This window comes from Falco biarmicus, chromosome 5, assembly GCF_023638135.1.
Source record: "Falco biarmicus isolate bFalBia1 chromosome 5, bFalBia1.pri, whole genome shotgun sequence".
Classification (NCBI taxonomy): Eukaryota; Metazoa; Chordata; class Aves; order Falconiformes; family Falconidae; genus Falco; species Falco biarmicus.
In genome coordinates, this window is record NC_079292.1 from 39,799,238 (window position 1) to 39,871,326 (window position 72,089).

Genomic DNA, 72,089 nt, shown 5'->3' on the forward strand with positions numbered 1-72,089 from the left:
GGACAATATTCATGGAAATGTGTGTTGATGGCTCTCATAGCTTACCCTAGCAGAAAACCCACTCGACAAAGTCCCTGAGAGGCAAAAGAAGTGCCATGGCCATTAAGAAATGGACAAACCTCAACCACCCAGTGTTAGTGGGTAGCAAATGGAAGGTGACATCTGCATTTCAGAGGATTCCCAAACTGTGTTGCCTGAATGTGAAAGATGTAAAAGAAGCCACAGAAAAAGATGTGGAAAAGAAAAAGAAAGATGTAAAAGAAGCCACACAAGTTTTGCTTGTATAGAATTCCCAAACAGTGGCAGAGCCATGAACAGGGTTCATACTAGTATCCCTTGCAGTTTCTCCCAATTCCATATTAACAAGATTAATACAAAGACCATGTTGCAGACCATTGTTCACCAATCTGGCCAGCTGGTGCACAGCACTGGTGTTTGTTGCAACTCAGGCTGGGCTATAGCTGGTGCCCAGCCCAGCCCCATCAGTAGGCTGTGTTTGCTGATGCCTGATCCATCCTGCTCTTTGATGCTCTGGCTCAGAAAGCCAGACTTTATTGGCAAACACAGCTATTGCAAGTAACCACTTGAGCAGTTGTGGAAGTGATGCAATGTGTGTTTGGCCAATTTCTTACTGGGACAGTGCTTGTTTATTTTGTTTTATAAAATAATTGGGAAAGCAACAGGCAGCAGACAGCACAAAGGGGGAGCAAGTCCAGACAACATTACAGTCTGCTATGACTTACTGGTTTCCCAATGACGGCAGTGGGACAGCTTTATGCAAAATCTCAAGTGCTGCTTGCTGTGCTGTGACACTGAGTATTTGTTTTGTTAGAACTAGTACACTGGGTCCTCCTGAGCCTGTTATCAGCTTTCTGTAGCCCTCTCCACTCCATTCCTCACCACTCCTCTCCTTTTATATCCGACCCCCAAAATGGGATATAGTACTCAGCACCAGCACGTTATTTCTTTCTCTCACATAGAAAATCCCAACTGATATACCCCAAAATACCTTCTTTGATGTTTCATTGTTGACATATATTTATTTAGTTTGTGATGCACTACTAGATCCTTTTACAGGTCCTGATTTTGTATCTGTACCTGATACTTAAGCACAGCACTTCCCTTTTTACTAAATCTGATAAGATTTAACCTGCTAAAAAATCCTTAACACAATTTATTATATCAGCCAACAACAAAGCAAACTATTAAGGCAGTGCAATAAAACTAAAACCTACAATAATTCATATTTGTGAGAAATTTTGCTTATTACTGTTACAATGACATTTAAGGTATCTATGATAGAAAAAGTTTGAGAAATACCCTTACATATTAGTCTATTTAGCTATTTAATGTGTATGTTTGAAGGCACATAGTGGGAACCGTCTAAAAACCCAGGGTCTAGTTTAAACTAGGTATAAGACTCTTTCTAGTCAACAGAGAAAATCCTCCAGAGGTTGATTCATTCCAAGTGCCTTGATTGCTTATTTTAGAAAGGTAGTAATCACTGTCTGGATACGTCTTCCTCAACTGACTATAGAAGAAACCAAGACAACTGCTTTAGATACCAAACTTCCAAATTGCTAAAATTACACAAGATGAGTCCCAGCTGCAGCTTGTTCCCCCCCCCCCAGAACAGCCAATCAGACCTTAATTCTTCAAAGATTTAGGCCCTAACTCCAATTGATTTCTCACTGTGAGATCCTTTGAGCCACTGACTTCAATGAGAGCTACACACCTAACCGTGGTGAATTCTTAACATGGGGGGCTGCAAAACAGACAAAAAAGTTATCACATCTGCCTGTGACGATTTAAGTAGATATATCTTCTAAGCACCCGGACCACCCTTTTGCAGAAACTTCCACCCCTGTTGCCGGTGTGGAACATGTGTTCAAGCTCTACGTGCAGTAGCACCCCCACGCTAAGGAAGGGGAGGAGGGAAGAACTGAAGACATTATTGTCTGGGAGAGCCACCGCTAGGCTTGACAGAGCATCTCTTTTGGATTCCCTTTCTGGCCACTTCTTGATCCTTCTTACCACGAAACATATACTTATTTTAAAAAACCCAACAAACTAAAACAACGAGTAGAACAGACCTGGCAGGTGTTTTATTACAGTAGCACCATGCTGAAAATACATCTACTTATTTTTATTCAAATTGACAACATTTGAACTTGAGCGTTCCTTAATGACATAAAGCTAACTCTTCTTTTTTCCTCTTTGAAGTTACATCACTGTAGATGTTGATTGTTTAATTGTCCGTCCAATCATGCACTTAACTTCCCACTTAGCCCCATGCAGGACATGACTTGAAGACATTAACAATTGTCACTAATGTGGATTGCCTTAGGATGTTTAAGTTTATTTGTAATGGAGGCAAACATTCACTGTTTGGAAGAATTCTATAAAAGCTGAACGTTTTCTGCCCTAGGCAAAGTTTTCAGAAAGAATTCATATGTTTTTTCTGGTTGTAATCAGTGCATTCAAATTATGCATAATTTGATTTTCATGGTTTCAGTGTTGGATCACATAAAGTTAAGTATAATTACTACCAAAATTAAATTGCTGTATGCACCTTAAGATATTCACCATGGACTTATGACACACTAGCAGGAGATTCACAATTACTAAGAAATTATTTAAGAACATTTCATTGCTTTACTCTAACGCAAGTGAAATTGCAATGGTCATGAAGTCTTAGTGCTATTATAAACTAAAAGTAATAACAACTGCTATACACAATGGGCAGAAGGAGGGTGGGAAACCTTTGCATTTAGATTAATTTCCATGAAAAACATTCCATTATATTGGATCAAATTTTTGTTTACACACACACAAAGTAAAGAAGTGAAAAGGGTCTTCTGCATCCAATAGGGACTTTTTGTGGGGCCCTCTAGTAACTTTCAGATCGCTGTCTGAGGCAAAACCTATCGCCTACTGCAAGCTATTTCATGTATGCAAGCAGCTTCCACAAAAACCATGTCCTGCTCCACTTCTGTTTTTCTAAGCAAGATGGGTCTCACTGGTCCATCTTTCTCTCCAGCTGTGGCTTTAGAAAAAGTTTTATTAGCCTTTTTTTTTTTTTTCTTCTTTAATGGATTAAATTGGGGAACTTGCAATAGGGAGTGATGATCTTGAGAGGATGAACTCCTCATTTCCTTCTCTCAGATAGTCCTAAATAGCTTCTTTGACTAGAAATGGAATTGGGGAAGTTTAGGAATAACTAAGCAGAACATTAATTCTGCCAGTACTCCTATCGGGCAATTTACTGACAGGAAAGTGGATAGATGGGCCATTGATTTCTCTCTCACTCTATCAGAACTGAGATGTGTCAGGGCACAAGCAATGTTGTTCTGCTTTGCTTCTCTTTTTTGCTGCTGAACACTACCTAAATCGTTTTATTTACCCATGAAAAGTAGAAAATCTGAAATGCATACTAGACACAGATTTGGATTACCTGGTGATCCAGGAATACATAAGGAGACTCTTAATTCCCAGGGTGGACTTAATGGACATAATAATTCAGCAGATGTAACTTCATTTCTTTGGACCTTCTGATATAAATCCTGCAGATATAACTATACATAAATACATATATCTATATGTAAATTTCTCTTGTAGTAGCTTGAGAATCCTTTAAAAACTGACTAAACCCCCTTAATTTAGATTAAACAAAATGTTGAAGTTATTATGTTATAAAAGATGTTCTAATTTTTACTCAGAACAGAAAATGTATAGTATCTTAATTTGGTTTTGCTTAACTTACCAATAGGTAAATTACTTTCAATGATCTGCCAAAACCAGCCTGATTTAAGGCTGACCTTTTCTGGAGGTAGGTTACTTGAAAGCAGTGCCTGATTTCAATGCATTAATGATATGTAGAAAAATCATACTTAGACAGCTTCTGGGTGTGTCTTTTGCCTAAAGTGAATGCATATTTTAAACAGCATATGTTTGGACTTGAATCTGTAAACGCCTGTTTATCTGATTTAAAATAATCAGGGACTGAAAAAGACAACATTAGTCAACACACAACATCCCAGTGAAGGGTCTACAGTTCACTATGCCAACTCCCTTCCTCCACTCCCAAGTCACCCAGACTACTATGCTCCCCAGTTTTGTGAAGGAAACTAATCTCATTAGCCAAGGAGAGAGCTTGAGGGTCTAGTTTTATGAGAATTTTCCTCTGCAGCCACCGCTTCCCCCTCCTCAACATCATCCCCTCAGGCTGACCTATATTCAGACTGCCACGGAAAAGGGCCTGCCTTTGCATAACCACTATGAATAAGTCCTCTTCCTTGCACAGCTACATGGAAAACTGGATGGGGAATTATTCCAACTCAGAACTAAAGTGGGGGGGGGGTGGTGTTATTATTTTTTATGGATTTCAGTCAAATCAGTCCCTTAATCCTGTTGAATATGCATGTACACTGATACATGCTGATGCCAAACAAGGGTCGGCAGAAATCCCTTGCTACATGCAGAGACAATAGGATGGAGGAACATGACACCTCTCATTCTGATATACACTTAGGGCAAATATAGTCCAGCCAGACATGTGAAGGACACATTTGTATTTGCTTATGTACAGTCATGGTGCACTCCCAACCTAAAACTAAACATGAAAAGACAGACCCCTGGGCTTGGGGGCTTCCAGCGTTCATATCAGGTACAGAATCAGTCCCTGAGACTTCTGAAAAGAGCAAATCTCCCCATGGGAAGAAAGACTTTCTGTCATGGGCTCTAAAGTACAGCATACAAGCATTTTAGAATTCATAGTATAATCCATTTTAAAACGTTTTATTGAGTATTTTGAGAAAAGAAGCTGCAAAGACAAATGGATTAATTTTCTGAATTGATTTACCTTGCTTAATTTAAAACAGGCTCATGTATTATTAGCACTAAATATGCATTAGGTTTTTCTAAGGGCACAATATCCCATGACTGCATGAGTGGTTTTCAGAATTACAAAAACCAGTTCTTGCCCTTTTCAACATTTTCACCTCCTTTTTTCTTTCTTTTTCTAGATTCTGTCTTGTTCCATAGTTCACATATGCAGCATGTGTTTATTGATTGCTACGATAAAGTAAGTTCAAAATACTTTTTTTCCATTTTTTCTTTCCCTTGGATGTTAAAACCGACAACTTAATGACTGTTGCCACTCTCTCGTGAATCACTGCCTTTGCCAACACTGGAGACAAGACAAGCTCACTTTTCCCAAATAAGAGGCCCTTTGCTGTGCACTTTGGGAACTGTAGTACAAGGCTTAGTTACTTTAAATCCATTTTAATTTTAGTGAGGTGCTCGATAATTCTCTGAAGCAATATAAACATGAAGGTCTTCCTCTTGAATTTTTGGTCACTTCACTAAAGTAGCAGGTATGGCATATTTTACCTAAATATGAACACAACATTGTCAAGAACAAATGCTGGCACTTCTGAAACAGAAGGAACTTTCCCACTGACTTCAATGGGAACAGGTAAGGCTAATGATGGATAGCTTTGAAAATCTGAATTTGGCACTGCCCTACCGGCTGTTTAGAACAGTTCATTGTTTCACAGGCTTTGTTGATCTAATGTCACCCTAACGTTTTTGAAAGGAAGAAGGCAGCTGCAAAGAAACTGAACAACTATGACAGCCGATGCTGCTGAGGCAGTTTTCATTTACAACAAATAAATGAGAGTAACCTGTAAATATAAAATAATTAAATTTTAGCCTGCATTTTGTTTCTTTGCTTGTTTGATGTGTAGAAAAAAAAGTGTGTACCTGCAGTGTTTGCTTTCCCACAGGAATTTCCTTAAGGAGCACCAGTGGTCACTGCAGCACAAGCTGACAACACATCACACCGCTCTAGCACACCCTACGCACCTGAAACAGTCACCTTGACTGGGGCACGTGGAAGTTTGTAGTCAACTCAGGACTTGCCTGCTTGGCTTGCAAATCCGTGATTCCTGACTAAAATTTTAATTTAACCTGTGTCCCAAGATACATACGGGAACAACAAAAACAGGGACAAAGTTTCAGGCTTACAGATCTTGATAGCGGAGCTCCAGGTTCCCAGCACCTAGGATGTCTACAAGGAACATGTAAGTTTCATGGTGAACCTTGGAATGTGTAAGTTTCATGGTGAACCTTGGAATCTGTAAGTTTCATGGTGAACCTTACACGGAGGTGGGAAGGAAAGCCCAGGGTCTGTGCGCAGCCCAGTGTCTGCCGAGGCAGAGCGGGGTATGCGAAGCCTACAGTAATTGAATCCATTGCAGGGTCTGGGTTTACATATGGAACTTGAACAATAGGTATTTACTTAAATTACACAGATTACCTCAGAGATGTGGAATCTGTACGCCCTGCCCACTTCCCTGAACCTCTGGAACTGGGATCCTGTGGGGAACATAATGGGCTTAATTACGGTGTCTGGACTAGCCGCGCAGGACCCGGAAGGCAGGAGTTAACCTCAACTCACCTTTTACATGCCAGTGACCCCAGGCTTGGCTGGGAACCTGGAGCGGCTTCTGGATTGCCCCGACGGCCGCGGCGGTGAAGGGAAACCCCGCACGGGCAGGGCCCCGGCGCGCAGGCCGCGGGCGACGCTCAGGGCTCCGGGGCCCGAGGCTGCGGCCCGCCGGGCCCGCTGCCCGTTGCCGCCCCCCCACCGCGGCCGGGGAAGGCGGCAAGGGCCCACACGTGCACCCGCCGTGCTCCGAGGGCGGCCATCGTCCGCCCCCCCGGCAGCGGGCAGCGGGCCCGGGGTGGCACCGCGGCGGCCCGGCAGCTGCGGGGCGCGACGCCAGCTCGCCCGCGCCCCGGCCCACCGTCCCACATGCTGCCCCGGCCCCGTAGGGCCAGGCCGGCCGGCCGCCCCCGACCGCGGCGGGGCGGGCGGGGGTTGCGGCTGTCACATGGCTGGGGGAGGGGGCTGCGGCGGGGCGGGCCGCGCTCGGGGCTCCCCCGGCCGCGCGGAGGCGGGCTGAGGCGGCGGAAAGTTTGCGGAGTGGCTGGCGGCCGGCGGCGCTGCGGACCCCCATCCCGCTTGCTGCCTCCGCTTTTTTTCTACACCCCCCCGCCCCCGCCTTCCCCCCTTGGCGGCGGCTCCGGGGCATGAGCGGGAGCCGCCACCCGCGCTGAGAGGCGGGAGGTCGCGCCGCACCCCGCTCCGTCAGTGAGGCAGCGCCAGGGACGGGAGCGCGGCGGCCCCGAGCCCGCCATGCCCCGCCGGCCCCGCGCGGCTCCCGCCGCCCTCCTGGCGCTGCTGCTGCTGCCGCCGCTGCTGCTGTGGGGCCGCGCCGCCGCCCGCTGCCCCGCGCCCTGCCGCTGCGCCGGGCACCTCGTCGCCTGCAGCCGCCTGGAGCCGAGCCGGCTGCCCCAGCGGCTGCCGCGGGGGGCGGTGCAGCTGTGAGTACTGGGGCGGCGGGGGGCCGGGGGTGCCGGCCGCCCCTGGGGGCCGAGGTGCCCGGCGGGGGCCGCGGGGCCGCCCGCGGGCGGGCTGTGCGGGGGGAGCGCGGGTTCCGTGGCGCAGCGAGGCGGGAGGTGCCGGCGGCGAGGGGCGCGGGGCGGGCGGGGGCAGCGCCGGGGGCCGGCGGCCCAGCTGTCAGCGGGGGCGGCCGCAGCGGGACAGCGGCCCCGGGCGGGCTGCGGCCCCGCGGGGCGGTGGCGGTAGCGCCCGGACTGAAACCGGGCCCGGGAGCGCCGTGCGGTGTTGTGAGCGAGGGAGGAAAAAAGTTCGGATGACTTTCTTGGAAAGCGTGCAGTCATCATCAAGTTAATGCTGAATTGCGTGTCGGGAAAACTGCGCTGGGTTTTCTTTGTGCAGCGCTTCGTCCTCGTTCCCCGACGGTGTTGGCTGTGCTGGTTCGGGTGACCCCGGAGCTGGCCCCGCGCGGCGCGGTGGCGCGGGATCGCTGGAGCCGCAGCCGCGCGTGCTGAAGTGGCATCTGTAGAAAATCTACTTTCGGCGACAAACTTTTATGGGCAAAGCATAAATTATGGGAGCTTTCTAAAAGCCTGAGGATAGCTGAGGGGCTTCTCACATTTGTTTTTAATCTCTTGTCACTCAAAGATCTTCTGTATTAGTCGTATTAATTTTCTATTACATTTCCAAAGCAGATTGAGATAAAGACTTTAAAGTAAACAGGACGACTTTCAATTAGTTGTGGCTAATTCTGTTCAATTGCCTCGTCTGGAGGTCATGCTGGTTTACGCATGAAATGTGGATGGCTGTATTGACACCATATGGAACTGAACATAGGAATGGCTCTGGGAGTTGAATATTTCCAGAAGTGGTATAGGAAAGCGTGAGGGGAAAGAAACTTTTTTTTCTTTTTTTTTTTTTTTCTTCTTTCTTTTGGCTTATGTGTTTTAAGCATACAAATCAAATACAGGATCTGCTTTACATTCAGCAACTGGTTTTGCTTCCTATTATGTTTCATCCATCCTGTTCTTTTGAACTATTTGAGTATGCAAGCATAAGTTTTCTGACAAAATCTAAGGGTTTTTTGATAGTAGGCTAAGCTTCGTAGCTTAGTTTTTTTAGCTTAGCTGACTTTAGCTGCCTTAAGTTAAAATTCAGGTGTGACAGCAATGCTAAACAAAAAAACAAGGGGAAAAGACACAACCTTCATTTCTAGAGTTGCTTTAAAAACCCCACTTTGGATTAGCGGTAATCCAAATTTGTCTTTTCCACTTATGTTACTGAGAGACAATAAAACACATTGCAGGGCTTTTTTGTTAGCACAGTGAAGGTTTTCTAATTAGAATTCCCTTGGTAGTATAAATTGTCCTTATGTAAGTTCACATTCCTTTAAAAGTGTGAGAAAATAAGTTCCACTTGTATAAATAAGCTTTGGTCTGTTGTAAGAAACCCTGCTGTGATTGATTACTCATTGGACAGCTGTGTCACTTGCTCTTAAACTCACAGGAGTACATCTTTGTAGGTGTCACCAAACCATGTGGTCTGGCCGCTTTTGTGTAAATATTTCTTTTGTTTGTGTCAAATGCCTTAGAAGTACCCTGCTCTTTCTTCCTTCCCCTCTTAATATGAGAAGGAAGAGTGCAGCATTGTCTGTTACCTCCAGCTACCCCAGTACTGAGAGCTGGGATTGCACAATCCATGAGATTATAATGTGTTTCAGTTTTACATATGCAAAAAAGGTTTGACTAGCCCGGGTTATTGTTGCAACAAACTGTGCTCTTACAAATTGTAAAAGACTGTTTATGAATTTTATTGGTATATGTTTACTGTGTTTTCCATGGAAGTCCATAGCGGGTATAGCCAAAGGCTAGTAGTTTTATTGCAGGTTTTCCAATCCTCTTTAGAAAACAACAACTATTACACCATGTTCTCAGCATATGCAAGTGAGATCTCCCAGGCAGGAGAGTGAAAGCTTTTGTGCCTGAGAAGGTCTAGTTATGTGTTGGGCTTTACACCTTCCTCTGCCCATCAGTCGACTCGCCTGGATGGAGTGTGGGTCAGACAAAGTTGGTTTTTTTGAAGCTCCATTTCACTCTTTCTTGCCTTTTGTGTTCAAATTCCCCAGTGAAAGAAAATGGGAGTGTCTCCTGTGGAAGGGCTGTGTGACCTCTGAGTGGACAGGGAGGGAAATAAAAAAAAATAAAAATGAGCCTGACTACCAAATTATGTCCCCTTCTTTTTGGTGGCAAGTGTGAGGCTACTGCTTTGTATGGAAGTGGCTTCACAAAATGGGGTGTAAACAGGCTAGAATTGTGAGCTTTACTATGATTTTAACAAAAAATACCATCTTCTGTAACTCTGCCTTCATGGAAGATAAGAGTCTGCTGAAAACCGGTAACAATTTGTAATGGCTTTGTGTAAAAACAGTTTTGAAGTTAGATTTCCATTTACTTTCAGGATGTGTGTCCTGAGATTGCAAAAATGTGGCTTTCTAAAGCTGCTATAGCAGAGCCAGAGATAGAAGGATGGAGGGAGGAAGAGTGTTGACCAGTGTCCTCCGTGCAAGCAAGCTGCTGGTGGCACTGCCATACCTTTCGTCAGGTTCACCGAGGAATGCTAAAACTGTTGGTGGGGCAGGAGGGAAAGTCTGAAATACGGTTTTCACTTGTGTTTGCATTACATCTTTAGTATTTACATTTTATAAATCCACTAGTTCTCTACCATAATTGCCAGAAAAAAGGGCCGTATGGTTTTCACAGCTGTTTTTCAATATTTTCCAGACTAAAACTTGAACATAGCAAACTGATTTATGAGTCACTTTGGATCAGTGTCTTAAAACAGCTACAGCCTGACTTTTTGTTTTTCAGCTCTCCTGATTTCTGCTGAATTAGCAGCTCTATAGGCCCCAGTGGGACTGATTAAGAAGCTGTTGCTGGATTTGCATTTTAAAATTTGACTCGGGGCTCAGGTTTCTGAGTTCTCTAAGGAAGAAGATGATAATTGTGACTAAGTGTTGTAAATTAAGTTAGAGTCTAAAAGTTATATTTATAAAATGTGTGAAGAAACACTCTCCCTCTCCCTTTATGCTTTAGGTCTTCCTTTCAATTTTTTTGTCTCATAAACACTGATGTTCAGGGTTATGTTTCAGCCTTCTAACGCAGGGACTTGTGAGTTACATTTGTATGGCCGTCTTTTCGTAATGGAATATAAAAAATAGTTTCTTACATAAAACAGGTTCTAAAAAGGGCCTCAAAAACTGGCATGCTTCTTAAAGTGGAAACAATTCCTGTTAAATGCTCAATGACTTACTAGAAATCTGAGGTGAGGAACAGGTACATGTACTTTTCATTGTTATAAATAATTTCTTAATATAAATCTGGTTTCTGAAGTTTCTGACTGCATTCACTGTTAACATCTTTGAAATTCTAGTAGCAGAAGTAATCACAGAGGAGGTTTTCTCCCACTTGTAATGTGGTTTTAACAGACAAGGGAAGTTCAGAAATGGAAAATGCATAGTAATAATCTTGGTGTTTTAACGTTGTCAGCTCCATTTCTACAAAGGAAAAATACTGATTCATTTTCAGACCTTTTCTTCATACTTGTTTTAAGATATGTTGAGAAATGCATTGACTTGAAATGTGCTTGTAGCTTTGCGACAGGGATGATAGATTTTTACATTTTAAAAATGCCTCAGATCCAGTGGTTATGAGTTTCAGAAACTTCTATAGGCTTAAGCTTCACTTAGAATATTAGCAAAAGACGAATATTTTAACTCTTGGTTCACTTCCAACCACTCTGACTTAACTTAAAAATGTAACTTGCAAGGCTTTTTTTCCCCTGGAGTTTCTCATGCCAGTAGTACTGAAATAAAATGTTTAGTAAAATATTTATAATTCATATTTTATCCAACGATTGGTAGACAAGCATGTATACAGCTGTGTGAAACAGGCGATTCAGTATTGTCTGGAGGCTTTTTTTTATTGTTGTTTTGCTTTGGATTTTTTTGTAACTTGTGTTTGACAACCTGCTGTGAGTAAACCAGGAATGAGGAATTTGTTATGCATGTACTTTTTAAAATAGGTGCTATGTGGAAAATCTGAGGGTATCTTTAGTGTTAAAAAACAAACACAAAAAAAATAGTTTGAAACCTAGTGTAAGTTGTTACGCTCACGGTTGGCTTGATGGACTCCAGATGGATGTGAGCTTGAGCTATGAGTGAAAGTGTCTGGCTCCAGTGTGGTGATCATGCACAGCAGTGGTTGTAATTGCAGGATTTTTATAGTTTTAAGAACTCTGCCAGATTTTTTTTTTTTTTTAACATGTTATAACTCCAGCAGAACAAATCTACTCACGTCTGTTACTGTCTGGTAGGTCCTTTAGGCAAATGTTTTAAATAAACCTTTTGCAGTGTTTTTAGATGAAATGAAGAAATGCAGGTTTTTAGCACTAACTTTGAAAGCTTTTTGTTGAAATAATTACTGATTCCTGAGTCTTGTCTGAAGCATGGAGAACAGTAACATATTATGCACTAACAGCCATAACTTCACTGAATTTTGGCTGTTTATTTGCATAGTTCTTATAATCCCTACAGACTAAAGCCAAATATTGAATTAAGTTTAAGGGTAAAAATTGTCTCTACTCTGTCTGCTTTAAAGGACCAAGTTAGATTCCTGTCTAGATCTTTGTAACGACATATTTTTTTCAGTATTTACATTTAAGAATGCCGTATGAGAATTTCAAATCTATGCAGCTAATGTATTCAGATGTTAAATAAAGGGATTTTTCTCCAGTCTATGGCCAGACGAATGTTTGCACTAGATTTTAAAACAGTGAAAGATGCAGTCCTCAAAATCAAGTGTAGTTAACTTCATTTACAGGAGAACTCAAAATGATAATGATGAAACTAGCATTTGTGGATTTTTGAAAATGTTTCACAGTATTGGTTTTCCATCTTTAAGAGGAAAATCTGTAGGGGTTTAGACACCTGGAAGAAGGCATGGATGTATATTAGGTGCTTGAGTCCAGAGCAGAGTCTTGGAAAACATTCCCTCTTTGGCCACCTGAAGGTGGTGGAGGGTGTTCCCCTTCTCTAGGTGGCTCACCTTCCCACTTTTTTGTGCTGGAAAATGCCTTTTGCACCTGCGGGTCTGCCCTGTGCACGATCCTGTGCAGCCCTGGCTTGGGAAACTTAATGTGTACCTCTTCCCTGCTTGTGGCTGTGAGCCAGGTGCTGGTGCCACAGCCCTGCAGCCCACTGGGCCTGATGCAGGTGGCTGGCTTAGAGCACATCTTGTAACTGAGTGCTGTTGGTACCCCTTGTAATGCCCATATGTGACTGGGATTACTTTTAATGCTTGATTTTTTTTTTTTTTTTATTATTTTTTTTAAATGCTGATTCCAGTGGAGAACAAAAGGGACAATGGAATTTTCCCAGCAGCACTGAACAGGTACTGCATAAAGCACCAAAATGGTGGGGGAGTCTAAAACATGGTTTTACTGTCCGCATGTGCTGTTGAAGAAACCTAGGTGGCTGACTGGGTTGCAGCATTACACCTGTGTCCAAGGATGTGCAATGGTGGATGCAGAGAAACCGGAGTTCTCTAGTTCTGTAGTTCTTCAGGGCTTAGTCACAGAGAAGACCACCTAGCACAGCCCCTGAACCTGGCCTGATTTAAGCCAGTTCTGGTCTGTGTGCAGCAAGGATTTGCTGATCATCAGGTTTCTTCACTTCCAGAACTGTGGATCGAGAGTAGACTTGTCCGTGGCAGTCAGGCCTGTGTTTGGCATGCTCAGTATAGGTGACTGTACTGAGTTATATTATCCAGAATAAGTAAGGAATCCTGGACTTTCCTCATAGATTGAACTTGAAATATACTTCATGCCCACATGGAAGGACCCCAGGCAGCTTGGATGACTGTTCAGTCCTTTATTAGCATGGGAAAAAGTATCATGAAGTGTGAGAAATTTCTTTGCCTTTACTTGATGCTGCAGCAGCTCACTGCTGAAGTGTACTGATACAATTCTTTACGTGTTCACATTGCAAACTCTGAAGTGAGCTTAAGAACTCCTTAAAAATAGTGCAGGTTTTGTTTGCTGGCTTGGATAAACTCAGTGTTAAAATGTTCAGTGAATACTTTGCAGGTGGCTGAATTGGTGCAGGTGAGGTGGTGACAGGTAGTGTGGGAGCCAGAAGGTGCATGTTTTGGTGGATGAATGACTTAAGAAAAGGGAGGTCTTCAACAGGGTTAGCCATGGTGACAAGACCAGTTGTGGATCTGTACAGCTTGTGCAGATCTCTATAGACGTGCAAGTTTGAGTTTCTGTAATTAGCTTCTCTGCCTTCTGTTCTATGCTCATTCTTTTATTTCTGTGATGTTTCCAGTACTTCTGAGGCTGCAGCAAAAGTTTCTTAGGACTCCTTTTTATGGTACTGTGAAATGTTCAATAGGACATATGGTAAAGATGCATGGTGTCTACAGAGAAAATAATTTTTTGACAGTGATCAATGCATTCTTATTACCCTGGCTTGTTTTGTAGCAAACACTACAAAGATGTTAAGAAGATTTCTTACAAACTGCATCAATATATATTTGGTATCTTCAGTACAGAGTGGCACAAGCTAAATGCATGGGCTACTTCTTCAAGTGCAATTAAGAGTGTTATTAATGTGACTGGTATACAGATATCTTAGAATAGAATTAGGCCTCCCTATGTCTGTTATTTAATGATCTCCATTAAATTTGATTATGTAGGAATGGAGTCCTGAATTGCGTGGAAGTATGAAAATAGGATTGAGGTTTATGTACAGTCCTCATTGTGTACTTATGATTTGTGTGTTGCTTTACAGAAGTAAGTAAGAAGAGCAAATGATAAAAATACTATGATTGACTCAAGGAATGAGAGTGCAATGAGTACTGGTTTATGAATTTTCCTTGTAACCAGAGGTTGTTTTAGCCAGATCTTTTGTTGTGAAGGGATAGGGAAGAGGGGTTGTTGTTGGTGTATACGAGTCAAAATCTTGAGATTTTTTTCATGGGTCTTAGACACATCTCAGTGAACAGTTCTAAATTGTTCAGAGGTACAGAAATTCTTTGACACTGCTGGCAGTGATCAAGGTATTTACACTTCTTTATACTATGCGTACTCAAATCAGTTTCTATTCTAATTTTATTAATACAAAAAATTGTACTTGGAAACAAATTTTAACATAATTTGGATTGAAATTGTATTGCTTTACCTGTTATTTTATGACAAAACTGACAGGCTTTTTATTTTTGTAATCTCATAGGGACTTAAGTCACAATAAATTGTCTTCAATCGAGACCAGTCTTTTGGATCACCTTCATAGTCTTCAGGAAGTGTAAGTTAATTTGTCTTAACTAACATACCCCCCTCCAAAAAAACAACCACCCAAACCCAAAACAACCAAAAACCCCCAAATCAAACACCCAAAACAAAAAAACCCAAAGAAAGAAAAACAACCAGTGTTTGTGTATGCCAATTGTATAGCTATTTCTCTAGCCTGAACAACAAAGATGTTTGTTGTTCTGATATTTTACATTAAGTGAAACGAGTTATTTTTTAATTTTGGGGTGACACAGTTCAGCAATTTAGCAAGTCCAGTGTACATACTTCTGTTTGACATCAAAACTAACTCTCCCTTTTCTAATATTAATAGGAAGTTGAACAACAATGAACTGGAGATCATTCCAGATCTGGGACCAGTCTCTGCAAATATAACTCTTCTGTCTTTGTAAGTAGGTCTTACTCTTGTCCTTAGTTAGTGGAACTAACAGGGTTTGTGGAATATATGTGCGTTACAGAGATTAAAGTGAAATAATTGGAAATAGAGCAGCTTGTGGCTAGGAAGTTGATTATGTCATATTACTTAGCAGGTTGTTTAAAATGTGTATAATTGAGCTTAATCTTTGCAGTTTTTATGCTTCCCTCAGATATAAAGACTGCACTAGAATTAATTTATGTTGTGGTAGTGCCCAGAAGCCTCAGCTCTGTTGTGCTAGGCACTCTACAAACATTAGTAAACGTTATACAAACTTGTACAATGCAGACTTTAAAACAAGAATTATATTATCATTATGCATCTTGGCTGAAATCCCACTTGTGTTAAATCATGGCAGAATTCTGTCAATGTCAGTGGGCCACATGGGGAAATCCCCTTAAGACGCAACTTCAGGACAAGTATCTAGGTTAGAAGATGTTTTGCCAGTATCTTTAAAATGTCTTTTTAAGCCCATTTTAACATGTCATAATATTTTTATGGCTGAAGTTAATACATGTAATTATGACCCATGATTATGTCTATGTTCATTGTTCTGCTTAAAAGAAATTAGTAGGTTACTTTATGTGGCATCTGTAATATGAGTCTAAAGTTGTAAAAGGCATATAGGGCCCGTAACCAAACCAGTTGATTTTAATGGAAATTTTATTCCTGAGGTTTTAGCTTGAAATTAGTTTGATACCCCCCCACCCCGTGATTTAATTTCCCTAAAATGTTGAAGGATGTGCTAACAAAAACAGTTACTGTCATACTATTCATTGGCAAAAAGAAAAGACACATTTTTTTGTGTGTGGGATTTGCGTTTTATCAATAGGAATCTAAAGTACCTAAAGCTAGTAATATGTAGCCTTCTGGCCGAAGCTTGCCCTTGAATACAAATTGCAGGTTACCTTTCTTGAAGAACCCTGAAGGGTTAAAACAATATAGTAAACTTTGGAAAGCTGTTCAGTTAATTAAATTGATCACTATTCAATTGCTTACATCTGGTGATTTATAGGGGTTTGTTTTTACTCTAGGCCCAGGTCAGCTAAGTCAGATGGTGCAGTCACTGTGTCTGGACTGCTCTGTTTGAATAAGAGCTAAGTGACATTTGATACTGATGTGATTTCTTACAGATCAGAATTAGAAAAGAATGAAAGAAAAAGCAGATGGTGTCTGACAAGTAACTCTTGAATTTAAGAATATCTTCTATTGCCTTAGTGTTGACATTTTTACACTGCCATAGCATTCTGCAGTTTAAACATATGATCGATCTAAAGAATATATTATTTTTTTTTACCACCTTGCTAAGGTTCTTTTTACCACAAGGCTGGGAATATTAGCATAGTCAAGTGGTTTGTATCCTCTTGCTTTACTTTTGATTAATACAAAGTTGAGAGTTTGTCTTCGCATCTCCTCTAGCCCTTCTCATGGAACCTTAACTAGTCTGGATGGACCTAAAATCATCCTGCAGCTGCACAAAGACTTTTGTGTTCCTTAGAGAGAATAAATGAAAATCGGTCATGGCTGGATTGGTTGTTCCATATCTTTAGGTCACTAGCTTGGTTCATTTACTCACGTGGTCAAACATGGGAAAACCTTTGTTAGATCTGTGCTCTGTGCTATATATACTGAAGCTTAAAAGATGAGGCAGGGAATGGGAAGGTATTTCTAAAAGCTCTTATCATACTACCAATGCAGTTAAAGTTGGTCTGATTGGGTGCTGGCTTGTTCTCGTTCTAATTTCCGTTTCTTCTCTGTGGTGTTGGGAGATTATTGAATATAAGTGCACTCCAGCTGAGATTTAATACCTATGCTATGAACACAGCAGAGATTATTTAATATTATTTTTGGTAGAAATAATTAATATAAATTAATTAATATAAATAAGTAATATAAAGGTTTCATGTTAACTTATGAATGTCAGTGTATAATAGTTAAGATAGTTGTTTGGTATCAGAATGGATGTACATAGAAAGTGATATTACATTCTTCAAAAAATAAAGTGTTTTGTTTCTTTTGCAAACAAAAAACTTTAAAACATAGAATAGAATCATAGGGTCTTAGAATTGTTTAGGCAGGAAAAGACCTTTGAGATCATCAAGTCCAACCATTAACCAAATTGCCAAGTCCACGACTAAACCATGTCCCTAAGCACCACATCTACATGTCTTTTAAATACCTCCAGGGATGGTAGCTCGACCACTTCCCTTGGCAGCCTGTTCCAATGCTTGACAACCTTTTCCATGAAGAAATTTTTCCTAATATCCAATCTAAACCTCCCCTGGTGCAACTTGATGCCCTTGCCTCTTGCCCTGTCGCTTGTTACTTGGGAAAAGAGACCAATATCCACCTCACTGCAACCTCCGGTCAGGTATTTGTGGAGAGAATTAAGGTCTCCCATGAGCCTCCTTTTCTTACAGGTTGGAAGTTATTTATGTAAATATGTTAAATCTCATTTTACAGAAGAGAATATAAATAAAGAGGAATAAACATACAGCAGTTCTCTGGCATAGAAATATTTGTAATATAGTGTTATCATAGATGGACTAATAATCTATTTTATTTAATCTAATAATCTAATGACACTTTTAGATGTGAAAAAATGCTTGCACTTATTTTTTTGTGTGTTATATGGAGGGGTTGAATCTAACTTAATATATCTGAAGTCATGCAAAAAGAATACATATGGAACAATAAGAATATAACTTTTAGAACTACACTTCACAGAATAACTGTACTCGAAACATCTGATGACTTTCTTCAGGATTTTAAACTCCTGTGTGAAAGAAGCTTGTGGAGCCTTTCCAAAACAATCCACTGTTTCCTTATTGAGTCTTTGTTCTGACTTTCAAATAATAGCAGAAAAGAGGGTGCTAGTCTTCTGAAATTTGATTTGATTAAATTTCTTATGAGATACATATATGTTGGTTCATTACTGTCAGTTGAAAAGCCAGTTGTTTTTTCCAAGGAGTCTTCAAGGAATGCTGTGGAAGTGGTGCCCTCCTTTCTTGCCACAATCTTCATTGTTGAAGAAACTATCTTGCAAGAGGTTTTTTTCCCCACTTATAAGTACTTGTCATTCAGCTGTGAAGCCTTAGCGTTTTGCCTTTTCTGCAAGAAATTTTTGCCCTGCAAAGGAAATTACGCTGCTGGTATGTCTACAGTGAATAATAATAGTGCAGGTACCTCCATACAGCACTGTATGTCTGAATTCTTTGAACAGTATGAACAAGCATGGGTGGATTATCATGTTAGTGTAGTTTCTATTTCTGGAGCTGCCTCACTCCTAGCTATCTAATTGATATTATCTAGCTTAGATATTTACATACTGTTGAATTATGCAAGGTAAACATACCCAGAGCAGCAGATGTTCCCAGTCTCATGGTCTCAGTCTGTCTGTAACATGAAACAATGATGCCAACATTTTGTATTTATGGATGCCAGTTGAAAGTTAAACACCATGGGAGAGGAAAGCACCAGGCAGGAACACCGCCCCCACCACCCTGGGAAGACCTTAGGTCTGTTTGAAGGAGTATACAAGCACATGCAGGCACACTCTCATTATATGGCTGGAGATCCATCTATGATTTTATTCATGTGATGAGTATATATCTTGTCACATGGCATGGGAATGCTTCTGAGCCTCCTGGGAATCTGGAAACTGCTGTGAACTAAATGGGTGGTACTTTGGACTAAATCTTGTCAGGAGGCCTTAGGCTGTGAAACTGTGACTGCCTGCCTGACAGTAAGAGATATAGTATGTTCTGGACAGAGCAAAGAGTAGGATTCATCTTCCTTACTCTAAATTCTTGAAAGTTCAATGTCATAAGTAGAAGTTACTAACTGTAGATCCTCTTCAGGTTGAATGGAGATGAAAAGGCGCTCTCTGAAGGGATTTGTCTTTCCTAAGATAGTTCAGATGACTTTCCTACTGAAACCCAGCTTCTTAAAAGTAACTTTCAGATGTCTAAAATTTATTTTTGAAAAAACTAGCCAATGTACTTGGGCATGCCTGTCTTAAAGTGATGTTACTTGCAAAGGTCTTATTGCATCTTTCAGCATATTTGGCCATTTAAGTCAATTACTTGAAATTGAAATTGCAGGGTGTTCTTTTTGCTCAGCCACCCAGCCCTTTTCTCTATCTTCTATGAGAGAAGACAGGAAGAGAGCAGTATACCAAGGCAAAAAGAGAGAAGTTCAGCCATTTCCCAGAGACTGCCAGCTTTCCAGTCAGCACAGTAGCTTGAGCCAGGAGGCCAGGTCCCTCCAAGTGCTGGACAACATAAGCTTTTGGGGAGAATGCTGGATTTAACAACAGATTACTGCAAATATATAATGTACAGGTGCCACACACGGTAATGTAGGTGTGTTTATTTTACTATTAGGGATAGATAAGTTAGATGTTTTCTAATTTGCATTTCTGAAGTGCTTGTAAAAACAGTTAAATTAATGTAGAATTGCTTTAAATGGTTGCGGTAGAAAATTCTGCAGTTCTGGGAGAATAAGCAAGTTACTTTTCATTGTTTCTAGATAGGTGGATTGCTTTTGTGTTAGGTAGAGAAATGGGCACTTAATGTCCTTGTTCCAGGAGAACAAGCAAAGGTTCTGAATTTGGTTCCAATACCAATGGCGTTCCTTATCCAAGATGTACCAGTCCTGTCCTATATACCCTGAAAATCTGCTGGAATCTGTGATACTGATACATGAGAAGAAAACTAGTGTTGCCTTTTAGGTCAGTCGTTGCTGCAAAGTTTTGTACCTAGGTTTAATTCAGAAATAGGTTGAAACTGAGTAATAGAAGTACAACAGCCTTGTATAGAAGTCCTGCATGGTGCTTAACTGCCAAGTACTATTTGCATAGGGATTTTATTTTAGAATTCTTCAGAAAATGTTAGCTACTTTTAGTGTGATTAGTGTTTTGTAAGGAAGACAGACTGATTTGTAAATGCTGCAACATTATTTAAGGTTTTGTTTAAGGATACACAGTTCAACTAACAAACCCATGCTACTTTACTTGCAGGATTCTTAAAAATACGTAATTGTAGACACCGTCCAACATCAGTGCGCTATGTCCTTGACTACTGTGGAAAATGGAAGGCAGCAGTAACTTTAAAGAGAACGAACAGCACTGAGTCTTAAAAGTATCTTGCCTCACCAACTAAATTTTACTGTTCTTACCAAAATACATCTATTAAGTTAGAATTAATATTAAATAAGGGTATGTTATATAGTAATATGTTAATATTAATAAGGATAATAAGAATGTTATATAGTAATCCTCTTGCTGTCTGTAGAGACTAGAAGGGCTGTACATGCCAAAGACTACAGTGCATATAGTGAAATTCTAATATTAGGCTACCTTTAAATGATGGAGTGTTTTAAATAAACTTGTGATTTTATGTTTTATTGTATAGAAATTATTTTATTGAAAAGCACTAGTACATAGAGTGCAGTTGATTTGGATGGAAATATCCTTGTAACTTACGTTGTAAAGACTGATCATGTTAGTCTAGAACAGAAACAGATATTTGGTCTTACTAAAGCCAGAGTGGAAAATACAAAGTTCATAGTATGGAAGTAAAGGGAGCACAGATGATTCACAATTCAGTAAAGTTTTTTCAACTTTTACATTAATATGTGGTTTGTATTAGGTTCCCACTTTTTTCAGAGTCTGAAATCTTTTGTTTGTAAGAGACATACAGAATGTGCAATGTGGTACAGGTTTCCTCTGTCATGCTGAGGGGACCCTCCAACCCCATCTGTACAGGAAGCCTTTAAAGCAGTTAAAACAAGGAATCATATGGCCTTTCACTTTTGAGTTCTGAGATGATGAAAAATGTTGCTAGTATTGTGGAGGTTTCTTGAAATGTGCCCCCATGTTTGTTAGGTGCCAGACTGAATCCACAAGTAACTTTTCTGAAAGCTTTCTACAGCCTTCAGTTTGTAATGTCTTTCTGTTGGTGTATGATGAGTTTAAATACATCGTCTCTGAAGACACATTTGGTGTCCTAGATGTTTAAAAAAGTAAAGGAACAAAAACTATTAACAAAAAAGATTGGTCAGGAGATAAAAACAGGACAAAAGGATTTCAAAGTAGCCAGTCTTAGGTGACTGCAGGGGTCACAAGTTTTCACAGTAAGCAAAATAGTTTCAACTTTAAATGTAGCTCTCTGATCAGCCACTACAAAATGACTCTGGTTACTTGGTTATGATTACTTGATCCATTATTCTCAAGCCTTTGGCGTTTAGTGAACACTTCTGAAAAGCCTGTCTAAAAGTTTAAAGTGAATTTCTGTACTGAAAAAGCATGAAGTCATTCTCTCCAAAGGGGAAAATAAAATAGCATAATGACCTAAGCCATCAACAGTGATTTGTTTAAAAACAAAAAGACTATTTTGGTAACTGAAAACAAACAAAAACCCAGGGAATGCCTAAAAAGTTTTTTTCAGATCCAGGTGGTAGTCTGCGCTCTGAATGGGAGGTTCTACTTGTTGCTCATCTAACCCACACATCTGCAGTGGGGAATTTATTGGAGATGATGATCTGCAAGTTTTAGTGTATACCAGGCTTCATCAATAAGCTCTGAAATTTTAAAATAAGTTATCAGAAGAGCCCAGGTTTAGCTTTCTATCTTCTTATATTAGCTCCTTTCTGCTACCTTGCTTAGTTGCTCATTAATCCTGATTTCAGTCATCAGTAAAATTTCCTCAGTGGACAGCATGCTCCAATCTGAGTAAAATCCCATTGGTGAAAGACCTGGCTACAACCTTGATTGTTTCTTGAGGTTGGTAAAGCATTGTGCTATCAGGCAGTGGAGACAAGAGCTAACTCCAATGTAATACAAACCTTTCACATGTGGAGCTTACGATACTGCAGTGTCAGTATCTTTACATACAGGGCTTTCAGGATGAATAGCATTGTACATGCTACCTAATTTAAATATATAATCTGAAAAAGGATTTTTCTTTATAGCTCTCAAAACTAAGTCTTAAACTGGAGTAGCTTATCATAGATCTTTGCTGAACAAGATGCTGAGCCTGTGACTAGAGATTTGTAAGTTCATCTCTGTTTTAGGCAGCTTCATGCATGCTTCTGTTCTCCTTACCAAGAACAACAAAATAGTCTTACCTTTGTCTTTTGGGGCATAGGCATAGTAATAGAGCATATACTAGTCACGGATTTTCATTCTTTGTTGAAAAAATCTTTGTTGCTAGAAAGATACTCCTTCAAAATTTGAGCATGCACTGTTGCGTCCTGGCTTGATTAACCAACATACATTTTAAATACCTATCTAACTTTATGCAAAGTTAGTGAAGAAAAGTGGGAATTGTGCCCTTGAAGGGATCTTGTTTTAGTATTGTGTATCCGTTTCTGTTCAAAATGTGGAAAAGTATATTTAAATATGTTTTGTGATAATGAGCATTCCAGATCATGCTTCAGGTAGTCACATTGATAAGTAAAAGTCAACAAGTTGAAGCAAATATGCAAAATAGATTATACATTTGTCCCAGCTGGCAATGTAAAAATAAGAGTGATAGTTTGCACTGTGTGACAGTGTCTTAATGAGGAAAAGTCCTGCAAAGGGTCTTTTGTAAAGACAGAATTTTTTTTCATAATCCATGTTTGCAAGATTATTTGAAATAGTTATGTATGAGAAATCTGCCTCTCTCTCTCATCTCACAGTAGGCTGGGATTAGAAGCTGCCTGTAAAATCCAGGAGAATGCAGTTCACATTTAGAAAGTTAAAGTCACGAGAAAGAAGGTTAGATGCAACTCCTGAAAATGAAAGCTTACATTCAGTAGGAGTGGATGCCTTTCCCTTCTGTGCTTGCCAGAGAAAGTGGTATTGTGTGTTTGTAAAGCTAGCATGCTAAACTGAAGTCTGGCTCCCAATATTAAGAAAATGTTGGTCAAATATTTTACATCCTTGTCATCTCTTCAGTTACCACTTTATTATGGGAAGGATTAAGATTTGGATGCTGCCTGGAAGAGTTTGTTTTGAAGAAGGATTGAAAGAAAGGGTAGAGGAATGCCAGACTGGGCTTCAGGCATAAGGGTACTTGGAGAAAGTCCCAAAAATGAGAGTGGTGGTAAACCATGTGTGACTTGGGCTGAAGTTGCAAGCAAAAAGCTAGAGTGAAGAAACTTTCTGGAATTAGTTTTTGCAGTCTTTGATATTTGGTGTGGAGAATAAGAGGAAGTAAATGAAAGAATTTGAAAAGGAACCTGTCTTAGACTGGCAGACATGGAAACTAGATTTTTTTATGGCAGCAATTTAGGCTGAATGATGGGAAAGGGAAGAAGTATGTAGAAACACAGAGTTTGTTGTAGCAAAAATATGAAGTAGTGAAAGCCTAGACAAATGCTTTTGCAATGAGAATGGAAAAGAATGCAAATTTTATGAGCTAGTTGCAATGGAAAAAACTGGCATGATTTTCTGATCAACAGTGTTAAAGAAAAAGATAAATTAAAAAGAATAATAATGGATCGGAAAAATAGAGAACACTGTTCCCATGTGACAAAATGGAAGAATCGTAGGAAATTTTGCTAAGGAGGAGATGCCAAGTTGAAGGGCATATGGTACAGAGAATGAGGGAAGCCAGAATGAAGATGTCAGGCATAAGTATTAGGTTATATCTTAGAGAAGTGGTAGGTGGTTGTTCCAGTAGAGAAGTGAAATGTAATGACTCAGTGCCTTGAGTGAAATAGAAGCAGATAGGAGAACTTCCCTCAATTTTTACTAACAGTTGAGATTAGGGGTAGATCTAGAAAGGTGTGTGGTCTGAAGAGCCTGGACTTGGGTGGACACCCTCAAAAAGGGAAGGTTGGCTCTGTAACAATAAAGGACAGGTGTTTTTACTTAACGAGTCCATACATCAGATTAGAAAGATGATTTATAATACTGGAGGGCACTATGCTGGATTTAATCTGGGTCATACTTAAAGTTGTCCAAGATTTTAGCATTAACTAAGTCACAGAGTGCACTAAGTCTGTGGTGGGTTATTATTCCTGTTGTTAGCTCATGTTGAAGTAGCTATGCCTGCATTACTTTTGTTTAGTGTTGTTAAAATAAAATGATGAACTTACACATTCACTTGGCTATCACATGCTAAATAACTTGTGATTATTTTGGGAAGGCCAGAAAGTGGAATGGGAAACAGACTCCAGGGTATCAAAAAGGAAGTTTGGAGGCAAAGTTTAATTAATTACATATTGGTACTATGACTGGAATCAGGGGAGAATTGCTATGTAAGTATCAGGTGTTTGGAAGTTTGGATTTACCTCAGTTGTCTTTTTGATGATGAAACATCTCTGATCCCAGAGTTGTTTCATTCTGCATCTTTCTCTTCCCCTTTTCCCACTTTGTTTGGTTTGGGAATCAATAAACCTTTGGTTTCAGGTTTTGGACTGGGTATCCATAGCCTACAGAGTTCTGAATTTTCATTTTCTACTTTATGCCTGTATACCATAAAAAGCACAAAAATAAGAGCAGAGACTGGCTGACCTGGCTTGAAAGAGCAATGACAGGCATTGATCACGGAATGGAGGAGGCCTTCAGAATAAGGAGCAACTGCTTGCCACAAGGAACGTGAGAAGCCTGTGTGTGAAGGAGGCATCAGACTTGTAGACCTACCAGTAAGACTGGAAATGAGTCAGAATCCTGGCTCTATTTCTGGCATCTTCATCTTGGGAGATTTCTGTATCTAACAATTGAAAATTTTCAAAAAAATGGATGTTCTTAATTCAGTGAAGTCAGGTGTCTAATGGTAGGGGGAGCACGTAGTCTCATTCATATAATGGGTTTTTTTGCGTAAGGGTAGAGTTCAGCTTGAATCCATAATTACAATATTTTAAATGATGTAGTTTTTCATTACAGTCTGGCTAATGTTAGTAGTCAAATGGATAGAAATAATAATAAAAAAAAAGCCCAAATCTTTTTTCTCTCTTGTAGGAGTTACTGACACTCCTTCTTCTGATATGTGCTCTTTAAAGTTGTCCAGCCTTTTCCTAAAAGACACAAAGCACGTGCCTTCCAGCACTTTCTGAGGAAGTTTATTAGTTTTGATCTTTCATCTTTACTATAAATTATATTTTTTTCTTTTTTCTTAAGTTTGCTTCCATCCAGCATCTTGACATCATTGCTTTTTACGAGAACTCCAGAAGTCAAAGGAGCTTGGTAGGGCGAGAGCGGGAGTGCAAGAAAAGATAGATGATATGCATGAGTCCTATGATGTCAGTGGGTGAGTGGAGAGAAGAACAAGTGAAGCAGCCACAATGATTTGAGGAAATATGAAAGAGGAGACTCTGAGCTGTAGTGGCACATAATGAAGACCACCCAATACATGCTGAGATGTGGACAGTCACATCTGCTTTGCCTGTGCTCTGATATGGCTGCCTCTAAGCCAGCTCTAATCTGGAAGCCATGTAGACACAAGATGGTTAAACTAAACATCTATGAATCCCAGTGTCTTGGTTTTAGCACAGCTCAGAAAGATATATCTAGCCCTAGCAGAGTGTTTTTTCTCTTTAGGTATCCTGTTGGTCTTTAGCAAGAGACCCTACTATGATTTTATTTGCCTGTTTGTGGGGCAAATTCAATATAACCTGCCTCTCAGGCCTTAGTTGAGGGACAGGAGATACCATATTAGCCCAGAATCACACTGGTGTTAAAACAATTATTTTGCCTCCAACATCTTTGGAGAACAGGGTACACAGATGCAGCTCTCCAAAACTGTCATTCTAGACAACTTTTTTACCAGGTTGCTCTGCCTCCGGGCTTCTACACGTTTGCCTTGTCAGGATCATGGTGTAAGATAAAACTTAAGAGGTTCTCAAAACACAGCAGACTAATGTCTACCTGGAAGAAAGAGTTATGCTGGAGAAAGAATTGCAAGGGTATTTTTTGTGCTGAGATTTTGAATAGAAATAAAAGCTAGGACTTTTGGTCTTAATCTGTTTCTGAGTTGGGGTTTCCATGTTATAGGATCAGAGCAACGAAGCTTGCATAGGTATTTCTCTTAGGTAGAAAACCTTACATATTGTCAATCTTTGTCAAGAGATACCTAATCATACTGTTTCAGATCTTCAGATCTTTTTTGATTTTTTTTCAGCATGTAATAACTATTATGTTTAAATGGTGTTAACTAGATCCCTAACAAAATGGATATGGAAGTTGCTGTCCTGATTTATATTTTCCGAGAGGCAGGGAAAGTGCAAGTCAATATTTCAGATATGTTGTAGCTGTTGTTTATATAGGATGAATCTTGAGACCATGATTGATAGGGCTGTTGTAGATATTTTGGCCTAGTGGTATGGTTAAAGTAATGAATGCTGAGAGGGGAAAGCTAATGTTTCTCATACCCAAACTGATACTCTGTCTTAACCGGGTGTTCACACAGGCTTACGTAAAAATAATTAAATCAATCTGCATGTGCTTTTGGGTTGGTGTTTGAGGGTTTGGTTGGGTTTTTTTTGCTGCAAGTCAGGGTGTAGGCACTCAAATTGCAAAAAGCATGTTCACATTCATGCAGGTATTTTTGATGGTTTTATCTGCATTCCTCGGTGCTCCTGCTGCTTCAGCTGTAACAGAAGATGTAAGGAAGCTGCAGCATGTTGCTGTGAATAAATTGTGATCAAGTTGCTGCAGGTCTCCTTCTGTAAGAACTTGGATGTGCTGGTTCTCTTGTTGCAGGGGATCTCTGTTGCTCTGATCTCCCCATGAGGGTCTGTGAAATGAAAGCAAGGCGGTGTGTGCATGTGCAGCTCCTTTTCTCTGAGCACAGTAATAGCAGTACTTTTCTGGAAAGTTGGGTTTTGGGTTGAGTTTGTTTCGTTTTGTTGCCGTGTCGTGTCCCACCCCCATGAACAAACTTGTGTATCCTTGTGCCAACACAACACAGAGGGTACTGTTTGGCTCTGCCTTGACAGGTAGGCTTGAATCTTCAAACACGTCCTTTCTTACCAATTTTGAAGGTAATTTGGCAGTTCTGAGGAAACTGATACATTGCTTTTAACTGATACATTTACTTAAGCAATGATTGCGAAGAAAAATTGGAACTGAAGTTTCTCATTTTAACTAAATTTGGGTGTTAAAGTAGAACTGTTAGGATATGTTCAGCGCTGGATATTCTCCTGCCAGGTGTGAACTATGGCACTTAAATTATTTTTGAAGAGAAAATTGGACTAGGAATGGAGCAATAAGAAGTGAACCATTCAGGTATTTCGCATTTTTGTAGCTTCTACAAATATGAGTAAGCAGGAAGGTGCAGGGAGGGCTAGTTTGATTTTAATTGTGAGGTGGACTAGGACTTTCATATGTAGCTCTGTTTGTTTCAGTGAATAAAAGAAGTTGCTTTCTCCCCACAGTATAGCCTTACCATCTCCAAAAAAGAGAAACGTTCCCTGAAACAAACAAGCTGGTTTTTTTGTTTGTTTGGTTTTGTTGTAACGTGGTCTGTGTCAGGTAATTTGCCAGATAGTTCAAGTGCTAATCTGAAGGCTGTAGAAGAGTTTTATTCGGTTCCATTAGGTCCAGCTAAACTTTGTAATACAGGGGCTATTATCCTGCCAGTTGTGAGGAATTTCTGTTTTATGGAGCAGTGCTGACACAAAGACAGCACTGTGCAAGCCGTCTGTATAACTGAACACTTTCACACTGCAATTTCGGAGGCGTGCAGTTCAGGAAATTGCTGGCTTCTGCTGGAGCACACTTTTACTGCAAGGAAAATTTTATTCGTCACTCAAGTAATTGGCAGTTTTAATACCTTGTTAGTAATTACCTTATAAACAAACTAATGCATAAAGGCAAGGCTCTATGACCTGTTATCTAACTCACAGTCTTATTTGGCCAATGGAACTGAGATGTGGTGGTGGTGTTTGTTGTTGTTTTTTATTAAAGTAATTTGTTTCCATTTATTATAAATACTTTCAGCTAAGAGTTAAAAAAATGCAGTGTACCTCTACCAGACAGCCTGAGGAATGAAACACGATACAAGCAGAGTATTGGAGGGGCTGCAAGATCACTTACCCATTCCCATATGTGGTCAGAAGGCCCATTAATTTAACTTATGGTTCAGTTTTTGAGTCAGGACTTTTTTGTCTTGAGCAGTAATCCCCTCCCACGCCTTGAAAATGTGAGGGTTGTCCATGCTATCCTAAATGTGTGGCTTACTATTTGATCCAGAGCAAATACTTCTGATAAAGGCAAACACCTTCCAGAATCAATATTCTTCTTGATAATTTTACTGAAATTATCTTTGCCTGAAATCTCTAGAAGCTAGGGAGAAGTCTTAAATTTTGATCATTCATCATACTAGGTACAGAATGTACCACAGCTAGAACTGACTTGAACATCCAAAGGTAATAAGGATCAATTTGGGCTACATTTGTTTAATTGGTTGTGATCTGTTTTCCCCTATGTACTGTTAGCCCCAAACAAATAACCCAATTAATGTTGCTGATGTGTGTGAATGATTCTCTAAATTATGCAGCTGGGATGGAAAACCTGGTAGGTTGCTGGGTATGAACATGAAATAAGATTACTGGAAAAAGTACACTTCATTGAAAGTGAAAGAAGGGGTGTTCCTTATAGCAGACTAGGATACTCATGTCTTTAACAGTTGCAGAGCTTTTGTTGTGGAATTGGGTGTGATGCTCAGCTAAAGTTTGACCAGACATGAAGTCCAGAACCTCTGTAAGAAGCAGAAATTCTACTCTTCCCTAACTTACTAAAAAAATGTATAGGATGAAATCTTAGGTCTAATTGCAAAATTATAGAACATCTTTCTGAGGGGGTGCATTGTCACCTATCTTGTCTAATCTGGCTCTGATTTCTGGGAATTCAGTCTGATTTTCATGCCGTATGAGTTTTCAAAAACCCAAAACACTATGTCTAGTTACTATGATGTTAATTTGATTAAAATAGAAAACAACTCTAATCTCACTGTGACATAAATTGAGTGCAAGTAATGGATATTTCTACTGTTCAGAAATAGATGATGATAGTTTTACATCTTGTTTTAAAAGCCATGACTTACAGTAATAGGATTACAACACAATATTTTTCATCTTGTTTGCTGGGAATATGTTTTCAGAAATGTTGATGAACACATCTATTTAGAGCATTCCAGTTTGTGATTTGGGATGGCTAGAAATGAATGTTATGTTTAAAGAATGCTTTATTGGTTTTCTTTGACCAAAACTTATTTTCAAGTGGGGGAATTAAGAACTAACTTTTGTCAGTCATATGTAGTGAACAAGTGTTTGCTCTGGAAATGACAGCCGTTAGACTATTGTTCTTAAATTTCAGGACCTGTAACAAGATTGCCAATATTTTGTCTGAACATCTGAAGCCGTTTCAGAATCTAGAAACTTTGGATTTAAGCAACAACAACATATCAGAGCTGAAAATATCATCATTTCCATCATTACAGCTTAAGTATCTGTAAGCAAAACTTAGTCTTACTTTTTTTTCTTTCAAGTTGCTTTTAAAAAACTTGTTGGAAAACTTAGGTTGGCAGTGGTTTGTTAAGGTACTAAACCTTCTTTCAGACATGCCTTAAATATGTATTCCTACTTTTCACCTGTCGCACTTAACATAAACTAACTTTTTGAATACATGAGTTGCTGTAATGAGATGTTTTAATTCCTAAAAATTGAAGTTCGTCATCTTGAGATGAAACAGAATGATGTGTCTCAAGAGAAATGATTATGTAGCAAAATGAACTGAAGTTCTCAGTGGTTGGGCTAATCTTGAGTTGCAATGGAGTTTTGTGGACTTTTTTGAGTCTGCCTTAATCCTTATTCAGTAATACTACAATGTCCGAGCTATACTGAGTGAGAATCAAGTAATGGCGTTGCAGCATGCTATCTTTTGCCAGTGGTACACTCTTGCAGAGTAGAGCAAAATGTTGGTGGTGAAATACTATTTGACCATAGGCTGAGCTGTCAAGAGCTCTAATTACTAAGATAAATGAAATTCCATTTATCAAGGAGCAGGCAGTGCAAAAGCTTTGTGTTTCACTACTTGGTATTAAGAATTTATTAAGTAACTGTAAATTTAACCTTCTAGACATTGTTTCAACAGGTACATTAACAGTAACCGAATAACCTCCATGGAGCCTGGTACCTTTGACAATTTGTCTACCACACTTCAAGTATTGAAACTGAACAGGAACAAAATTTCAGCAATCCCTCAAAAGATGTTTAAACTCTCCCATCTGCAGCACCTGTAAGTGCAACCTACAATTGACTAATTGTTTTCAGGTTTTCCAGAGCACTGGCAGTGCTTGAACTTTAGCCTTTAATTTAACCAGAGGCAGAGTGAGACAGACACAGAAAACCTATTACTACAAACCTTACTAACTGCAGCTTTGTACTGAACAAAACTAGTGTTATATATTGGTGAGATGTGAATAGTCTTTGTGTTTAAAATCATGTTTGCCTATTAAAAAAAAAAAAAAAAAAAGGCTGGAGAGAGAGGTACGAGCAGTATTCCTGTAAGAAAGTGTTGGAAAAAATACTAAGTGAAGTAAGCTTACATACTTCACTACAGTGGTCCTTTATTTATTTTGTGTTTTCATGGTGAAATGAAGGGAATTTATTTGATTTCACAAGGTATGACAATAAGCAATATGTTTGATTAAATAGACTTCCATCAGCTTCACTGATACAATGCTGCCTACAAATGTTTTACCAAATAAATAATAGGTAAAGTTATTTAATATGGAAGAGGCTGGGGAAATATCACCCCTTTTTAAAAAAAATAACCAAAACCCCCTCGCAAAACCCCAACTTAAGAGTGCAGGAAGTTGGTGAGAGGATGGGCTAGGACTGCACATTGTCAAATCCTGAATAATTATTTTCCATGTTAGATTGTCAAGAGTTAAAAAGTACGAACTCGCTTATGTTAACCGTGAAAGGGAAAGGTCGTAAGAACAGTGAAGCATTAGGATGTTTGACACATCTGGAAACAGTGACTGTGCCTTTTCTGTATACAAATGCAAGAAGAGGTTGAGGTTAACTGAAGCCTTGGTAAAAGAGTATGAGAACAGTCTTGCAAAGCTCAGGATTTTTTAACGATCTTAGTAGACTTTCTGATATTGAGATTCAGCTCAAATTTTGGAAGTTGGTGGTATTCTTGCCTAAAAAAGTTCTGCTGGTTCACAATTTAATCAGTAAGCTGACCTAGTTATGTTAGGTAGCTAATCTTCAATGAAGGACAAAAATTTATGTTATCACCTGAAAGAAGTATTCAGAGGAGGAGTGGGGAAGAACTGAAGGCTGTTCTTTCTGAATGTTCTTTAACTGCTTATGTGCATTTAAACATGGGAAGAGAAGTAGGGTTCTCTGTTGAGTGTCTGTTATCAGGTAGGGTTTGTATCAGGCTGCTAGAGAGAAGAGCTGAATTCTTACAAGACTGAGACTGAAAAATAATTGTGGTATAACTACAGGGAGAGAATTATTTAGGCCTTTACTTCCCCAGGGGAAGAAAGTTTTGGAAGGAGAGGATTCTTTTTGGTTTGGTAGGATGCAGGTTGATAGGTGTAATACGTTCTTGAAGGGGCAGATGGTTACTTACTGTATGAGGACCTCTTCTTATTTTCTTGCTGTTGTCTAGTCCTGTCCCTTTGTACTATGTATCAGTTGTTGCTAATAAATAACCTGTTAATTTGGCAACTGTTAGGTAGTTTAAAATTCAGTTCTTTATACCGGTGTTGAAGCTAGACTTCCCTTTTCACATAGCTCAAAGTCAGAAAGCTCCTTGGAGTTGGTGCAGGGTTTGGAGTTAAAACAGACCAAAGCCAAGAAATCGTTGTGGAGAGCAGGAAAATAGAAAATACTGAATACTACTGTCAGTGCAGCTTGCCCTCCAGCTAGTTACGCCTTGTAACTCCCTTCCAGTATACACACAGGTCACAGCTTCTGATCTACAAGGGGTGTGTGTAGTGGCAGAAGGGTGAGTGCTAAGACTGCTTTAGAAGGAGGGAGGAAACTATTCATAACTAGTTGTGGAGAATGAGGGAGGAATGTGTAACGTATGCTTGGCTCCAGATTTAAAAAAGAAATATCACGCAGGATATTTAATTTTGCCTAGTTACCACAACTAAAAATTTTAACTTTTTCTTTCTGAAGATTATTGATTGTAATTGCAAGCTAACCTTAATGGCTCTGCTGCTGGATAAACACTAGGAACTTGCTTTTACTTTTGAGTTAGCAAACAGGATTAACCATGACATTCTTTAAATCTGAATATCAAGGAACTACCAAGTACTTGTCCTCACTATCAGAAAGGCAGAACAGTATTAGCATGGTTAAACATAATGTACTACAGTAAAATGTTTGGGTTTTATTACATCTTGATTCTCTTGGTTTATGTGCAAGAAAAGCATTTAAATAAGGTTTGTTTCCAGAGAGGGAAGAAAGGTTGTTTGCATGCAGTGAACTTTACTGTGCTTTAACTGTAAATTTTATTGATGCAGGGAGCTGAATCGCAACAAAATTAAAAAAATAGATGGGCTTACTTTCCAAGGACTTCCAGCTTTGAAATCATTAAAACTGCAGAGAAATGGGGTTACTAGGCTCATGGATGGTGCTTTCTGGGGATTGACCAACATGGAAGTCTTGTAAGTATAAACTTCTTGCTGATAGATTCTGCTGATAACGTCTTCGTAGAAGTGAACAAAATAAATGGAATTGCTGGATAAAATGTAAAGATGTTTTTGAATTAAATTGTTCTAGTGTGGCTTGAAAAGCAACAAGCAGTCATTGGTGAACGTGTAGGATAGCACAATCTGAATGCATGCATACAAGTAGATGTAAACTAAGGCTGCAACTATATAGCCAGTACCATGAGGTCAGATGTGGACCCTTGGCAAAGTGTGCATGTCACAGTTTCTGAAGCTTATGTCTTTTATCTGTTTGTATATGTTTGTGTGTGTTTGTAGGCAGCTGGACCATAATAACTTAACAGAGGTAACCAAAGGCTGGCTTTATGGCTTGCTGATGCTGCAGCAACTCCATCTCGGCCAAAATGCCATCAGCAGGATCAGTCCTGATGCCTGGGAATTTTGCCAAAAACTCAGTGAGCTGTGAGTAGCTTTTATTCTATTGCAGTTTTGAAAGCCAGGTACATGCCAAAGCATGAGCTTCTTACCACTGATCTGTGAATTTTTCATAACAAAGTTTCCAAGGTGACAGCAACTTTTTTGTTTGTGAGACAGTTATATTTTGTTGAAAGAAGTTGAAGCCAACCGTGACTGCTTCATTTCACTGTGGCATTTGAACCAAAACTGTAACAGTCATTTTCAAATGAAAGAAGTTAATCTGCAATAATCTGTGAATTGTTTGAAACAGTACACAAGCTGTGTGGTCAGAAAGGCTTTGTGATAGCTGTAAAGGAAAAAACTTTGTCCTACCTTTACTCTTGAAAATTCTCCTGGGTTGAACTGAGTAATAAGCACTGCAGCATACATTAAAATATGTTTTTTCCTTGAATTTGCAGAGATTTAACGTTCAATCGCTTAACAAGATTAGATGATTCAAGCTTCGTTGGTTTAAGCGTGCTGGTTGGACTGTACATTGGAAACAACAAAGTAAATTACATTGCTGATTGTGCCTTCCGGGGACTTTCCAGTCTACAGACCTTGTAGGTTGACAGACTCAATTTTTAAGGTCGAAAGCCTTAAGAAAAACCCTCAGTGTTTATAGATACTTTCTTTTTTCCCATATGAAATATGCAAGGACCTTTTATTAACTATCCCAGATCAGCACATGTTTTTCTTACAGTAGGATATTTGTTTCAGAATAGTTGGGAGGGGGAGGACTTCCTCTTTTGTTAAGGCTGGGCACAATGGCTGGTGATAATTATGATATGAACTTTCTGTAGCATTATTATGGGAAAGGCACGTCTCCATTCAAAGGCAGCAAGCAGCACTGCTACCCAGAGCTTTAGGGATCTGGATCATAGTTGTATCTTAACTGAATCAACATTTTCCCTTAACGGTAAAAATAAGAAGATGACACTCAAAGCTCTGTATTACTATGGATGTTGATGCTTGTTGTGACTGGGCAATTGCTTTAAGCATTTGAGCATTTTTTGAAATAACATTTTGTAAAGGAAGAGGAAGAAAGAAGTAAATTAATCTAAATATATTCCACCTCATTAAAGTTTTCCAATTGCATACTGTTGACTCATCTGTTAGCCAGATGAATGGAATCGTTGCCTTTCCCTCTACGCTTTGAAAAGGGTGCTAATACTTTACTTTTAGGGGTTTGCTCACATCCTCACACTTTGGGCATCTAGGAAAGAAACAATTCAAAGGGATGTATGCTATGTTTCTAAAGTATACAGAGGGATATAGATCGTAAAGAGAGGAAGTCAGAGACTTGTGAAGTGTCTAGGAATTGTTAGACTTTTCCTCCTAGATTTTTTTTTCTCTCCTCTAGCCCTGTTGATTCTTTGCTGAAACACCATTCTTTTCACAAATCTCTCATCTCTTTAATGCTTTACAGATAATTAAGCTAGTGTTGTGGATGTTGTAGGATGTAAAAATGATTCACTTTATTAATAAATCTCTGTGTGTTCTCTGTGTGTTAGCTAATATTATGAACTTAACAAATGCATGAGTATGTTTTATTTCGAAGGGACAAACGTTGATCCCTTCCCTTCCTATAATACTCCTTCTCTTAAGATAATCCTGTATCTGAATACCTTTGTAGAGGAATGTGTGTTGTTTTTTTTAACAATTCATAAAATTGTTAGGTTTGTAATCTCTTTAATTATCAGTGGAAAAAGTACTAATAGTCCTCGAAGTCTCTCAGTAAAAGTTGAAATTAAATAGCTAATCAGGAAGAGCTTCTCTTAAAACAAACAAACCCACCAACCCACACCCCCCAAACAAACAAAAAACAACCTACCAGAAAGCTATTTCAGAAATTGTTATACATAATACATATTCTTGAAGAACTATGTACCTTGTTCTTTTTAATTGCTCTTGTGGTTTGATTTCTCCTCCCCACTTAAACAGGGATCTGAAAAACAATGAAATATCATGGACTATTGAAGATATGAATGGCGCCTTCTCTGGCCTAGATAAACTTAGGAGGCTGTGAGTATTGCTACAATATTTGTAGCTCATAATTCCTTAAAAAAAATAGCTTAGATTATGTGTGTTTCAAGGGACAAGCCTAACACTTAATGATAATGTATTTTCCATAGCTGAGATAATTATTTTTAATCCCTTACCACTTTGTTCTCTATAAAATGTTCTTTTCCTATAAAAGAAATTCCAGATTGTTCAAGTCAAACTAATCTGAAATATTTTAAATATTACTACTAATTATGAAAACATTTCTCAAAGAATGAGGGTTTCCCATAATAGGAAGCGATAAGTGCGTTATATGACAAAGGCATAGTGACAGAGGTTGTCTGGTAAAGGAATGCAGCATTCAGTGGAAGTGGCTTCATTGCACTGAAATTTTCAAATGGGCATCTATGAAATAAAAAGATGCTTATGTGTGTACATTTAGAGTAGTCCATATCACTGAACTGTAAGCATTAAACATCTTCTAAAATAATTGTAAAAGCTAGGTGTTTACTCAAGGGGAATAAATTAGTATCTTCTAGAGGTGAGACATTTTGCTGCATTGGGGAAGGTCGAGTGGTGAATATTAGTCACAGTTTAGAAATTAATGCCAAAAATGCAATTGTTCAGCTCAAAAATGCTTCTATTTTATTGCATCTCTTTTTGCAACATGTACTTACATTTTTCAGAATACTCCAGGGAAACAGGATTAGATCCATTACAAAGAAGGCATTTTCTGGTTTGGATGCACTTGAACACCTGTAAGTAGCAGAAATTAACATTTAACCCAACAAAATAGTTTTTGATAGTAAATGAATTGAAAGTAGGACTACCAAGCTTTACTTACGATTTTGAATAAAATACACTTACCCTGTTTACTACTGTGATCTTGAGAAGGTTCTTCTATTTTGGAGTTATGTTGAATATGAATTTTGGAATTAATGCACAAAGTGTTACGTATTAAGCGTGCTATAAAACTCTTTAATCCCGTCTCTTTAGTTTTTGAGCTAGGGGATCCTTTGTATATCACTAAGGTAGCAAACTATTCCTTGAGTCTTAAATGCATTCAGTTTAATAAATTACTCTTTAGTCCTCTAATGTTATTCCTCTAATGTTATTTTTCTTTTTTCCTAGAGATCTAAGTAACAATGCAATTATGTCAGTTCAAGGAAATGCATTTTCACAAATGAAGAAACTCAAAGAATTGTAAGTTTCTGTCTAAACACACCACCTCTATTAAATATACGTATATTCATTTAAATATGTAAATGAAAGCCATGTAAGATATTGCCTGATGCCATAATAAACTCCCCCTGTAACCTCTCTGAAGTCACTTAAGGGTATGTGAGTGTTTTGGTGGGTTTTGGTTTTTATGTGATGACTGTATTTAAGTGAGAGACTGTAGGATAGGAGGCATTAATTTTCTGCCACATTTGGTGTCTGGAGTCCTTATTTTAAATTGGCTGATCTCTAATAGGTATTAGATAAGGGAGACTTTGATGTAATGTGCTATAAGATCAGCAGTGCTATCACTGAGCTAAAGCTTACCGGACCAGTGAAATACAGTGTGTAATTCTTTTGTAAAGACCTGGTTGTCATCGCTTGTAATTGGGTCTTTCTGTCCTGTAGTCGCAAAGGGGCAGATCTTCAGAGAAGTCATGAAGCGGTCACTGGGAAGAGTGTATTCTTCTAGTGAGTTTTTGGGGGGTTTTTTTTGTCCTCTTGCCCTCTTTTTCTGTGGATAAATGCAGAAAAACATTGTCACTGTTCTCTGTGATTTGAGCACAGCTAATTCTTTAGCATATATCTTACAACTCCTCTATTCATATCAGCCTTCTCTAGTCACTTCTGTTGTTCTCAGCTGCTTTGTGGATAATCTGTCAACAAGCTAAAGAACAGCAAAAAGATGCCGCTCTCATTATAAGTAGAAACTGCCTGAAGCTTGTCTGAAGTTTTTAATTTGTGTTCTCCAGACTCCTGTCAAGTATCACCCTAGTAGCTGGTGCTCTACTTCATCTTAACATATTAGTCCATGTTGGGTGCCATAGATAAACTAACAAGGAGCCTTGCGTATTTCATAGAATCATAAAACAGACCAGTTTGGAAGGGACCTCAAAAAGTCATCTGGTCCAGCTTCTGTGGAAAAGGGAGCCTAGATGAGATTATCTAGCACCCTGTCCAGGTGTGTCTTGAAAACCTTCGTTGCTGGAGACTCCATCACATGCCTTGGGAGGTTGCGGGTATATGACTGTTCACATTGTGAAATATTTCTTTCTTGTATCCAGACAATATTTGATTAATTTAAGTTCAGTTTGATGTTACCCATATCCTAGTGTAGCTGCAGCTGCTCTAGAAAGCAGCAGCCATGCTTCTACCATAGTGAGTTGTTTTCTGCCTTTCTTCTTCCTTGAGTTGGATCTGGTTGTATTGCTTGATTAGTTTGCTGAACTCACTCAGCCAGCTGCAGGGTAACTCAGCCAGCCAGCTGCAAGGCAATTGCTAGATTTGGCACAAGAGAAGTGGTGGGAGCACAGTGACGACAAACAGGGATTGATATAGATGACTTGAAGAGTGATCAAATGTGATGGAATGACAGGGTAACACTGCTCCAGGAGGTGTAAGATGCTGTAAGATACCAGACTATGAACACTTCAGTGAAATAAGTATTCAAGAGTTGTTGTTGTTGTTTTTTTTTTTTTTCTGTACTTTTCTTGAAACACCTGGTAGACATCCGTTATGTCTGAGAAGAGATAGGCAGATGGTAGAAAGTACTGTCCCAGAAGAAAGATTATTAAGTATAAATTCCTATATGGTAATTTTATTCTGAGGCCCTGAGAGAGTAAACCTGAAAATAATATGACAGAGAGAGAGCCACTGCATCAGGGTAGCAAAAAACGCTGTGGTTTCTCTGCCTCCTAAAAATAACAAGAATGCCCCTAGAACTGCAGTGAATGATGACCTGTTTCATCTCAATACGAACTGGTGAGCTGGCATCCTAGGTTTTATCCATGCAGTGTTAGTGTGGAAATGGCACAGAGACGCTCTTCCTTTACTTCAAGAAAAAAATCAAGAATTGGTATGTCTTCATTTATCTTCAAAGCTGTATCTCTCCCTTGATCCATAAATTATTTTTGCCTCTCCTCCAAAAACAGGTAAGATGAAGAAATGGAATTTTGTTACTGTGTTTTTTAATGTGTTTTTTTCTAGGGTGATTCTGATTTTTCAGGTAAAACTGAGAACTCTCTTACTTCAACTCCTGGTTCTAGATACTTCACAGAATATCCCTTTGCTTTCTTATTTCTTTTCCCCTCTGTGAATGTAGCTATTCACATAGTTTAGGTAATCTGATGCATTTGTTAGATTTCAACACTTAAGTATTCCTCGTTTCCCTACTCCCCTTTTAAAATATTTTGCCCAAGATAAATTCTGACTAAAACGGAAATGAAGGAATGAAATTGTCTCAGCATTAGCTTCCAGGGCACCTCCCTTCTGGACTGTTCTCCTACATGCCCATTATGTGTGTCCTGTTGCTGAGTGTAGTCTTGTACCCAAGATGCTACAAACAAGCCTGACTGCCTGGCCTTACATTTGTAGCAGAAGCTGGGAGTTCAGAATACCATGTCTGCTTCGTGGAATGTAGGAGTCATGACAATGGTGTCACCACATCTGAGCTAAATAATACTGCTGTAATTCTCTTGTGATATATGTGTTTAGGCTAAAAATTTAGTTTTGTTACTGATGTGCTCATATAGATCTGTATTACAAACAGACAAAACAAGCAAGCAGGCTTTGAATGTAACTGTGCTTTTTCTTAGGCACCTAAACACGTCAAGTCTCTTGTGTGACTGCCAGTTGAAATGGCTACCACAGTGGATGTCAGAGAACAACTTTCAGAGCTTTGTAAATGCCAGTTGTGCCCATCCTCAGCTGCTAAAAGGGAGAAATATTTTTGCTGTCAGCCTGGATGGGTTTGTCTGTGGTGAGTATAGCCTCTATTTCTCATTCCATAGGACAAATTTTGCCAAATGCATTTATTTTTATTGTGGTGTCTTTGATATGTTTTAATTTCTCAAATAAAATGCAGAGGATTTAATGTTTGCTAACATTTCCTTCTCAGTTCCCAGACTGTGATGTTGATGCTCAAAGCTTATGGCTTTGCACAAGATGGGGAGTGGTGGTTTTGTAACTCTTATTGCATGTACAGCTTGCTTACATAGTGCATAGCATAGCATGCAAGGGAAAGCTCAATAGTTTCTGGTGGTAAATGTATACTTCTCTAGATTTAGAAGATGGATATTGTTTAGATAACTTTCATTTTTAAGTGAGACATATTTTGGCAAACTCAAGATGCAATTTTTTTGGTTTGATTATTTGTAAATTATTTTCATACTTCATCAGTCTCGGGGTTATTCCATAGCTGAGAAAATCTGAAGGTAAAGTAGCCATACTGGCCTCAGCTCTGATCTTTTTTGTGTGTGCTTGTTGTCTGCTTCAAAAATTATTTGGACCATGTAAGTTATTGCCTGTATGTAAACTGTGTTTTAAAACATCAGATTACCACAGTTTCGTTGCTTATATTTTGTATTTCAGTATGCCAGAGAGTAAATGCTAGTAAAATAGTTTTACTTTAAGACTTGAGAATTTGAGGTGATAGCATCTGCCTTTAAAATGAAATTTCTTTGTGTGTTTAGTAACATTGGTTATCACCTATTTCTTAAGTTTTCTATTTAATGCAAAGGGAAGAGTAAAGATGTGTGTTTGAGTACTCTGATACATTAAGTGGGAACTTTGAAAGTATCAGGAAATTAAAAGCTAACTGCATTTCTTGTATTACTGTTGTATAAGTTTCATTTTTCTTACTAAAGAAAATTAAAACTTTATAGTCTTCAGTGACAAAACAGTAACCATGTTTGTCTTGTTTCCTCTCATAGCAAATATGACTGCTTAATTTTTACTATTGCCACTCATACCCTTTTTTCAGTGGGAAAGCAGGCACAGAATATAAAATAGTGTACAAAAATGTTTTTTCCCTTATTAGCAGTCAAATGTTTAATATGTTAATGCTGAATAATGAGTGGGTGGTGCATAATCTAGCTGCTGCTGGAAAGGAGAAGTTGACATAGTGCAGGAAATTACAGATTACTCAATAGCTAGTGGAGTCTATATGAAGTATACATCCTTATTTATGAGAAACCACAAGGAATCATGATCTTTCTTCGAGCTGCTGAATGCCATTTTAAATGAATTAATCTCAAACCTTTTAAGATATATTAGCAAAAAAGGATGTACTAAGAGTAGGTTCTTACATTTAATATGTAATTGTCATGCAGAAGTAACTGGAATTTCTTAATGAGTGTTTCACTGTTTGTTAAATCTTGAAAGCGTGCCATCACTAGACATTTGGGTGTACATCCCTTGTCTTAGAAGTTTCCAGTGGCCTCACTTGCTTTTACAAAACTTTCAAGAGGAGCATGTTAAGTCCTGTCTGAAATTAAAACAAACAATCTATTAATAATCTATTAACATAGAATGTATATGAGTTTATAAATTGTCCCAATCAAGCCAAGTTATATTTTTGACAACAGTTAGGAGATGGGAGGGAGTCACCCTAAATTTGTTAAAGGAAAGCGTGTGTTAGGCAAGGGTTCCATATCTGTGAAACTAAAAAATAGAAAATCTGCATAATTTGTGCTTCCTAAGATCATGTCTTTCAAGCTGAAACAAATCATGAGACATTTGTGTTCTAAAGGTAACTGGAAGAAAAACAGAATAGATGCTTTTTTGACCTATATTAATTGCTTCAAGATAACATAGCAATGCTAAGAAAGTACCATTTAAGTGATGAATAACTTGTTTTCTCTTTATATAGTAGTCAGGTAGCTTCTATATGTAGTAGTCAACTAGCTTCTATAAAATGAGAAGTATGTGTGTGCATTTCTGTGATACATATATTCATATACACTGTCAATTGATTCTGTTCTGAAAAACCACATTGCCAGTCTCATCCTAGAGTGTTCTTCTGTAGTCAGTAGTATCTGCTTATTTGAGTGACCTTTTCATCCCCCCTTCCTGCGAAAATAATTAAGATTTGAAGATATTTTATTACTCCATTGATAGTACAACTAAACCAGAATGAAGTATGTTCTGTCCTTTCACAAGGCTAATTGTAAATATTTAAATGTTTTACTTACTTTCACTGACTTTGCACAGGGATAACTAGCAACTCCATTTGCAAATGGTATAGTTTATCACGGAGGAAAACCAAGTGGCCTGGGAGATTCTTAAGGCCCATACTTAGGGTCCCAGGTCAGGGGATCCACATTTTCCTGTCACTGGAGTGCAGCTCCAGCCTTGCAAGTGTTCTGCAGGCAGCTCATGTTAAGGCTATCAGCCCATCTCATTTTCTTTTGTAGCACACAGTGTACAGGTTCTTCAAGGAAATAATGCGTTGACCCTGGTATGTTGTTCCCAAACAAATAAAGACGTAAGAAGGTAAAGGGGCTAGGTAAAACCTGACTTTCTGCAGTGCAGGCAGGGTCTGCGGTAAGGAGTATTTGGGGCCCAGGGCTTTTTCTGAAGTCCTTGTGAAATTTGGGCCTGTGTCTTTGTCAGGAGGTAGGAAATATCTTGAAAGTTAGGAATACACTAAGGCTTTTGCTTACCGAAGACCAGACATTTAGTTGCTTGCTCCTTTTGTACATGCAGTGTATATGCAATTGAAAGAATAAATAGTTCAGAAGGCAAGTAATTCTGTAAACTCACAAAACGGCACTTTACTATTGGAAAGTCACCTTCAAAGGGACCTCCAGAAACTAATCTCCTGAAGTTCTTGTGTGCTGCCCTGCTTAAGGGAACTTCAGCACTGCTGTGTTTGTAAGGTGGACCAAGCAGCCACAAATCACTGGAACAGTGACTTTTGGACTTGATGGTTTTTTGTGGGTTTGAGGAGAACCCTCGACATTAACTTGCAGTTTCTGATGGCAGAAGAACTATGGTTTCAATAAAGGAAAACTCAACAGTAGCCTGAGGTGTTGTAAAGATGAGGGGTAAGTTTCATGACTGACATTCGGAATAGTTCTTACAAATGTCAGGGGGTAGTTGTCTCCTCCTTAGTGCTGCTGTTGAGCAAACTGTACGCACAGTCTGCTTTTAGATGTACTTTCTCTTCAATAAGAGATGACTTGGCACAATAAACTCCTAAATATGGTATCTTTAAATGCCCTAAGGCTAACAAAATTGAAAATGAAAGCATTGTATATCCATTTTATAAATACCTATCTGACTCTTCTCTCAAACCGATAAAACAAGGCTTACAAACTATTTCTATAAGAGTCCTCAGGCCTCACGTATAGTATTTTTTTTCTTCTTCCTCTGTGTTACTTTTTCTCCCTTCATCCTTCTGCACAGATGATTTTCCTAAACCACAGATCACTGTCCAGCCAGAAACCCAGTCAGCAATCAAAGGCTCCAATTTGAGTTTTGTATGTTCGGCAGCCAGCAGCAGCGATTCTCCAATGACTTTTGCATGGAAGAAAGACAATGAATTACTGCAAGATGCTGAAATGGAGAATTATGCACACCTCCGGGCCCAGGGTGGTGAAGTGATGGAGTACACCACCATCCTTCGACTGCGCAATGTTGAATTCAGTAATGAAGGGAAATACCAGTGTGTTATTTCAAATCATTTTGGTTCATCCTACTCTGTCAAAGCCAAACTTACAGTAAACAGTAAGTATGCTACTTCTTGCTTGGGGACTTGAAGTAGAATGATTTTAATCAAGATATGTGAACATAGTTTTTTCCTTTCTCATTATATGTGACTTTAGAAGATGCCTTAAATAAGCTGAGATTAATTCTAAAAATATATCCACTTCTAAGATCACCGTTCAGTTTTACCTCTGGCCTCATTGTGCTGAACCATAGTATAGGAAAAAACAAATAGTAAACCACAATTCGTAGTAAATCTGACAAAATCTGTGTAATAAGATGGAAAAACATTTGTCTTTTCTCCACAGGAGGTAAGTGTATACTCTGTTCCAAGGTACTATGGAAAGGTCATGTAGGAGGCTGTTAGTAGAAATGAGATTTTGATCAAGATGGTCTCACATACTTCATAGATCTCTCCCTTTCTCTTTGGTGGCTACTGATAAATTTAGGTTGTAAGCTTCTCCAGCACTTTTAGGCCCAAGAATTAAGAGTTAAGAAAATGCTGTGCAAAACCCGAAATGTTATGTTTCATTTATTCATTTTGGTATCACTAACTTTTCTTTAGTGCTGCCTTCATTTACAAAGATCCCTATGGACTTAACCATTCGTGCTGGGGCAATGGCACGTTTGGAATGTGCTGCAGTTGGGCATCCTGTCCCGCAGATTGCTTGGCAGAAAGATGGTGGAACAGATTTTCCTGCAGCGCGCAAGAGGCGCATGCATGTCATGCCTGAAGATGATGTATTCTTTATTGTTGATGTAAAGATTGAGGACACAGGAGTTTATAGCTGTACAGCTCAAAACACTGCTGGAAGCATTTCAGCTAATGCAACGTTAACCGTACTAGGTAAGACATTGGCAATCCTTGATGGTGTAATCTCCTTGAAGAACAAAACTATTGCTGAGCACTTTCAAATTCATAAGCTGATTAAAAGTAGCAAAGCTGTGAAAGTGTTGTATAGGAACAAAAATATTCTGAAATAATTTCTGTTTACACATAGATAGAAATACGTACTTCAGCACACAACCACTATTACGCAAAATAATAAAAGTTTGTTACGTTTCTCAGTGCATACACTATGTCTGATACGTGGGGAGGGAGGGAAGGGGGCTTCTATTTTTGTTAAGAGACAGGAGATTTTGTTTAACTTGTCATTTCCTGATGTTTTATTAGCCATTTTTGAGCTACTTCTCTGCAATCTTGAGCATGTATGTTTGGCCTTTTTACTTTCTAAGGTAGTTGAGTGTCTAGGTCTGTTCAATTGACAAACTGTAGGCTCTAAGATCAAATTCCTTGAGTGTGTTTTTTCTGAGAATGAGAGTAAGCTTTATTAGGCCTTACTGATGCATTTAATTTAGCTTTTCCTCTTGAGCTGTGAAGGGACATGTTCCCATTCTTGCAAGGTCATTTAGAGTATAATGGCTTATGCTTTCTTTTCAGAAACACCATCATTTTTGCGGCCTTTGCTGGATCGAACTGTAACAAAAGGTGAAACTGCAGTTTTGCAGTGTATTGCTGGTGGTAGCCCTCCACCCCGACTGAATTGGACTAAGGATGACAGCCCTCTTGTGGTAACGGAAAGACATTTCTTTGCTGCAGGCAATCAGTTACTAATTATTGTGGACACAGATGTGGAAGATGCTGGGAAATACACTTGTGAAATGTCTAATACTCTTGGAACAGAACGGGGCAACATCCGTCTTAATGTAATTCCTACTCCCACCTGTGATTCTCCTCAAAACATTGCCCCATCACTTGATGATGATGGATGGGCTACAGTTGGCATTGTGATCATAGCTGTGGTTTGCTGTGTGGTGGGCACTTCCTTGGTGTGGGTGGTCATCATCTACCACACCAGAAGGAGAAATGAAGATTGCAGCATCACAAATACAGGTGTGTAAACTGAAGGTTTGCCTTGGAAAGCAAAAAAAAATGTTTGTGGTTGCTTTGCAATGACTTTATTGTAGGAACATTTGTGTGCTTTGACTCAGAGTCAGAAGGGTGAATTACTTGTTACCTTCAGCGCTTTGCTGACAAGTTTAAAAATACTTCTACAAACTCTGAAGTGCGTTGATGGCTTTTGTGTGTGTTTTGCTTCTCCACAGATGAAACAAACTTGCCTGCTGACATTCCAAGCTACCTGTCATCCCAGGGAACACTGGCTGAAAGGCAGGATGGATATGGTTCATCTGAAAATGGCAGTCATCATCAGTTCCTCACATCTTCTGTGGGAGGGTATTTCTTGCAGCAGAGGGACAGTAATGGTAGGTGTAAAATAGTAAGCAGATTTTCCATGTTGCTTGAGTTGCTGCCGTTTGGCTATTGTCTTTCAAGCTAAGAGAAATAACATTAAAGAAATGTCTTCAACAAAGTTTAAGAGAGCATATGAAATGTATTGCTTGGGTATTGCTTCGATGAGGTAATAAGTAACTTGGTTCTGTTCATCCAAATGATGCTACGGCTTTGCTTTAATCATGAAGTTTTTCTCTATAGTCTCAAGGGTAAAATTAAACTGATGATCGCTTTTCCAAAATAAGAGTGTCCGAAAGGAGTTACAACAGCATGCTTTCCTCTGTTACAGCTTGAAAAGAATGCTTTTAATGGAGTGTAGGCATAGGTGGTAATACCAGTGTAACTTTAGTATAATAAAACTGGTTAAACTTTCCTGTTAGAAAAGTCATTAGTGTCCGAGTCAATAAAGGATTTAAGGTGATTGCAACTTAAAAGCTGCAGTACTTAATATTTATACGTCTGGCCCCTGAGAATGCAGAACATAATCTGGGTTAGGGAGGAAAAGGCAACTTACTGGGAAGGGGTTGGGGTCAAGGGGTACAGTCAGGGTTTGAGGCAGGGGGGGAATGGAGTAGTGGTGAGAAAATTCTGCAGTTGTAGGGTAGTGAGAGGAGCAGCCTGTTTGTGGAGTAAAAACCGCAGACCATGTCCACAGCTTTCAGGAACCACTGAGCTGAAAGTCAGTGTTTGAGCACCCAGTGGCTCTCAGATTCTTCCACCTGGGATTTTCTTGTTAGCACTCTGCTCCAAAAGGTGGCTGTGTGATGGAGCATAAGCCTGGCTTCCAGTACAGGAAGGAAATCCCTGGTTCTGATCCCTGTAATTTGGTTTGTTCTGTTATCCAGGGACTGTGTAATGAAGCAGTGTGACATATTCTCTGTCAAACTAATTAATTGAACACTTGCTAGAATTAGAATTCTCATCAAAAGATTAGGTTAAACTTAAGCTCTAAATACACTGTGAAATGTGGTTGAACTGATGGGGTTCTTAAAAGAATAAAACTTAGTTAAGAAACCATAAGCTGAAACTTAAGAAAAGACCGTATGCTGACATGTCAATTTTATTTTTAAGGCATTTGCCATCTAGATAATGGCAGTGAAGCAGACCTTGAAGGTGTTGCAGATCCATTCCTATGCCACTATCTGGGGACTTCAGGGACTTTGTATTTGAAAGGAAACACATATGGCTCTGAAGCCTTTGAAGCATACAGTGCAAGTAAGCTGGGGAGGGGAAAAAAGTTTTAGTCATAATTTGATCTTATTCTATGATGAATCTATATAAAAACAATTTTTCATTTTTTTAGGTTGCAGCCCTGACCAAAGAACAGCATGCCTGGACCCTTATGAGTCTGGCTATTTAAAGAAAAAGGAATGCTATCAGTACTCACCTCCACTGGAAGATCCATTTGACCAGTGTGTTGGCGTTATTGGGATGCAGGCTACAAGTAGCAAATTTATTAACTCCGTTTATACTCAAAATGAAGGAACTGGACTAAAAAGCAAAAGTCTGCATTCAGACACATTTGATTTAAACAGAAGTTTGGAACGTTCATCTGTTATCAGTAACAGCACTTTCATGGGTATGTTCTAGCTATTGTTTTTTATTCAACCTGCTGATATCCTTGCTGTGTAGTTTCCTACTTCCAACACTAAGCAAAACTGATTTCTGAGCTGCTTCTTTCCCACTCTTACAGTAGGTAATTCTGTAGTAGTGTTTAAATGTTCATATAGCTGGCATTGTGAAAAAACTAATTTTGTGCCATTTTTCGTGAGCTTATTTTTGTGGGTGTCTGTGAATTTATTAAGATATAATATAAATACTTTAGAAAGGAGGAGAAGAGAGACAGGAAGTAATTGAGAAAAGGCAGTTTGAGAGTTGTTCTTGACGTTTTGCATGTATTCTTGTCTTTTTGTTTTCTTCCTGCCTGAGTAACTTACAATATTGCATTTAGGCTCACTCTCACCACTGCTGTGCATGAGGACAGTTGGATGCTCCAGTACTCAGGATGCCTGCTGGGTCCTACCAGGAGTTAGCCAGGAGATGGACCCTATCCTGTGTTGCGAAGGGGGGCAGCTTGGGGCTTGGTCAGAAGCAGAACTGACACATCAGTTGTTCAGCTGTGACAGGTCACATGTGGTAGTCCAGTGAGGTGGTTCACCTCTGGATGTGACACTGAGCCATGTTGTGCTTCTCAGGAAACCTGACTTTTAAGGACCGTTAAATACAACATGCCAAATGTTTGAAGTTCAGGAACAGAAAAGTGATTACAGTAAAACTGCTTAATGAGCATATTTAGATTACCAGGGTATCTTGATAGGTTACACTTAACATAACAGTGTCATCAGTGGAGTGATTCTTATCTTGTCTTAGTATAGCTGGCAGATTTCCATTGATGTTAGGATACTCAAACACACCTTAACAAACTTCAGGCATACCAGAAGTTTTGCCTGACAGGCAAAAGCCCCAGGAGGGCTCAGGGCAGCTGGAGAGACTTGAACTCCATTGTGTGAGGATATATTGTATAATACAGTGAGCCAGAACTATTTACCCTCCAGAGTAAGGTACTGTGGGAAAATGCCCTCATTACCCCTCCTTTGTCTTCTTTTCTCGTGGTGTGTATGACAGGAGCTCCTGAAGCTTAATTCAGGGTTTAAAATTCTAATCCAGATTGCAGGTAGAGGTGAGGGGAATGAGAAGACTGTTGCTTTACCTTTGAAGCTCCCTACATTTTGGGTATTGGTTTGGTTCGTTGGTTAAAAACATGTATAAACCCACATACTGTTTTCATCCCTGTGTTATCTGAGCACCAGGTGCAGCCCTGGTACCGTGGATTGTCTCTGGGCTGGTATCAGCATGGTTGATCAAGGCGTCAGTCTTCTGGCTCTGCAAGGGGACCTGGAATGTGCATCACTGGGCTCTTTGTTCTCAGGGGGTGGGGAAGGAGGTACAAGCTCTGAAGTTTTCCCCCCTTCGAAAGCCAGATGTTTGGACTGTAAAACATTGCAGATGCCATGACATCTGGCAGAGGCCCTAGGACTACACATGGCCTCCTGGCTGCCTGCCACTATTGCTGTGGTGGGACTGTGCACACAGGGCTTTACCATGTGTCTCCTGCAGAAATTAATTGTACTGTATGTGGGTATATCCAGGAGTTAATGCAGCCTCAAGGGCTCATATTCCCACTTCTGCCCTAAAAATCTATGCAGAGCTACTTTCTTTTGTCAGGTCTCAGAGCTACTACCTCACCCAAGTTGCAATGTCATTGCCTTGGATGCTTCATAATCATTAGTACTCTTCAGTCAGACAGCCTATGGTTAGATCTTGGAGGTGGTGGCTGTGGAAGAAGTTGTGATAGATCTCTTTTTGTTAGTTGTGGGTTGGCTTCTTCAGCATCATTGTCTTAAAATTCAGCCCCCCCTTTTGCCTCGACAATCACAATGAAGAAGACAGCTGGCATTAACATCATTGTTGATGCATGAGCCAGAAAGTTCACAGCTTGGATTTATTTTTTTTTTTTTTTTTAGGACAGGATTAAGTTGTAGCTTTGGTGCTGTGAGGAACACCTTTTCATGTTGTATTAGGAGCTACATTGCTCTGCAGATCATAGGTGCAAATATGGACCTTGTCCAAATCTGATTTTAGTAACATCTTAGATTACAGTTGTACTTGAAACCTTTGCTTCTATCAACTAAGCAAAACTGAAAGGATGGTTTTTTGGGTGCAAAATTTATTAATGATTGTAGTTTAAAATAATTAATAAAAACTGAGTTCTTCAAAATCCACCGGTTGCACATTGTCCTCTGAAAATAAGTCTTTTGAGTGTCGTTTACAGGCACAATAACTTTTGATGCTGTATCCAGTGAAAAAAGAGAGGGCCCTTCTTCAAGAGGTGTTGATGCTAACACCTTCCCAATGGTGAAGAGTGACAGACACACTATTTTTTGGCTAGTGAATCCAGATACTTATGAGTAAAGATTCAACTGAATGCCAGATTCTCTTTGGGCTACATCTCTTCTAGCCATTTGCAGACAAAGCGATGAAGAGGTGTGAATGGAGAATTTTGTTGGCGGGACCTTTGTTATTAATGGGAGATGCTAGCCAGAAAAAGATTGTTTTAGCATTCAGATTGCACAGTAGGAGGGTGTTGTATAACTCTATACATGTTAGGTTTTTGTCATTTGTTGCTTTGTTTTGTTGGGGTTTTTTTTGTTGGTGGTGTTTTTTTGGAGGTTTGTAATTTTTGCTGAACTGCGTGGCAGATTTCATGTGTCATTCATTCACTGGAGAACTAAACAGGGAGACTTGTGACTTTTGCATTAGAAAGTGTCTTGTGATATGTTCGCAGGTTGGTCTGTGTACCCACCTCCACCCTCACCTCCCTCCCTCAAGAAAAATGGGCATGAAAGTAGCCATGGAAACAGGAGTAATGAAGTTGTGTGTGGCTATACATTTACTTTGGAAATGTTTCTAATCTCTCAGGTGGCAGAATCTTGCCTTATGCTTGTGATCACATGGATGTTTTCTTTTAAGGGGTAAAATAACAGTGAAGTAAAATCTCACTTTGGTGAACTTTTGCTTGGGTCGATCCTTGGCTTGCGTTCTAACATGCAGCCCTTAGTGAGACACAAAACTGTTAGCATCACTATTTCTGTACTTACTCATTTGCTGTCTTTCAGGAACATTTGGAAAGCCTTTATGGAGGCCTCAACTGGACTCTCTTTCAAGTTGTAGACAGCCAGCAAATTGCCAACCAAAAACCTCCCGTAATAATCCTCATGCCTCACTGGACTTTGATGCAGAGGCAGATGAAGATGGAAAGGAAAGGACAGTTTCTAGAGGAGAAAGTAGCATTTATACTTACAAACAGTCCTTTGAAAACTTTAGGACTTCTACTTTCCAATCCTGTGATTTGGATACATAGCTCCTTTTGGACCTGCCATTGATTTCTGGAACCAAAGAAATACTTTGACATACTACTACCTCAGTGTGGAATTTTATTTAAAAAGAGAATACACAAAGGAAGAAGGGAAGAAAGAAACCACGTGATACTATGAATTCAGAACAAATAAATACGTTTTTATTCACATAAAGCATAATTGCCAAAATGCTCTACATTTTTATACAGGGAAAACATTCCTTATGGGAGTACTATATTTCTAATTATTTTATAGCTTTGTTTTATGCAAATAATATCGTTTGTAAATTAATGGTGTAAATAATACAACATACGTATTTCTATGTCAGACTTCATTTTATTGAAATGAGTAGTAAGCATTCTAATTTTGTACTGTTACTTGTACTTTTTTACAAATGGAAACTCCATGCTGTTTGCAGGTGTCATGCATCTTATTTGCACATTACTTTTAATAAAATATGCTGCCATGTGGTCTTCGACCCACATTAGTATATGAAGAATGAAAAGCATGAATGAATTATGTTTGTATATAGTGTTGTATACGTAGGTGCTTTCTGTTGCGTGTTTGCACCTTTATTTGACTAAAACATGTGTCTTTAGATTTACTGTGTTAAATATGTTCACCTTCTAAGAGTGGGTGTGGTCCTGCCACAACTACTGGTAAGGTGGGTTGAAGCTATTTGTGGCAAAATAAGTGTGCAAATCATCCACTTTGTGAACTCCCGCTATCAGATGTGTGTGCACGCGTTTTCAGTTTTCATGTGCACAGGGCTAGTACCAACAGCTTGCCCATGCCTGTGTGCAAATACCTTGTCTGCCTCTGGCAGAGGATATGCACGGATCCATATAATGCTATTTCATAAAAGAAAAGAGACACTGTTTGTCTGCCTGGTAGCATCATTCTTTTCTAAGTGTCTTAAGCTTAGTGTTAAGTGCTTGCCAAGTGTGCAGTACATGCCCAAGTCTTTGCTTTCCCATACCCTTTCTCCCTCTTTTTTGCTTCTGCAACCACTTCTATGCCCAACATGAGAAGGTAATCCAAGTAGAAGATAATGTTTTCTTTGGTTTAACTCATGCTTCTGTTCCTTACTCAGCTGCCCTTTTCTGGTCAGAGATGAGATCTGTGCTTTTTTCAGTTGCTCAGTCAAGTCGAGCAATTGTAAATTCTTGCTGGATTAAATTTGCAGTAATGAACCCAGTGCCTTTAACTAGATGAAGTCAGAGAAAGAGGATTGCTTACTATAAAATAGTAATTAAAACTAAGGAAAAACACTCTGGTTTGTTTTTCTGTGTACAGATGCCTACTATTTTAAAAAGCTGTGGATCTCGTCACTGCTGCATTAAAACAGTGAGACTCCAAAATGGTTAATGTTACAGGACAGTGGCTTTTTAAACTGCCTACTTTGAAGGTGCAACTTTACATAGTTGCCAAATCACTTCTTTTAAACTAAATTAAAAGCAGCTGTTAGAGTAGGCCATCACAGACATCACAGCTTATGCTAGAGCAAAGGTTTTGCTGCCTGTTGTAGCTGAGCTAAGGGCTTTTTGTTATTTGTAGCCAGAAACCTGGTACCCAGATTGCGATGCAATTTCCCTTTAATTTAGGCACCAGTATGAGAGACAGGAAGTTAATCCATCCTTAGTCACTGGTGGTCTCAGTGTAGAGAATGGATTTTGCGTGCTTTAGTTGATCATATTGCCAGATTTTCTGACTCTTATTGTTAATTTGTCTTCATTGCTGCCAGATGTGCTAATGTGGTGACAGACATTGATATGGGTATTTGATTATAATTAAGTGCATTTTGAAAGAGATTAATTTTTCCTGAGTTAAGCACAAAGCTCTAAGTCAACAAGGCAAGAAATGTTAAATTTTTTTCACTCGGTAACTCCTTTTTCTCTCCCTCTTCCAGTGACCCTAGGTTTTTTTTAGGTGGAGTAGAGCTGGGGGCCATGATAGCTTGTGTTTATAAACAGACATTGCTTTTTGACATATCTAAAAAAACAGAGAGAGTTAAAAACAGTAAGTACTTGTTTCATTCCAGAATTAATGTTTATTCTTAAGACTCCGTGTTAAAGGTTCATCATGAAAAACAGGATTTTAATTTATTTTCTGTAGTGGGGGAGGGTTGGGAACAGTGACAGTGTAATTTTTATTCTTTTTTCATCTTCTCCCTTAAGTACTTTTTTTGACTCACTGTTGGAGAGCATAAAGATCCTAATCACCCAAGGATGTGGATCTCTGTACTCAAATAAATGTTCAGGGTCAATGACTGAATTTTAACTGCTTTTCATCAAGTTTCATTTAGCATCCTAAAAGTACAAATGACTTAAAATTCTATTTGATGACTTAAATATCCAGAAATGGAAATGAATGCTCCCGAGTCCTCTTTTCTGCCAGTGTGTTTTCATGTTTAGTAAGTTGATTGTGCTTAAATACAGTGGCAATCTGTAAATTGCAAGATACTTGCAATATCTTAATAGTTCTTTTTAAGACCACTGATGTAACGAAACATCTGTTTTAAAGGCTTGCAAGTTCTCTTGACTTCATTCTCTTTTTTTGTTTGGTTTTTTTTTGGTTTTTTTTGTTGTTGTTGTTGTTCTCCTTTCCTTTCCCCCTCTGAAGATCCAGATGTTAGGGAGCTGGTAGTTTGATATTTACACAGCTGAAAGCTAAATCATAAGTTGATGTGATTGGGGGGAGGAATTGTGGCCAACACCGAGTAAAGCTTACCCTGCATCTCCAGAGTCTTAGAATGAGAAACAAGTGTTGCTGAATGACAGAACAGACATTTTGCAGTTTTATGACCAGCGGCAACTGGAATCTTGTCATGATATCACTTAAAACTTGTAAAATATTCCTTTAAGGCAAAGGCAATATCCTCTTAATGCTTTACACAACAAAATGTTTTACCCAATGAACTCATACAAATAATTGCTGAATGGTTTCTGCAAGTCATGAATAATAATTTTAATAATTCTAGACAGATAAATGGAGTTACTTGGTGACCAGAATCTCTTTGGAGCAAGCATTTCCTAACTGAGTAACCTAAATGGTGTGTCTGAGATGACACTGGGGGATACCTGCATAGTTTCTTAACCAAAGGCTGTTACTATTTTAAACACACAAAACCTTAAGGAGCAGTACAGTATTTCAGGACCAAATGCTTTTAACTTGGAATGAATTACTTAACCGTAAATGGTTCTTGACAGTGCCACAACAGCAAAGAGCTAGGCTCAAACTCTCTCCTGAAGAATATTGCTACTTTTCCAACTGAATACTTAGTAGTGTTGCCAAACATTTCTTATTTCAGTCTCGGGGATATCTTGAACACTTGGCCCTTATTCCTTGAATTGCTCCAAAGAAGCTTAAAACTAAGACTTAAGATTCAAGATCCATTAAAGATTTCCAAAGATTTATACTGCTAACATTTGTGTTCTGCCAACCTTACAAGCCAGGACCATAACTGGGGATTGTGTTTCTTTTCAAGTATAAATATAAGCAGAAGTTTTACTTGTGAGACCTCTTGTTGCAGATATAGCACGTCTCGGAGAATTGTGTTTTCTCAGTGAAGGCTTCTCACTTTGTGTATTGCTTTGTCATAAAGAATGCGTCTGACTAGTTGGATGTTAGTTTAGCAGCTGTGTAAAATTATTTTATTCAGGAAATACGGCAGGGGGGTGGGGGAGCAGGGGGAGGGCCTCAGCCTGTCTAGTGAGGGCAGGATGTATGACAAGGTGCAGTTCTTGTACATATGGTTTTACTCAGATGAAGAGCGTACCAGATACCCTCCTTTATTATATTTTGGGGAAGTGTTATAGCCGGGAATAAAAGTCATAGTGTCTTTGTTCACTTACGTGTGGCAAAAAGTGCTTCTTACAGCTGTTCTGCCTAGGTGTTAGGGGTCGGTAGTTGCAGTGAAATAACATAGGTGCACATCCTGTGACTTACCGAGAGGCGCAGGAGGCCTCTCCCGTTTCCCATGCTGCCTTTCCTCTCACATCTCAATACTGGACCTGTGTCCACTGGGGATACTCTTTGGTAAATGCACGCTACTCTGTTTCCAGTTTCTTTGCTTGCCCTGTCACTGAGGTTACAAATGCATCCAGTGTACAGAGCACCCTGTAGCTGAAGGCAGTAAGTCCGTAGTGGCTGGTGCTGGAGGAGAGGAGGGGAAGTGTGGGGAGACAGGCTAGCCACAGCTTTAGGAAGCGCTTGTTGTGGATATGCAGTAAATACATAATTGAGGAGAGAGGTATAAAATATTTTAATCCAATATATGCATTTCCATGTTCTTCGCAATACTTTTTGTGTATTTAATTCCACTTATCCTCTGTGCTTTAAAATGCCAAAAGCAGCTATGCACCAAAAAGCATGTCATCTGAAGAGTTATGTCTTATTGCATGTAAAATCTCCTTTTCTGGTAGACAAGAAACAAAATCCATTCATTACTCTGTGTTTGTGTTCCAGACTAAATATTGCTGGTACAGTGCATAGTTTCCCAGGGTCGTGTGGTCCATGGGGTTCACTGTGCCAGAATGTGTGTGTGTGATCAATGTGATTCAAGAGTGCTATGGGACAGCAGGACCTGAGAGTGAAGTTGGTAGTAATTTAAGTTTGCTGCTTGTAAAACAAATTTAGACTTTGTGACTTGAGTCCAGGATTTTTTCGCACACAAAAGAGAACAGAACCATAAATTGCTCTAGATTACAGACTAGATGGTACTTCAGCATGATCACTTTTCCTTGGCCAACAACAAGTGCTTTCATGTTACACCAGTTCAGCTGGACTGTTGACCATGGGCTGTTCACCAACAAGTGCAATGCAGGAGTTTGCAATCTGAGCACCTGTATATACCATGTTTGGAAATGAATGGTGACTGATTTAAAGCCCTGTGAATTTCAAATATGACGGCACTGGAAATTAAGATTTTACTTACTTGACAGAGGTATTAAGATCCCCTGAATAGGCTGTGAGATTTTTGAAGCCTTTGCTTTGAAAGACTTGGATGCAGCATGGTCTAAAGACCCCCTCATTTGCCATAGCAATGTGCATCCTATCTACTTTCTGCACTTCCTTTGTAGATGTGCATGGGGAAGCTCTGACTTACGATTTGAGACCGCTGCTGGATAATCAAAATTCAGGTACTGATTATACAGCTATTTGAAATAATACCTTGAACAGCAAGGCTTCAGCTTCTTTCACGGTAAAATGATGCAAAACCACATCAGTTCCTATTCAGTTAAAGAAACTACCTTTGGCAGTAATCCTTGTGTCCAGTGTACTTATTTTAGAAATCTACTGAAAAACACTAATGGGGGAATTTATGCTGATGTCCTTTGGTTTTGTTTATGCTGCCGTTTTCCATTTTGCATTGCTATAACATGGAGAATTCAGGGCTGCAGCCACCATTCAACAAATGGTGAGGTTTCATGCTGATTTTCTTAGATGTGCCAGTACTTAACAGCCATATCAAATTCTGTCCTGCTGCTAATGTGCTGGCACGCCACGTGTGAGGGAGGTAATCAGAGCTACTGTAAGTCAGAGCAACAGAGATATTGTAAAGTGAATGTAGGGGAGGAAGGCTGGAGTTCCTGCCATATCATAGAGTGGTTCTAAATAATCTCCTTGTTCCAAGGGAATAATTTGTGTCGGTTTTAACATTTACTACTCACAATGCAGTTCAATAAGCTTATCAAGGAGTTAGAGCTGCCACCCTATCAGCACTTGAATGGGGCATTTGTGCCATTTTCTGCAGGACACAGTATGTTGGAGCTGGAGATACTTGGTGAGATACTTGTCTGATGCTCAGTCCACATATGACAGAATTGTTGCTGACAAAGAGCCATCTAGGTGGCAGGGCTAATTGTATCTGGAGAGATATGCACATCTACCCCAGAAATGTTAGAGAAGTTTTTGAAACTGCTTTTCAATTTCATTGTGATTCTAGACTCCTATAAATAATCAGAAAGATTTGGTCCTTCGTATGGTATCAGGAGGTCTCTCAAGACATGACTTACTGCATGCAGAAAGATTTTGCAGACTATTTCTTGACTGACATAGTTGAAAACCAGAGAGCTCATACAAAAAAATACTTGTTCCACTGGTACCGCATAATAATTGTAACACATCTCCAAATGAGGTTGCTTTTTTTTTTTTTTTTTAAATAGTTTTTTAACAGTTGTGGCTGACTAGAACAGCAATTAAGAAGCTACTATTTGAGTAAGTTGTAGAAGACACATAAACAAGCCAGCTTTTATAACTGAAACTAGCTACTCTGTGGCTTAAACTGTACTTGCACTGCTACCTGCTGTGGGTCTGTATGCCAACAGCATTAAGAAAGCACCGGTGCTACAGTGGTCAACTGCCCAGAGCCTGGCTTCTGCCACACATTGATCATATTCTTTATTAGTGTAAACTTCTTTCTCTGTTAACCTTCTCAGAAAAGGGGAAACATGGTCTCCATCATAATTAGCTTACACAGCCTTCCATGTAAGCTAAAGAATGGAAAGTGTCGGGCACACACAGCAGCCTCGTAGGTATTTGCTGTAAGCAGGGAGAAGTTAATCTGCTCTCAGATTTTGGCAAGGGGACAAACCTCTATGTTTAAAAAAGTGCTTAGAATGAATTAAATTTCACCTAAGTGTGACCACGCAGTAGGTAAAGTAATAAAATGATAGTGATGATGGAAAATATGACTAATCAGAAAGCTGTATTAACTTCATGAATAAAATTATGCTTTAATGTAAACTGAGGTTCTTAAGTGCCTCATTTTAAAAATGTGTTTGTTTATTGCACTGGAGCTTGTAACAACTGTGTTATTTCACCTACCAGCACACTCCAGCAGTTTCATCTGAAATAGCATTTTCACTCAAACTAGGTTTTGTTTTTTGTTTTTTGTTTTTTGTTTTTTTTTAAAAAAAAGAAGATGAAATCAAAAAGCTGCTCTGTGACACTGATTTTTGGTTTACTATATCACTTACATCAGAACATAAAAAAAATCTGAAAAAATGGAAATGCTTTGATTTTTGTCTTTGAAATTACATGTTGCAAAATTATTTTCATTTTTGAATTCTCACTTTTCCACTCAGAACTGGAATAAAGAATGCAGAGCCCTTTGGGTTATCAGGGCAACACAGACCAGGTGCAGAGGCTGGTGAGGGCAGCGGTGTTGCTTGTTCTCTCCCCACCACACGTCCCTCTTCCCAGGTCCATTTGATCTGAGTTTGGCATGTCCCTGTGGATTGATTCTCATTGCCACCAGAGCATGTATCTCTTCCTGATTTCTTCTTAGCTGTTCTGACTCGAGTTTCTACAGTTGTAGAGTCAGGCTTAATATTTTTCTGTGCTGTTAGGAATATTCTGCTCTCTGTACCCTTGGAGAATTGTAGGAAGCTGGTCCCTGCACTTTCTGCATTAACCCTAGGTGGTTTGCTTCTGAACAAGCACGGAGTGGACTCTCCAGAGTTACCACTGTGTGTGCTGTGGGCAGGGGAGCCTCAGTGACAGCCCCATTCTTGAGATGACCCCCACCCTGGGGGTGCCTTGCTCCAGCAGAACTCAAACACCACCTCTGATTCAGGGGCTGTGTGAGCACTGCCCAAACATTCACTCCCTTAAACTGAAATGCAAATCAAAGGCTGCATCACACAGTCATCTCTTAAACAAGGCAGCTGGGGAAACTTCTTAAAGTCTATAATGTCTGATCAACTTCGTTTACTTTTTTAAAAAAACAACAGCTTAGCACTGTGTTGCAGGATGATGGAAATCGTATTCAGCATTCCCAAATATCATCAGCTGTCTTCCATGCTTTCTTCAACATCTTACTGTCTTGCAAAGAAGCAAGCAAGTTGTAGGTACGGAGGCTGAGGAGAGGGATCTGGGAAAGGCATTCCTACCCCTTTCCTCCACCCAAGCCTTTCCAGTTCTTCAATAGCGTTGGACCTCTTTTCTCCTCTCAAAACATTCTTAAATGGAAAAGTAGGGATTTGTTCATATAGTTCATAGCAATTACAAAGTAACTATTATATAAATTTGGTGGGATTTTTCTCTTTTTAATGAGGTCTTTGACAAAGGAGTTTTGAGCTTATGTGGGCTTCCTGTTTTGAGCTTCATATTTTCCTCAGGGGGGAAAAAAAAAAAAAAAAGAAAAAAAGGTCTGCTTTTTTAGGGCCAGCTGTTTTATATAGCTAAGTTAAAACATGCCTGGAAAGGCTGTGGTTATTCTCCTGTCTGAAAAATAATACACTTTTTTCTTCTTCTCCCCCCCCCTTTTTTTGTAATGTTTAGCATATTTCCCTTTAAACGTGTTGTTTATTTCTGTATTTTTTGTGTGTGAATCTGCCACCACCATTAGTTTCTTTGAAACACTGGCTTCAAAAGTGGCCATTGGTTTCCTCCTCTTCCTCAAATATTCTTGCAGATGTTGCTGTAAATCAATTACAGTGCCGACATAGCATTTGGCTGCCTGTCAAATGTGCCATAATAACGCAGCTCAGTAAAATGTGGAATTTCTGAGGTACTGCTTGTAATTTTTTCAATGGTGTTATAAATTCCCAGCCATGTCAGCACAGGTGGAAACAAAGTCATAAATAATATGTGTGTGTGTGCACGTGCACGCACGTGTGTGTGTGTAGAGGGTGGGGAGTAGAAGTTGCATGCACTTATTCTTCCTAAAGGGTTCCCTAGGTGCTTCACTGCTTCAATGATTTAATTCAGCTACTTGAAGCAAATTAAAAAAAGAAATCCTTTCATTAAAATCAAAATAATCTTGCTAACAAAGTTTTAGAGAGAGCATGTGTGCATGCAAATTAAAGCAAGTAGGCTGTCGCTGCTATGGGTATGAGCTGGCACTGGTAAGCTATGCCAAGCTTCCCAGTAGCCCTTCAGATAATGATGAAAGAGCCGTTTCAGTTACCCACTGGGAGCTTCTGCTTCTCAGAGGGCTGAGCCGAGCTGCCCCTCGTCTTCAAGAGAACCCAGCAGTGAGCTGGAGCACTGTGCTGATGGTTCACAGTGCTGGGCAAGGACGAGAACGTGCACTGTCCTGACATCTTTTGCTTTCCTGTTTCCTTGGGCAATCGATTCTGAGAGGCAAGATGTTTGGGTATTTCCTCTTCGTTGAGTTAACCAGTTTCGAATCCCACAGGTTTTTTAGGCTACTTAAAGGTAGAGTCACCTTTAGGAATGCAGCTAATCCAGCTGAATGGTCCATGCTGACAAGGCAGCCCCTACCCCGCCTCCCTGGCCATGCCGAACCTTCTGCCTCTCTTGTGGGAACTGATCTTTCACCTGAACACGTGCTGAGCCTGGCAAGGAGTTAGACCATCCTTTCCCCAAAAATAAATAGTTTCTGTCTGCTCCCTTTGAATCCATGAGGACTACACAGGAGGTGTTACACAACAGCTGAGGGCAAAACATTTGGTGGTATCTTAGAGAGAATTTGATGAGCTGGTTCTGCTGAACTACCTGACAGGAAACCCAGGCTCTGGGAACGCTGATTTTATGAATATCACCTCTTATTATAATCAGTGCTAGGACGTATTAGTGCTTCACAACCAAATAATAAGCTCAGCCTAAGAACTTCTTACCCACTATCTCAATTGTCACTAGAGAAACATGATTTAGAACAAAGTACCAAGTTACAGTACACAATGATATTTATAGTCCACAGATGTGGTGACTAACATTGAACTGCACACAAAACTAGCATTGAAAGAATGCATATTTTCACAGTTACAGACTTTAAAATCAGGTATCGCTAAAGGTAAAAATGAGTATTTGGCCTTCTCAATGTCTTCATGCACTTTCTATATTTAGCTGCTTGGAAACAAGATCCGGTAATATATGTATATGGTATTTTCACTTAAATTTATTTCAAATACAGTCTAGCCACTAGTATGCAACAGGATCTTCAACTGACAAGAGTTATTAGAATTTAGAATTAGCAAAATAAATCAGCTAATTTAATTGGAAACTAAACAGTAAGTATTCTATTTTTTTCTGCTATCTACTTTTTTATGGTTATCAGTATCTATACCAGCAACTGCCAAACGGAGCACACTTGAACCGAGATCCTCCCATCCATCCAAGTATTTGATTTAAGTGAAAATATATAATTCTACTCTCAGCAGACTTCAAAATCAGCTTACTTGTAAATTTTTTTTTACCCTTCATGTTGCAAAATGGCATACTGAAAAAATAGGTCCTATATAAAACCAATTGGTCCAAAAGGTGACCAAACCCAGTATAATTTCCCTTAAGTAATAAAGCAGTAGCTCGTTGTTACTGCTTCTGTTCCTGGTCCCTCTTTTGTGTCAGTGCTGAGAAGCCACATAAGACTGTCTCCCGCTGGTGAGGTCCTGCCTTGGACCTCCAGCTTGCATGGAAAAGGCAAGGGCTAAAATATGGGTTTGGCGTTGTGGTGGCTTGTATGCTTTTGTCAGAACCTTACAGTGAGAAGACTCAATAAATGTGGAGGAGAGCAAATATAGGAAAAGAGAAAGAGTGTGACCAGGGAGGAGTGTCAGGAATATAAGGAGTAGGCCATATAGATGTGCTGGGAGATACAGACTGGGAGGAATAGAGATGTTCAGCTACCAGAAAAACCCTGTAGGCTGGAGGGTGAGCAGAGATGAAGGAGAACATTTGACATTTGTCCTACTGCCACAAGAAGGGTCTACTCTGCACATTTTGAGCTCTTTAGAACAAAGTTAAATCAAACTGCTCTGCCATAGATCATTATGAAAAATACTTTCACTGTCTTGTATTAACACCACCCAACCCACACACCTGAAAGACATTCTCACATGCACAGTGAAGAGCCCATGCTGTGCAGTCTGGTCATTTTAGTGGAGGTTTTAACTCAAACAAGTGGATGCAAGTGGTAGGGCTAGGGTTCTTTCTGCTTCATTTCAGCTGACAGAAAGTTGGGCCTCTAACCTCTGGTAACTGTTTTGGTTTCCCCTGGACTCAGTGAAGTCTGAGTCCTGTAAGTGATAGGCACCTCAGGAGATGCTTCTTCCCACACATCTTGGAAACCCATCTGAGGAGGAGCTGCACCGCTGTTCAAGGCTGCCCACAACTCTGCTGATAGCCTTGAAACAACCAGATTAAATTAAAAGCCTAACTTTTAAACATGTAGGGGTAGGTGAGTAAATTTTGTGCTGTAACAATATTTCTTCCTCAGTAGGAATGACACAAAAAAGCAAGGTTCAGCTGACTTCATATAGCCTCAATCAGGTTTATAAAGCTTGTCGTGGTTTCTCCAGCTGGTGACTGAGCCCCAGGCACCCGCTCGATCACTCCCCCCATAGTGGATGGGGGAGAGGACTGAAAGAGTAAAAGTGAGAAAACTCATGGCTTGAGGTAAAGACAGTTTAATGGGTAAAGCAAAAGCCGTGCACGCAAGCAAAGCAAAACAAGGAATTCATTCACTTGTTCCGATCAGCAAGCAGGTGTTCAGCCATCCCCAGGAGAGCCGGGCTCCATCCACATAATGGTTACTTGGGAAGACAAATGCCATAATGCCAAATGCCCCCCCCCCCCTCCTTCTTCCCCCAGCTTATATACTTGGCTTGACATCATACGGTATGGGATATCCCTTTGACCAGTTCGGGTCAGCTGTCCTGGCTGTGCCCCCTCCCAATTTCCCATGCCTCCCAGCCCTCTGGCTGACAGGGTCCAAGGAACTGAAAAGTCCTCGACTTAGGGTGAACATTACCCAGCAAGAGCCAAAACCATCCGTGTGCTGTCAATATTGTTCTCACACCAAATCCAAAACACAGCACTGCACCAGCTACTGAGAAGAAAATGAACTTTGTCCCAGCTGAAACCAGGACAAAGCTGCAAACAAGAAAAGAGATATGTAATTGTAAACAGTGGTGCATGTGATGCTGAAGCTGAGATCATTAACACAATATCCTCTTCTGTAACTTTAAATGCTCATAATAGGAATGGAGGACAGGAGGGCTAGAGAGAGTCAGCATTCAGTCCATTTTGCCAATATGACAAATAAATTACTATAGAAAATGGTCCTCCATAGAAGCCATCTGGGTTTTCCTTGTCCAATCCACTTAGAAAGGTTTTCTAAAATGTGCTTGTTCAGAAAGATAGGAATCTTTTTCTGATTTTCAGCCAAAGTTTACTCAGGACAGGTATTTGCTCTTTGGAATAACATTTCTCAGTTGCTGAAAGTAGACGAAACTGTATCCAGTTTTAGACTGCAATGTTTTTATAAAGACCAAGCATATTCCATCTCAACCTTTCTCTTAATGAGCTAAAGAATCCAAATTTCTCTACTTCCCTTTGAATATGATTTTTTATTTTTTTATCGGTTTATTACCCATTTTTGGCATCTCTTTCTTCTAAATTTATAAATCCAACCAAACATCTCTCTAAATCAACAATGGCAGTAATTTGAAAAATTAGCTTTATTCTGAACATTGAGTTAAGTATTGAACACCACCACACCACACCCCCCCCAGGAGAAAAACAAAAAAAGTGAATGTAGGTGTATCCCTTGTGTTTGATTAAAGTCCCCTTGTGGCGTCCACCAAACTTATAATACAGCCCTAACAAATTCTGCAGACTTACAAGAACTGATGTGGCTGGTGGGAGGAAGAAACAAGTTTCTGTTGAGCAGGATCACAAAAAGATAGTGGCTTGTTCTGAGGCAGGTCATGTTACACTGGGTGCAAGGTGGCCTTGTTTGAAGTCAATAGTATATTCCTCTTCTTTACATTAAGATTTTATTAGTGTTCTAGCAGTTAAGTATAGGATGACTGGAGGGGCTGGTAACAGTGCAATGGAGTACTGGGTTTAGAACTTTATTAAAATGATCTAACCTCTCCATAACACAGCCAGCAATTAATTGGCACTTACAACTAATGGAAATAAATCAATCTGATCAACATTCAAAATATGTCATTTCTCAGAAACCTGAATTTAAATGAAAAGCAAGAACACACTCTGACATGTTAGCTTGTCTGATCTCCAGTCTGTTCACACTAAATGTTAGTTGTCTAAAGCCCATAAATAATTTTAATTACACGGTACCAAATTAACATTCTAGCCTTAAACCTGAAATGATACATACAGAAGGCAGCAATGAAAGGAAAAAAAAAAAAAGCCTCAGCTTTCCCAATAAAGTGACTAACTAAACAAACAAAGTCATATTCAGACCACCTACATGTCCAACATTGTAACTGCTCCCTTCAAAACTTAGTGGTTTTGCTTTTCTTTTTTATCTCCCTTTTGCTTTCAGCCGAGACACTTATGAAAGAAACATGGTCTTTTCTGAGTTTACAATCATCTGAATTACAAAATGTAATTCTCTGTCCGTGTCCTGACATGAAGCTAAGGCCAAGCAGGTGAAAGCAGGTTATTCTTTGAAAGGGTCAGTCCTCTGTAAGCAGAAGTAGCTTCACAGCTTTCTGCAGAGAATTCCCCATTTCCAGGTTATTTCACTCCACAGGTCCAGCTTTATGTACCAGATGCTTCTTTTTTTTTCTGTTTTCCTCACACTCATCACAATTTCACAAATAGGGCAGGTGCCTTTGCTCTGCAGCTGCGGAATTAATCTGTGTTAGCTCAATAGGTGCTTACTTCTAGCTTTGGCTTTGGTCTGATTTTTGCTTTTGTGTATTTGGTGAAGGGTTTTGTCCTTACATATTGGGCAGCCAGCAATATCTAAATGGGATTAGTTTTCTCACAACAGAATGCTTAGTTACCTATTAATACTTCCCTAACTGAAAAGGTTGTTCAAACTCCTCATCAGCTGAGCACAAAACCATCTAGAGATACAAGAAATTGTACAAATTGAGAAAGAAAATTGAAGTCTTTCCTTTTTTTAATTCATCCTATTATTCCTGAAACACTTGATGAGAGTGTTTAAAGGGAAGCATTGTCATCCTTGCCTTGCAGAGGCTGGCTGAGCCCATGGTCCAGATGGTCCTTTGGAAATGCCTGTGTTTCTCTAATGACAACGAAATGTCCTTGGGGCAGAGGCCTAGGAAAACATCTTGGGTTAGCAAGAATTGCTCCTCAGGTTTTGCTTTGCATTGCTCTTCTCTCACATGATGGAGAGACTATTTTACCACTAACATAAATTCAGAAGTGTTGTATTCATGTGTGAGGTTCTAACAGCTAGGATTTTGTTATTAAACTGGATGGAACATAAACTCTTTGTTTAAGCACACAAATGTGAAAACAGACACACGCTCCCCAAGGGCCTAATGTATTCATTCTGATTAGGAATCCTGAGAGATGAGCCCAAAGAACATGAAGCAGTATTGTATTTAATTTGCTGTTTTGTTATAAAATGTTCTACTATGCAGTTATTTATTTTTAAGTTTGAATGGGAAAATTATGTTTTGCTGCTGCAAAACTCTTATAACTTTGTACTACCACCCAGATAAATAAAAAAAAAGTTAAGGTGTTTTGTAAGATACAGAATTGAAAGAGAGATTAACATTTTTTTTCCACAGCAAATATTGTTCTATGTCAATAAAATCCTGAAAAAATAGTTGACCTTTTGAAATAGTTGCAGACTGAAAAACAGTAATTTTCTTTTCTTTTCTTTTTTTCCATTAAGTTTGAATCTTTCAGTTTTAGTTTCCTTTAGTGAAATTTTAACATTCTTCCCAAGTAGTATCCTCAAGTGTTCAGAAATGTCCAAACATCATTATCAGTTTGTCTGATGAAAAGGAAATATCTGCTGGTCTAATACATCAAAAGCCTCTTTTGTATATCAGAAAGATTCATTCCTAGCATCGGTAAACTTGCAGAGCAAAACGAGGTTTCCAGGCTGGGATCCTGCAGGTGGGTGACAATATCTTCACTGTCTTAACATCTCAGTTTCCCTCTTCAGGCCTGACCTCTTTTTTTGAGTGAATCAACCAGTTCTTTCTGTAATAAAATCCAGATAAATTTCTCGGGAGGACCCTGTACAAGGCTGTTCCCAGTGGCCAGCTGGGGAAGGAGTATCACCATTCCCCCCACAGAGCCTTGCATGCCTTCAGACCAAGGTCCAGGGCTTGCAACACCTGCCCTTGGTATCATGACATACAACCATTGGCTTGACAGGCTGTGACACAGTCCCTACACCATTTCAGGGCATTACATCTGGAGAAGAAAGAAAGAATTTTTAAAAAGCTCCAGAAATAATGATATCTTAAATTTACAGAGGTGCCAAATGGAGCCTGGAGACAGCCCAGGCCTACAGCTATCCCGTAGGGCTGCTGCCAGGGTTCTGTAGCACAGCATCCTGAGCAGCATGCACACAAGCCACTCTGTGTCACTTGATCTGGAGCCAGGCACCGGTCTCTTGAGTGGATGTCTCTGGGTGGTGCAAAACAAGGACTGGCATCTCACAAGAGAAATTTAGATCTTTCGCTGGATGAATTCACAGCCTGACCTTTGTTACAAACTATAACACCATCAGTCTCCATGTGAAGGCAGGGGAGAAGGAGGAATAGCTCTGGGCATCTGTCAGTTTGAGATTGCTTTGGGGTCTGTTTATATGTTTGTTTCCACTTACTTGTTCAACAGGCTTCTGAAGAAATAACATTATTACACTTTGTTTTTAATAAAGCCGTGGTTATAATCTTCTGTGTCAAAGACTTCTATTCACATATGAGATGAGAAAAGGGAGCGAGATGGTTGTGAAAAGTCTTTAAGGAAACAAACAAGAGGAAAAAATACAAATATAGAACAAGATGTCAGCAAAGACAAAAGAAGTTTGTTTTTTTCTTTCTAGTTATGAGGTTTGCTAAGAATGAGTCCAGATAAGATTGCAGCTAAATACTCTGAGCTGGCTTGAGCTGGAACCTGAGGAGTTGATCAATCTCTGACTCAAGAGATGGAGACTCTCCACTGGGATCCTACTGTACCCTGTACAATATTTCTACAGTACACCACTATAGCACAGTTAGGCTCATGAGATAGTTTTTCATTCAGTTCTGTCAGCACTGAATATCTTCTCGTACTTCAACTGTTGTCCAAATATACTGGAAGACTTCATTCTTCATATTTTAGGGGCGTGTCATGGTTTAACCCTGGTAGACAGCTTGGTTCTACCCAGTCACTCACTCACTCCTCTCAGTGAGATGGGGAAGAGAATGCTAAGAGTCAAAGTAAGAAAACTCATGGGCTGAGATAAAGACAGTTTTAATAAGCAAAGCAAAAGCTTCACATGCAAGCAAATAAAAATAAGGAATTTATTCAGTATTTCACATCATCGGACAGGTGATCAGCCATTTCTAGGAAAGCAGGGCTCCATCATGTGTAACGGTTGCTTGGGAAGACAAATGCCATGACTCCAAATATCCCTTGTTCTTCCCCACGACTTCCATTACTGAGCATAATGTCATATGGTATGGAATATCCCTTTGGTCAGCTGGGGCCAGATGTCCTGGCTGTGTTCCCTCCCACCTGCTTGTGCCCCCCCCATCCTGCTCGCTGCTGGGGTGGGGAGCAGAAAAGGCCTTGAAGCACTGCTCTGCCATAACTGAAATATCCCTGTGTTACCAACACTGTTTTGGTCACAAATCCAAAGCTACTATGAAGAAAATTAACTCTATCCCAACCAAAACCAGTAGAGAGGGAAAAGGCAGTATGAGACCATAATTGGGGAATATTGTTAAATTTGCCTAATACCATCCTTTTTAACTGATTTTTAAGTACCTTTCCTGTTTTATTCCATTGCATTTCTAAGTTACTTACAAAACGTGCAATATGACATCTTGCTCTTACTGAAATCAACTAGCTTTAGACAGGTCAGGATTTAACCCAGGAACTTCTAAGAAAAAAAATTTTAAAAGCAATAAAATATAGAAAATATTTTTGCAGGTAAATGTGTAAACCTTTAATCCATATTCAGTGACTTTACATAATGAGTACAATATGATTTGGGAAATCAAACCCTTTTAAAAATTGACAAGAATTAAAAAAAAAATTACAGAAAAGTAAAGGTCTCAAAATTTGGAAAATAATCATAAAATCATCTAATCAGTGATCTTCTGGGGAACATTTATTCAAGACAAAATAAATTACATTTACTGAAATAATTGCCTTCAAGAAATAATTTGACCAGCTCTCCAGTTAACTTAGCACTAATTTGAGCAAAAGAAGCAAAACAAAATCGTGCCTGGGGTAGAATCTTATGTTTACTCTTCCTTCCTTGTTAAAATGCTCATAGATAATTTTTATTGGTAGCAATTTGGTGTTAGTGGATAACCAACAATTTATTACTAGGTTCATGCCATATTGCTTCTCCAACTTGCAGAAACCTATTTATTTCATGCATAAAACACTTCTAATTTATCACCTCTTGAGAGCACTTAAGCAACTGTGATTCAATTAAACCAATGTTCAATGGCTGTGCCTGTGTTTCACACTTGGCTGATAAAAGAAAAAGATGGGGTACATTACAACTATTGACTGGCTATAGTTTATTTATGGTTTTGACCTATAAGTCTTTAACAATCACCTTAATTTTGTGTGTGTGTGTGTGAAGAGTGCTGAGCTGATTAAAGAAAGCTATGAGTGCAATCCAAACTGAGAAAGGAGAAGGAAGCTTTAATATTTTATCTGTTTATGTAGTGAATTTATAGCTTGTGACTGTCAGTTCTAGAGAGCAATTTTCTTTCCTTACATGCATAACAGGGATGTCACAAGCACTAGTAGTGCAATCTTCCCTAAACTGGAATAGCCCCCAGTGCTATTTTAAGGGATTTTTATAGGGATTCAGTCTCTCACCTATTTCTGTTAGTTTGCCAGACTCCTGTGACAGGCTTTCTGGCAATAATGTAATTTCAGTTTGTGTGATCAACACACCAGAGAAAGGAAAATAGCGTTCAAAAATTATAATGGTGGGGAAACTAAATCAGACAACTGTATAGTGACTTATCAAGGTCATGTGGAAAGTCAGAGCCAAATGCCAAATGCCTTTTTTTTTTTTTTTTTTTTTTTATCATTGGGCTAGGCTGAATTTGAACCCAGAGGGAAGTGCACAAAATTTCTGAGGCACCCAGTCCAGCTGAGGGAAGAACACAAAGATGGATAAACCCCAATCTTCTAAAATGCAAAAAGAAGAAAAAATAGCATCACTGCACTATTTTCACCCTCTGTTTAATCTGCTGTATGGTGCTCACAGGGAAGCTTTGAAATAAAGAAACTCAGAACATGAAGTGGAAGGGTAGGTAGTGAAAGGCACTTGAGGTGCTTACTCTGCTGTATATTTCCCAGGCTCTTCTGAATGATAGCTCTCGAGGCTGTTACTTTTCTGGGGATCACAAGAACAAGGCAAAAACATATTTTGTGTTTGGCTTTTGATTAATTAATTTGTGCAAAAGGCAGTTTTTGCAGGCACTTTCACAAGCACAGTTACCAAGGTATCTCCTGGGAATGAAAACACAAAAAGTTACTAACATAAACTTTTCTGGATAAGGCTCCTGTATCACTAAATCCTCCAGCACCACACACAGGAAAGGGTGAATTTAAAGAGTGCAAAACATTCTTGTAAAGCTAGGTTTGGGAAACAGTAAGTTGGAACTGGTGGAAAATTTGTCTTTCAAATTTTATTTGGCATAAAATACCTTTTTAACAAACTTTAGATTGATTTTTGGTCAGAAACTGCAACTTTTTGTATTTTTTTCCACTTTATAAAGACATTTTCTGCAAAAAATAGAAAGCAATTTTGTCAGATGCATGTTGGTTTTGTTTTTAAGGGAGATTTTTTTTTTTCCCCAACAACTTAATTTTGTTTGGCAGGCAGTGATGGTACGGCAGGGTGGCTGAGCAGTCAGGTGAGGGTGGGAACCAGTGGGACCCCAGGAAAGCTGCGGTATTTTCCTAGAGATTACCGATAGAAATTTGTCCTGAAGGTGATATGAGAATTAAACACTGAGTATGATTGATTTTTACATTGATTTTTAAATTTATTTTCTCAATCTTTTTAGTCACTGATGACAGCTATGGGAAGATGAGGGTTTTCTTTGTCTTGGTTTGGTTTTTGTTTGCTGGTTGGTCTTGGTTTTTTTCCCCTACCTAGGCCTCTGTGTTGTTGCTGCTCTTGTTATTGTTCCCGGTTTATTTCAGCCAGCTATTTGGATAGGCTTTATGTTTTACTTTGCATTGAACTGTTGCTTTCTGGCTGTGGCTTCCACCTCTAATTTTGTACATAATGAACAAGATAGAAGAAAAACAAACACAATAGCAAAATATGTCACTATCCTTTGCATCTTTTCCATGCTTTTTGCTGATCATATGCACATCATTTGTAGTGCTGCCAAGAGCATCTCAGCCTCAGTCAACTACCTTTGGGACTGTAATTCCTTTATGATCTATTTTCCTATTTATTTTGATCTGAATGGTTTAGTAGCACAGCTTGGAAAAGATACAGGCAAAGGTCTTTGGACTAAGTTTCTGTTGAATTAACATGAGCCATTTCACATACCATTGGGTATTGGCATAATATGTTTCGGGCTGGCAATTGGCCTTGAGGACATAAATCAAATTCATTTATTTTCTTTTTCAGCTCCTATCTTACTTGGGCAGTAGACACTCTTATCACAAGTTAATGCTATACTAGCAACAGATTACAACAGATATTAGTAACAGATACAAGAAGTTCATTTGCCTATCTTGCTATTTATCCTACGTATATTAATAGAATATGTCTGCTACACAAAATCCACTGTATTTAGTTTTCTCTCCTTTAGTCCTTGCATATGGAGATGTAACTGCATGGGTTTTAATTTTTTTTTTCATGAGGAGAGGAAAGAGAGACATGATCTGCATTATTCATAGGGAAAAAAGTATGGCCAAGAGGTAGGTCTGGTGAATTGAAGGAAATCACAGGGAAAATCAGTAATTAAATTTAACAAGCAAAAGTATGTATATAAGAGCCCAGTACAGCTCTCTCTGAAAGGCTGTATTTCAAAAGACACCTGTAAAGTCAGAGACAACAATGGTAGTTTTCAAAATGTCTCTGGTGTAGATATCTGTGCTTTAGAAATCTGTACCTAACATGGTATTCCAGTCTCCTTTTGCAGACTGCTATGAGAAATAGCTACTCCTAGAAAGCCTCTCGTATCACCTTGATTAACAGATTTAAAACATCAGATAGAATCTGATTTATTAAGCCTTTTTCTCTCCAAGAACAATAAAAAGAATCTGAGTAACTCAGCTGTACCTGCCTGTTGCATCAGTGCTTAAAATTTCACTGTGATTAATCCCACTTACAGTTTTATAGAAGTTGAAGTTTTGCACTAATTGTTGATATTGTGATAGAGTTGTGTTCTTAAACATGGCATGCCTCATTATGAAAATAGTGCATATGTTGTGTATTCATGATCCTTAACAATTCTGCAGTGAATGAGAATTAGATATTGACCAGTATGCTTCAATACAGATACGAGATTTAATCACATGCTTGAGTATGATCGTCAAATATTTATGTAAATGAATCAATAAAGATTATGATAAAGGTAGCAAGACACACATAAAAATTATTTAAAAGAAAAAAAAAATTCTTATGGAGTTAAAATTAATAGTGTATCTATGTATGTACACTCATGGATATAATCTTAGACAGAAACTTATATCCGTGACTTAGCAGGTGGCAAGAACATTGGCAATTGCTCAAAAATGTGAGGGTGGTGGTTGCATTGTTCCTGGCCATCTCAACTGATGAATTAAAATTAACTTAATTTAAATAACAATATTTAAAATATTAAACTGAAAATATTTCTTGTCTGTCTAGCTGCAGAATTTCTAGATGAAAGGAGCAATTGAGGTAGTAAAATCATAAAGCAGTATAATATGAACCCATCACTGTTGGGGAGTGAGATTAGTGCTGCAAACCTCTGCCATCTGCTCCTTCAGCTTCTTGACCAGGTTTCAAGGCAGGCAGTATCCTCCCTTTTGTCCTATTAAAAGTGACATGTGCTGTCTTCTGTATCAAGGTATTTGATGCAGTCCAAACTTTAGACATTCAGAACCAAAATTAAACAGAGCGGTCTTGGACCAAGCCATAGGATGTTATTGTTCAGAGGTTGTCCATTGAAGCATTAAACTCACAAAATGTAAACTCAGAGTAGGCAGTGCTAAGCTGAGCTATAAGAACCAGTCCTAAATGAGCCAATATGTGTACTAGAAGACAGTGATGTGAGGTTTTTTTCCATAGTGTTTGAACCCACTAATGAAACTCTTTTGCCCCACATCTTTAATGTGGTTCAATTAAAGTTAACATGGTATTTCTACACTGCTTTGCCCTGCTCATGTGTAGCCATGTCTTCAGCAGACTTGTCCAAGCTACAGCAAAAGATGTTTATACTCATGAAATCTCTGCAACAGACACATATTCCATGGAGAAAAGTAAGGCAAAAAGGCAAACAAAACAATTTAACTATAAATATTTTGTTATTTTTAACCTGGCTTCCCCTATCAAAATTAAAAAGTTTGATGATGTCCTTTTTAAAGTGAATTTGCTCAGTATTTCTATATACACTCAGTATAGCTGCATACATTGTTTCAAAATACCATTTTCTTAAAAAAAAGCCACCATTTGAATATTTTAAAATGTTTTGTTAACTTGCCAGAGATTTTTTTTTGTTTTGTTTTGTTTTTTGTTTTTGGGGTTTTTTTTTTGTTTTGTTTGTTTGGTTGGTTGGGTTTTTTTTCCCCCAGAGCTATATCAAGGATCAAACATTACTTCATTATCAGGTTTTTAATGCTAAAGGTTACAGGCTCTGAACAAAGGTTCTCATATTCTGAAATTATAATTTTGAGGAATGTGTATTTAAAGAATATGTGTTGTGACATACCTGAGAAAACATTTAGGAAATATTTTTTTTAAAGTAACTTTATTTAAACAGATCTATATTATATTTATAATATAATATTA

At 39.1% G+C, this 72,089-nt stretch overlaps 1 protein-coding gene across 1 annotated transcript; it reads left to right on the plus strand.

Annotated features, from left to right (window-relative positions):
* Positions 1-6,973: 6,973 nt before the first annotated feature.
* On the plus strand, positions 6,974-50,785 carry LRIG3 (leucine rich repeats and immunoglobulin like domains 3). Its single transcript, XM_056341838.1, has 19 exons — positions 6,974-7,389; positions 14,694-14,765; positions 15,084-15,158; positions 29,494-29,628; positions 30,271-30,414; positions 32,666-32,809; positions 33,131-33,274; positions 33,688-33,831; positions 35,213-35,293; positions 35,959-36,030; positions 36,404-36,475; positions 39,085-39,248; positions 42,677-42,997; positions 43,542-43,823; positions 44,418-44,870; positions 45,083-45,241; positions 46,341-46,484; positions 46,573-46,848; positions 49,946-50,785. The coding sequence occupies exons 1-19, from the start codon at positions 7,202-7,204 to the stop codon at positions 50,188-50,190; spliced, it is 3,315 nt and encodes a 1,104-aa protein (XP_056197813.1). The 5' UTR covers positions 6,974-7,201; the 3' UTR covers positions 50,191-50,785.
* Positions 50,786-72,089: the final 21,304 nt, after the last annotated feature.

What these genes read in the sequence shown, in the direction of transcription:
- LRIG3 (XM_056341838.1), top strand. Translation starts at nt 7,202, where the DNA reads ATGCCCCGCCGGCCCCGCGCGGCTCCCGCCGCCCTCCTGGCGCTGCTG. An exon ending in CTTTCCAGTCTACAGACCTT is followed by an intron (nt 33,832 to 35,212) that starts GTAGGTTGACAG and finishes CCACTTAAACAG; the next exon opens with GGATCTGAAAAACAATGAAA. An exon ending in TTGCAGCATCACAAATACAG is followed by an intron (nt 44,871 to 45,082) that starts GTGTGTAAACTG and finishes GCTTCTCCACAG; the next exon opens with ATGAAACAAACTTGCCTGCT.